The 72,089-nt window shown below is 36.7% G+C and overlaps 1 non-coding gene across 1 annotated transcript; it reads right to left on the minus strand.

Moving 5' to 3' along the window:
- Positions 1-14,736: 14,736 nt before the first annotated feature.
- LOC112793213 (small nucleolar RNA R71) lies at positions 14,737-14,844 on the minus strand. Its single transcript, XR_003197916.1, has one exon. It is a non-coding gene; the product is annotated as a small nucleolar RNA R71 (small nucleolar RNA).
- Between the last annotated feature and the right edge of the window lie 57,245 nt (positions 14,845-72,089).

Genomic DNA, 72,089 nt, shown 5'->3' on the forward strand with positions numbered 1-72,089 from the left:
CCTATTGGAATGAGAGAATGAAGATTTTTGTGCAAGCAGTGGACTACAGAGTTTGGAAAATTATTCTGGAGGGTCCTCAATTTCCAACCACCACAAGTACAGAAGGAGTAATCTCTCTCAAACCTGAAGCAACCTGGACCGAAGAAGACAGAAAGAAGGTGGGACTCAATGCCAAGGCTGTCAACTTGCTCAACTATGCTATCAGCTTCGAGGAATACCGACGGGTATCACGATGCACAACGGCAAAGAAAATCTGGGACAAACTTCAAATCACACATGAAGGAACCACCATAGTGAAGAAGAACCGGATAGACATGTTGAACAGAGAGTATGAAATGTTTGCAATGAAGGAAGGAGAATCTATTGATGAACTGTTCGAAAGATTCAACATCATCATTGTTGGCTTAGATGCTATGGGAATTACGTATCCTGATTCTGTGCTTGTGAGAAGAGTTTTGAGATGTCTCACTAAAGAGTGGGAAACTAAAGCATTAATCATTTCTGAGAGCAGTAGTTTAGATTCCATGACATATGATGACTTGAGAGGAAACCTACTTGCTTTTGAAAACACTTATTTGAAAAAAGATTAAAAAAAAAACAAAGGAATTGCTTTTACATCTGTTACTAACCCCCTGGATGATGAATCCAGTGATAATTCCTCTAAAAATGAATTTGTGTTGTTTGCTAAAAAATTCAGGAAAATGGTAAAGTTCAAGGAAAGAGACGAGGGAAGCAGCTCAAGAAAATAAAAGAAAGATTTCAGCAAGGTAACATGCTACAACTGCAAAGAGACTGGGCATTTTAAATCTGATTACCCTAAATTGAAGAAGGAAGAGAAGCCAAAGAGAGGAAAGGAAAAGGGACTGATGGCTTCATGGGAGGACTTGGAAAATGACTCAGAGGATGATGAAGAATCCAAGACCAAATCACAACCATGCCTCATGGCAGATCATATTGATCAGGTAATCTTCCACAACCCTGACACTGAAGATCTCCATCTTATGATAGACCACCTTTCTGAAAAAATTAGATGTTTCCTACTTGATAACCAAGATCTTGAACAACAAATCACCATTCTTAAGGCAGAAAATGGTTTTCTCAAAGACAAGCTAAGGGAGGCCGAAACTGCTTGTGATCTTGTTGAAGAAAATAAGCAGTTAAAAGCCCAACTTAGAAGCTGTGAAAGTGACCATCTGTTGTTGCATATGTAAACTGTTTTAAAGAAAATGAAGAGTTGTTGAAAAAGATTAAAAATCTTGAAAATGACTTAGCCAAGTTTACTCAAAGTTCTGAAAATTTAAATCAAATCTTGGCTAATCAAAAACCATTGTATGATAAAGCTGGCTTGGGGTTTCACAAGAATTTCAAATCTGTTGAAAAACCTTATTTTGAAAACATAGCCTCATCTTCAAATGATACAAGGTTTCAAAACCCAAAACAAAACAGTAACTCCAAGGTTTTGTAGACTATGCAACCGAAATGGCCACTTTCCCATTCAATACTTTTTTGGTGAAAGAATGATTAGTGACAAAATTTACAAAGTTGTTTTTTACTACAATGGCTTGGGACATAGGAGATGGTTTAATGTGAAAGGATCCAAGAAGATTTGGATACCTAAGGTCACTTGAGCTCATTTTGTAGGTTTTCCTAGCATCTAAGCGGAAAGACAATATATAGTATATGGACAGCGGATGTTCTAGGCATATGACCAGAAAGGCAACCTTCTTCATAAAGCTTGATGAATATGATAGAGAGTTTGTCACTTTTGGTGATGATGGTAAAGGAAAAATAGTGGCCATTGGAAAAGTTGGTAAAAGTTTTTCTTCTTGTATAAATGATGTTCTTCTTGTTGATGGTTTGAAACATAATTTATTTAGTGTTAGCCAATTGTGTGATCTTGTCTTTGAAGTTATTTTTAGAAAGTTTGTGTGTTTGGTTGTATGTGAAAAATCTGGGGATATTTTGTTTAAGGCTAAAAGGTGTAATAACGTGTATGGATTAACTCTTGAGGACTTGAAGGATCAAAAAGTAACATGTTTTACCTCTCTTGAATCAGAAAAATGGCTATGGCATAAGAAATTGGGTCATGCTAGCATGTACCAAATTTCTAAGCTAGTTAAGAAAAACTTGGTAAGAGGAATTCCAAATATTAAATTTGATAAGGATCTTACTTGTGATGCTTGTCAATTAGGAAAACAAGTAAAATCCTCTTTTAAAACAAAAGAAGGAATTTCAACCAAGAGGCCATTAGAGATGTTACACATTGACCTATTTGGACCAACAAGAACTCAAAGTTTAAGAGGGAAACACTATGGTTTAGTGGTGGTGGATGATTACTCTAGATTCGGTTGGGTATTTTTTCTTGCTCATAAAAATGATGCTTTTCATGCCTTTTCAACCCTTTGTAAAAGAATTCAAAATGAAAAAGATTTAAAAGTTTCCCATTTGAGAAGTGATCACGGAAAGGAATTTGAAAACCAAGACTTTGAAAAATTCTGTGACGATTTTGGAATTGCTCATAATTTTTCATTCCCTAGAACACCTCAACAAAATGGAGTTGTTGAAAAAAGGAATAGAAGCCTTCAAGAGATGACTAGGGCTATGTTGTGTGAAAATGAGGTTCCAAAATTTCTTTGGGCTGAAGCTGTGAATACAGCTTGTTATATTTTGAATAGGACTATATTTAGAAAAGGGTTGAAGAAAACTCCTTATGAGCTATGGAAAGGAACCCCTCCTAATCTTAAATATTTTCATGTTTTTTTGATGCAAAGTTTTGTGCTTAACAACAAAGAAAATCTTGGTAAATTTGATCCAAAATCTTATGAAGGAATGTTTGTTAAATACTCCACCACTAGCAAAGCTTATAGAATTTACCTCAAAGAGCGTAGAACCATAGAAGAATTCATACATGCATCATTTTGTGATTCTAATTCAATTCACAGTGCTGTGATAGATAATGATTCAGATCATGAAGATGTTATCAATAAAGAAACCAATGAAGAAAATTCCAAGTCTGCTCAAAATGAAGAATCTATTCGTCCAGTTTTGTCTCGTCAGAATGGAGGAGACATTTCTATTTTGTCTCCTGAGCCAGCAAGAGAATCTAGAACAGAGCAACCCACAGAAGCTCATCAAAGCTCAACACCACTTCGAAAGCCAAGAGAATGGAAGTCCATGAGGGGTTACCCTCATGACTTTATCATTGGTAATCCCTCTCAAGGTGTAACAACAAGATCCTCAACAAAAGGCAATCCGAACCTAGTAATTTTGCCCTCTTGTCACAAATGGAGCCCAACAATGTAAAACAAGCTCTTGAAGATCCATCATGGGTCAAAGCCATGCAAGAAGAGCTTGCTCAATTTGACAAGAATGAGGTTTGGACACTAGTACCTCATCGGTATGGTAAGAAGGTAACGGGTACTAAGTGGGTCTTTAAAAATAAACTTGGTGAGGATGGACAAGTTGTTCGTAACAAGGCTAGATTAGTGGCCCAAGGTTACGATCAAGAAGAGGGTATAGATTTTGATGAGTCTTTTGCTCCGGTAGCTAGAATGGAAGCAATTAGGTTGCTTTTTGCCTATGTTGCCCATAAGGGTTTCAAAATGTTTCAAATGGATGTTAAATGTGCTTTCTTTAATGGTTTTATTGATAGAGAAGTGTTTGTGGCACAACCCCCCCCCCCGGTTTTGAAGATAAAGAATTTTCAAACCATGTTTTCAAACTCTCTAAGGCTCTTTATGGCCTTAGTGCCTTCTTATTGGAAAATCAATTTCAAAGGGGCACCACGGATACTACTTTATTTATTAAAGCATCTAATGAGGATATTCTCTTAGTTCAAGTTTATGTGGATGACATTGTGTTTGGATCGGCCAATGAGTCCTTGTGTGAAGAGTTTGGAAAACTCATGACTAATGAGTTTAATGGGAGAACTAACTTTCTTTCTTGGTCTCCAAATTAAACAAACTCCTAGTGGCACCTTTATTCACCAAAGAGAGTATGCACTAGAACTAATCAAGAAATTTGGCCTAGAAAATTCTAAACCAATGGGAACACCAATGCATCCTAACACTAAACTTGAAAAGGATGATAATGGAAAAGATGTAAATGAAACAAGGTATAGAGGAATGATAGGTTCACTCATGTACCTTACCTCCTCTAGACCGAATATTGTTCAAAGTGTGGGTGTATGTTCAAGATTTCAATCTCACCCAAAAGAATCCCATCTTTCAGCCGTTAAGCACATCATTAGATACATTAAGGGAACTAGTGATTATGGTTTATGGTATCCAAAATCTGATGATTTTTGTGCAGTAGGGTTTTATGATGTAGATTATGCGAGAGATAGGGTGGATAGAAGGAGCACATCTGGCATGTGTTGCTTCCTTGGAAGCTCACTCAACATGTGGTCAAGCAAAAGGCAACCCACAGTGGCTCTATCCACAGCTGAAGCTGAATATATTTCTACATCTGCATGTTGTTCACAACTAATTTTGTTAAAAACACAGTTGGAAGATTACAAATTAAAGATCAATAGTGTACCTTTATTTTGTGATAATATGAGTGCCATAAACATCTCTAAAAATCCTATTCTGCACTCAAGAACCAAGCACATAGAAATTAAATATCATTTTATTAGAGAACATGTGCAAAATGGTACTATTGATATTCAATTTGTAAAATCTGAAGACCAACTTGTTGACATTTTTACAAAACCCCTATGTGAAGACAGATTCTGCACTTTGAGAAAAAGTTTGAGAATGATAGATCTAAGCTCTATTGATAACTTGTGAAATTTTTGATTCTGTTCAATTTTGTCTCATAGAAAAGCAGGAGATAAAAACCAGGATGTAATGAATGGGCCATGAGACAGAGGGAGACAGCGTTTGCATTAAATAGCTTGGGCCCCAAAATCTCTTTGATCTTGGCCTGGCCCGTTTTGCAGTTTGAAAGTGCCTTGATCATGATCTTGAAAGTTGTCTTATCAAAAGAGGAAGTTGTATGTCAAATCAAATCTTCATCCTCCCATCATCCCTTGATTCAAGGAACAAATCTTTTAGTTATTTTAATTTTAAATTTTCTTTTAGTTAATAACCGCGCCCTTTGATGGTCATTAACTCCCTCCATTATCTTTCTCCAATCAACATTTAATGCACCTCTAACCTCCCTCCACTCACCACAACCTTCGGCCTTCTCTTCACCTTCCTTCTCCATTCATCTTCTTCATATCATGAAAAAGCAACTTACCGTAAGGAGTAGCCGAACCAGAAATCCCCCATTCTCAACCCCTCAAACCTACACACATATCCACATACACTCCACATCCTCTTCATCTCACTCACCTCTAGGGATGTGCATGGGTCGGGTAAAACCGGGTTTGATGTGACCCAGATCCGGCCCGAAATATATATCGGGCCTATCTATTAGACCCGAACCCGGTCCTAGACCCGATGAAACCTATACACTTTCGGGCCACGATTATACCGGGGAAAAACCGGGTGAAAACCGGGCCATTAACATTACATTATCTTAATACCTTCTTATAAGCTAGCATGTGAAAATATCCAAATTTCTAAGGCTCAAACTATTATTTGACATGGTAAAATTCACTTAGAAAAACAAGAACCGACTCTTCTCTAAAATTAAAGCATAATCATAATCAATACTAATATTGTATAATAACACCAAATATTTAAATCAATACAAATAACACAACATTATGCATTAGTCTAAAATCTTATGCATTTTAAACATAAAACATTAACTTATAGTCTTATAATAACTAATAACACAAAATATTAAGGTTTACAATACTTAAATTCCATATAAGAATAGGCATCATCCATCACTAACAACACAAAATATTAATTGTGTATGATGACCGAGCCACCGGGCCGACTTCGGGCGACCCGAATCATGGCCTGGATCCGACCCGAAATAATGACCGGATCTATTTTTGAGACCCTTACCCGGCCCTAGACCCGATGAAATCACACCAAATTAGGCCCTAAAGTGCTCGAGGCCGGGCCGGGTCTTTGGGCCGGGCCGGGCCATGCACACCCCTACTCACCTCCATCCAAACAAACCGAGACCATGCGCAGGAAAGTGATAGCCCAGAAAATCTCAGGAAGAAGAAAATCTGAAAAGAACAAGGAACCAGTCGTGGAAGAAGAAGACGAGTCTCACACATCACCTCCTCTCTCACCACCGAAAAAGACTACCCCACATGCATCAGGAAAAAGTTCACAGAAGCCCAAAAGTTTTGTGTTACACAACACGATGGAACCGGCCAATTTGGAATCATTGGATTTCAAAAATAAGTTCAACAAACCCCATTCACACTATGATCCAGCCAGATTCAATTCATATGCCTCCTATGAATTCCACAAGGAAGTGTTGGATAATTGCCACCTCTATGCCACCTACCTAGTGAACTTAGACTCACTCATAGCAAAAGGAATCAATGTCTCTCCTCTATTTGAGAATCTAAAATGGACTTCTCTGCTCCATATTCAGAAACATGTTTACCCTGGATTGGTACGAGAATTCTATGCTAATATGATACTGATCGATGGTACCATTCACTCTTATGTGAAGCGGGTATACATGACTCTGAATTCAGAGACCATCAATGCTGCCCTAGGCTATACAGATGAGGGACCAAGAGCATACATGACTGAGAAATGGGATTCCCAGGTTGGAGTCACACACAAGGTTGCCCTGCAACACATTTGTGCTAACTTATCTGGCTTGGATGGCTCTATTCCTACTCACAAGGCCCTCGGACCAACAAACTCTCTTTTGCACCGAATCATCACTTATATTCTTACTCCTCAAAGTGGTTCACATAACAGAGTAATTGTTTCTGACTCTCTTGTACTCTTTGCTCTTGTTACTTCTTCTCATATCTCTTTCAGTTATCTTATGATAAGACACATGTGGGAATCTGTTAAGAGTACAAAAAAGGCAAATTTGCCTTATGGCATGTTTCTCACTAGTATCTTTGAATATTTTAAAGTTGATTTAACCAATGAAGCTGTAGAGAATAAGGTCTCAATGATTAAAGAAGGAGGAGCTATGAAGGGAACCAAAAGGAAGAAGTCAGTCCTCTCTGACAGTGAGTTTGAAAGTCGGCCTGAGTCTTCCAAGACAACAGAATCAATCAAAGAAATCCTCACTGAGTTCTCCAACATGACAAAGCTAATGGTGAAATCATACAAGGAAGCCCGCAAACTAGCCTATGAAAATGAAAGGGCTTGGGTCAAGTGCAAAGACAGGGTGGATCTAATGCTACAGAGTTTTGAGGAGGAGATGGATGCTGCCAGTGATGATGAGGTAGCTGGCTCTGAGTACAATTTATCTGATGATTGATAACTGTTTCTTTACATTTGATATTGGCTTGTTTTGGCTCAATCTGATACTGTAGTAGTTTGCCTAGATACTTTAGACCTATGACACTGTGATAAACTCTTGGTATTTTGATTATAATTTAGATATTTTGCTTCCAATGCCATTTTTTGCAGGTGCCCCTTTGATGACAAAGGGGGAGAAATGACTGAAAAATTGAAATTAAATAGGGGATAAAATCCTTTGTGGATTTATGATCACCCTTGTTTCAACTACTAGTTGTGATGATCTGGTTGATGCTTGTGATGCAGTTTTATGCATGTTGTACTTTGGATTAGAGATATGCATTTGATTGGTCTTAATTTATCTTATGGATGCAATCTGATTTACCTTGGTAAATATATTTTGGATTAGGAATATATTTGATTTACCTTGGTGAATATGTTTGCTATTTTTGATTAAGAATATTTTATTTTTGGCAGTTCCTTAAAGTTATGATATGAAAATTCTGATAGCTGCCATGTTTTGAGATGATCATGCTTGATTAAAAATATTTTTCATGCTCTGATTATTTTGCTCTGATATGTTGATTGGAAAATATTTTCGAATAGATTGAATAACAACTTCTTGAAGCAGCAAAAATATCTTTGGTTGATATATACTCAACTGCTTTGTATGTTTGAGCAGAAAATCAATTTTATGATAACAAATGAGTTTTGTTTATCACTCCAGTTCTGCTCATAAATCAAGCCATTCAACATCTTGCATTTAATATGTTGAATAACATTGTTGCATTAGACTTGACAAAAATTGTTACAGATATAAAGCTTCCCTTGGTAAAATAGCATACATTTAGGGGGAGCCATGTGACAATTGGAAAGGGGGAGAAATACTAATCTTCAAATGGAGTACTCAATACTCTAATCTTTAATTTCTTTCCATTTCAATTTTTAATAATGTTTGTCATCAAGGGGGAGATTGATGAGTTTGAAAAACTCTAAATTTAATTTGATGATGAACAAACATTATTAAAGCAATTATTGACAAAATTATTAATTTGATCTTAATTCATACATACTTAATTAATAATTTTGTGTGTGCAGATTTGTTATTGGGCCAAAAAGAAAAGAGAAGACCTTAAGCCCAATAAAATTAAATTTCAGCCTTGAGCAATAATGTCATATGAATGTTGGCTAAAGTGTTTTATTGTTTGGGCCAGATTAATTTACTATTGCTACAAGCCCAATTAAAATCTTTGCTAAATAGACCAAAGCTTGGTCCGAAACCATTAAGCAAAGAAAGCAAAGTCACAATGCTTCCAACGGATCCCACCTTTCAAGTTGTGATGGATTTCAAATTCAATTAACTTGAAATAACTTGCATTGGAAATATGAGAGAGGTTTAGCATTTGATTTGATGGACATCATCAATGCTACACGCTACCTAAAGCAAGGGAAGTGGGAACTTTAGTTTCTTTATCACATTCATTAATTATTATTCAAGTTTCTCTTTCTTCACTCTTATCTCTCTTCTCCTACTTCTGTCATATCAACAGAGAAAGCATGGAAGCTAAAGCTAGCCACCAAAGAGATGAAGATTCAAGCAACAAGATCATCACAATGATGGAAAGAAAAAGAAAATAAAAAGTATACTGTGGCTGAGATTTTCATCACTTATGGTAAGATTTGGTGAAGAGATTTTAGCTTCTCCATACCAAAAATGGAAGAAGAAGATTTCGGTCAGAGGAAGAAGATCCTTGGAGGGATGGCATGTCTCTGATTCTACTTAACCACCACAGGAGGTAGCTATAGTAGCTATGTGATGGAAGAGGCAGAGGATGGAGCAGATGAAGCTGTCATCATCATGAAGCATCAAGGGCTAGGAGTTCATCTTGGAGCGCAAGGCAAGATAGAAGGCTTGGATTGATGTTTATTGGTGACCAAGGAAGAACCAGAGGTAATTGCATGTTGGTTATTACATTCGGTTACTTCTCCTCTCTCTGTGGCCGAACCGGTTTGCATGAAGAAGAAGAAGATTAGCTTGGTTCTTTTGGTTTCCACCGTGGAGGCTTCTCCCTCTATAAATAAGGGAGAACAGCCAGGGCTTGAAGCAAGGAGTGAGAGTGCAAGGCACAGTATTCACATAGCTACCTAAGCTAACAGAAGTTCTTCTCCTTCAATGTTCTTCATTTTATATTTTTCTGTTTAATTTTGTCTGTCTTGAGTCTCATGGAAAAAGGCAAATATTGAGGTTTGTAAGAAAAAGCCATAGAGCGAAAAAAGCAGAGTGAGTAAAATTAAAAGAAAAAAGCCATAGATGTTCTAGAGGTCCTTTGTACATTTGTGTTGTGTTTCATGATTTTGTGAAAATCCCCTTGTAAGTTGGGTTAGCACTTTACAGTTGAAAGCTTGGTAGTGACCAAGTCAAGTTCATTTTTGGGTTTAGAATCTGGACTTGTCCCAGATAAGAAGGGTAGTTCCTAGGGAGAATTGGTGTTTGTAATCAAAGAAGATTATAGTGAAATTTTATCATTGTTGTGATGGAGACTGGATGTAGGCTGCACTGCACTTAGCAGCTGAAACAGGATATATTTGAGTGTAATTTTCTCTCTTTTCTACTCCATTTCTGTTTCTGCTGCACAGGAGATAAAACTGAAAAATATCTCGTGCCGGGTCATGAGATAAAAAGAAAAAGTCTCGTGGATGGGTACGAGACAAAAATAAAAAAGTCTCCAGAAGTTGTTTCAAAGACCAGCAAGAATTATTAAGCAAAAAGGGGCTAAGATTCAACCCCCCATTCTCTTAGCCACTGAAACCATCATGTTTAGATTGCTTTTATTAATAAAAACTAGTGTATGTTCCCGTGTCCTACACGGAATAATACATAAAATTATATAAATTTTTTATTAAATTTAAATAAAAAATGTACATAGTAATTATTATTATAAATATTTTACAATTTAAAAATATTAAAAATAATTAATATTTATTTTAATCAATTTAAATTTATTGAATGGTCATCTCATTGGCCCACTTAAACAAGTATTTGGAGTTTGAATCTCGCCTTGTGTGTATCACAATCCATTAGTTAGCGACAGACCCTTAATAAATAGAGCATCAATATATGGTGGATTAATTCTCGACTTGCTAAGTTAGGAAATCCATAGAAAAAAAATTGTATTTGTCTTTAAAATAAATTAATTTTTCATTAATAAAAATACTTATTTATTTTTGTCTTTGTTGAAATTTACTTGGGACAATTTTATTTATTTCTATCGTATTTATTCTTGAAATCAAAATAATATGATCAACATTATTACTTGTTAAAACTTTACATTTTATGAAATAATTTTTAAATTTTCAAATTCATAAACTTATGTCATTACAAAAGTTATTAGATCGATTAATAATTTTTGGTAATATGGTGTATCGAAATACCATCGTTGAGTATTAGTTAGTGTGAAAAGAAATTGATGAGCGGATAATTTATATGCTTTTTGGCATTGTTTTTAGTATGTTTTTAGTATGATCTAGTTAGTTTTTAGTATATTTTTATTAGTTTTTAGTTAAAATTCACTTTTCTGGACTTTACTATGAGTTTGTGTGTTTTTCTGTGATTTCAGGTATTTTCTGGCTGAAATTGAGGGACCTGAGCAAAAATCTGATTCAGAGACTAAAAAGGACTGCAGATGCTGTTGGATTCTGACCTCCCTGCACTCGAAGTAGATTTTCTGGAGCTACAGAAGCCCAATTGGCGCGCTCTCAACAGCGTTGGAAAGTAGACATCCTGGGCTTTCCAGCAATATATGATAGTCCATACTTTGCCCAAGATTTGATGGCCCAAACCGGCGTTCAAAGTCACCCTCAGAATTCCCAGCGTTAAACGCCGGAACTGGCACAAGAATGGGAGTTAAACGCCCAAACTGGCATAAAAGCTGGCGTTTAACTCCAAGAAGAGTCTCTACACGAAAATGCTTCAATGCTCAGCCCAAGCACACACCAAGTGGGCCCGGAAGTGAATTTTTATGTCATTTACTCATCTCTGTAAACCCTAGGCTACTAGTTCTCTATAAGTAGGACCTTTTACTATTGTATTGAGATATCTGGGTAGTTATCTTTGTTCTGATGCTATCTTAGATCATTGGGAGGCTGGCCATTCGGCCATGCCTAGACCTTGTTCTTATGTATTTTCAACGGTGGAGTTTCTACACACTATAGATTAAGGTGTGGAGCTCTGCTGTACCTCGAGTATTAATGCAATTACTATTGTTCTTCTATTCAATTCCGCTTGTTCTTGTTCCAAGATATCACTTGTTCTTCAACTTGATGAATGTGATGATCCGTGACACTCATCATCATTCTCACCTATGAACGTGTGCCTGACAACCACCTCCGTTCTACCTTAGATTGGGTGAATATCTCTTGGATTCCTGATACACGATGCATGGTTGGTCGCCTGACAACCGAGCGCTCGCCTGACAACCGAGCCAGCCATTCCGTGAGATCAGAGTCTTCGTGGTATAGGCTAGAACTGATGGCGGCATTCAAGAGAATCCGGAAGGTCTAACCTTGTCTGTGGTATTCTGAGTAGGATTCAATGATTGAATGACTGTGACGAGCTTCAAACTCCTGAGGGCGGGGCGTTAGTGACAGACGCAAAAGAATCACTGGATTCTATTCCGGCCTGATTGAGAACCGACAGATGGATAGTCGTGCCGTGACAGGGTGCGTTGAACATTTCCACTGAGAGGATGGGAGGTAGCCACTGACAACGGTGAAACCCTTGCATAAGCTTGCCATGGAAAGGAGTAAGAAGGATTGGATGAAGACAGTAGGAAAGCAGAGGGACGGATGGGACCAAGCATCTTCATACGCTTATCTGAAACTCCCACCAATGAATTACATAAGTATCTCTATCTTTATCTTTATGTTTTATTCGTATATCACCCATATCCATTTGAGTTTGCCTGACTAAGATTTACAAGGTGACCATAGCTTGCTTCATACCAACAATCTCTGTGGGATCGACCCTTACTCGCGTAAGGTTTATTACTTGGATGACCCAGTACACTTGCTGGTTAGTTGTGCGAAGTTGTGTTTATGCCATGGTATTGAACACCAAGTTTTTGGGTTCATCACCGGGGATTAATTTATTTGTGAAAAGTAGTGATCACAATTTCGTGCACCAAGTTTTTGGCGCCGTTGCCGGGGATTGTTGAGTTTGGACAACTGACGGTTCATCTTGTTGCTTAGATTAGGTATTTTTTTTTCTTCAGAGTTCTTAAGAATGAATTCTAGAGTTTCATGATGATCTGTTGAAGTCTGGCTGGCTGTGAAGCCATGTCTAATTTTATTGGACCGAGGTTTCAACTTATCATCACAAGAGCATGTTAATTTCTATCAATCTTGCTGTTGGAGCAGTGATCTGCTAAGGCTTGGCTGGCCATTGGCTATGTCTAGTGTTTTGGACCGAAGCTTTCTTTGAAAGCTTGGCTGGCTGTGAAGCCATGTCTAATTCCTGGACCGGAGTCTTAGACTAAACATTGCATGATTCTTGGAATTCTCATTAAGAATTTTGATACCTTTATTTTCTTTTTCCACTTAATTTTCGAAAAACACAAAAAAAAAGTACAAAATCATAAAATCCAAAAATATTTCTTGTTTGAGTCTAGAGTCTCATGTTAAGTTTGGTGTCAATTGCATGTTTCTGTTCTTCTTGCATTCATGCATGTGTCTTCATTAATCTTCAAGTTGTTCTTGATGATTTCATTGCTCTGATTTTTAAATTCTCTTGACTTGAGTGTTTTGTGTGTCTCATATGCATTCTCATTTTGTCAGTGTCAGTAGTATACAAACTGCTAAGTTTGGTGTCTGCATGCATTGTTTAATTGATTTTAGTTGCATTTTGATTATTCCTCATTATTAAAAATCCAAAAAGATTTTTAATTTGTGTCTTTTCAAGTCAATAATACAGAGGATTGAAGATTCAGAACATACAGCAGAGGAACTACACAGAAAAAGCTGGGCGTTCAAAATGCCCAGTGAAGAAGACAGACTGGCGTTTAAACACCAGCCAGGGTGCCTGGCTGGGCATTTAACGCCCAAAAGGGTAGTGGTTTGGGCGTTAAACGCCAGAATGTGCACCATTCTGGGCGTTTAACGCCAGGATGGCACAAGAGGGAAGATTCTATTTTCAATGCAATTTTTTTCAGGTTTTCAAAATTTTTCAAAATCAAATCTTTTTCAAATCATATCTTTTCAATCAAATCTTTTTCAAAATCAATTTCTTTCCATTTTCAAAGATACTTGCTATCAATTAATGGTTTGATTCAACATTTCAAGTATGTTGCCTTTTCTGTTGAGAAAGGTTTAATGTTTGAATCATATCTTTTCTTGTTAGCCAAGTTATTAATTTTTAAAATCAAATCTTTTTTAAAATGTTTTTCAAATCATATCTTCTCAATCACATCTTTTTAAAACTAATCATATCTTCTTAACCACATCTTTTTCAAAATAGTTTTCAATCAAATCTTTTTGATTTCTAATTTCAAAATCTTTTTCAAAAATCACTTCACTTCCTTCTCAATCATGGTTTTCGAAAATCAATTAAAGTTTTTCAAAATGTTTTCAAAATCTTTTACTTAATTTTCGAAAATTACTTCCCCTCTTCTCACATCTTTCTATTTATGGACTAACACTATTCCTTAATGCACAATTCGAACTCCATCTTCTTTGATAAGTTCGAATTCTTCTACTTCTGCCTTCTATTTTTCTTTTCCTCTAACACTTCAAGGAATCTCTATACTGTGACATAGAGGATTCTATATTTCCTTGTTCTCTTCTCTTTCATATGAGCAGGAGCAAAGACAAAAGCATTCTTGTTGAGGCTGATCCTGAACCTGAAAGGACCTTGAAGCGAAAGCTAAGAGAAGCTAAGGCACAATTCTCTGTAGAGGACCTAACAGAAATCTTCAAAGAAGAAGAAAACATGGCAGCCGAAAACAACAACAATGCCAACAATGCAAGGAAGGTGCTGGGTGACTTTACTACACCTACTCCCAACTTCTATGGGAGAAGCATCTCTATCCCTGCCATTGGAGCAAACAACTTTGAGCTTAAGCCTCAATTAGTTTCTCTAATGCAACAGAATTGCAAGTTCCATGGACTTCCATTGGAAGATCCTCATCAATTTTTAGCTGAGTTCTTGCAAATCTGTGACACTGTCAAGACTAATGGGGTTGACCCTGAGGTCTACAGACTTATGCTATTCCCTTTTGCTGTAAGAGACAGAGCTAGGATATGGTTGGACTCACAACCTAAAGAAAGCCTGAACTCTTGGGAAAAGCTAGTCAATGCCTTCTTGGCAAAGTTCTTTCCACCTCAAAAATTGAGTAAGCTTAGAGTGGAAGTCCAAACCTTCAAACAGAAGGAAGGAGAATCCCTCTATGAAGCTTGGGAAAGATACAAACAATTAATTAGAAAGTGTCCCACTGATATGCTTTCTGAATGGAGCATCATAGGTATTTTCTATGATGGTCTCTCTGAACTATCCAAAATGTCTTTGGATAGCTCTGCTGGAGGATCTCTTCATTTGAAGAAGACGCCTACAGAAGCTCAAGAGCTGATTGAAATGGTTGCAAATAACCAATTTATGTACACTTCTGAAAGGAATCCTGTGAACAATGGGACTAATCAGAAGAAAGGAGTTCTTGAGATTGAGACTCTGAATGCCATATTGGCTCAGAACAAAATATTGACTCAACAAGTCAATATGATTTCTCAAAGTCTGTCTGGAATGCAAAATGCACCAGGTAGTTCTAAGGAGGCTTCATCTGAAAAAGAAGCTTATGATCCTGAGAACCCTTCAATGGAAGAGGTGAATTACATGGGAGAACCCTATGAAAACACCTATAATCCTTCATGGAGAAATCATCCAAATCTCTCATGGAAGGATCAACAGAGACCTCAACAAGGTTTCAACAATAATAATGGTGGAAGAAACAGGTTTAGCAATAGCAAGCCTTTTCCATCATCTTCTCAGCAACAGACAGAGAGTTCTAAGCAGAACCACTCTGACTTAGCAACCATGGTCTCTGATCTAATCAAAACCACTCAAAGTTTCATGACAGAAACAAGGTCCTCCATTAGAAACTTGGAGGCACAAGTGGGTCAGCTGAGCAAGAAAATTACTGAACTCCCTCCTAGTACTCTTCCAAGCAATACAGAAGAAAATCCAAAAGGAGAGTGCAAGGCCATCAACATGGCCGAATTCGGAGAGGAAGGAGAGGCAGTGAACGCCACTGAGGAAGATCTCAATGGATGTCCACTGGCCTCCAATGAGTTCCCCAATGAGGAACCATGGGAATCTGAGGCTCAAAATGAGACCATAGAGATTCCATTGGACTTACTTCTGCCATTCATGAGCTCTGATGAGTATTCTTCCTCTGAAGAGGATGAGTATGTCACTGAAGAGCAAGTTGCTAAATACCTTGGAGCAATCATGAAGCTAAATGACAAGTTATTTGGAAATGAGACTTGGGATGATGAACCCCCTTTGCTCATCAAAGAACTGGATGACTTGTCTAGGCAGAAATTACCTCAAAAGAGACAGGATCCTGGGAAGTTTTCAATACCTTGTACCATAGGCACCATGACCTTCAAGAAGGCCTTGTGTGACTTAGGGTCAAGTGTAAACCTCATGCCTCTCTCTGTAATGGAGAAGCTAGGGATCTTTGAGGTGCAAGCTGCAAAAATCTCACTAGAGATGGCAGACAATTCAAGAAAACAAGCCTATTAACTTGTAGAGGATGTTTTGGTAAAAGTTGAAGATCATTACATCCCTGCTGATTTCATAGTCCTAGAGACTGGGAAGTGCATGGATGAATCCATCATCCTTGGCAGACCCTTCCTAGCCACACGAAAGGCTGTGATTGATGTTGATAGAGGAGAATTGATCATTCAAGTGAATGAAGAATCCTTTGTGTTTGAAGCTCAAGGATATCCCTCTGTCACCATGGAGAGGAAGCATGAAGAGCTTCTCTCAAAACAGAGTCAAACAGAGCCCCCACAGTCAAACTCTAAGTTTGGTGTTGGGAGGCCACAACCAACTTCTAAGTTTGGTGTTGAACCCCCATATTCAAACTCTAAGTTTGGTGTTGGGAGGTTCCAACATTGCTCTGAGTATCTGTGAGGCTCTATGAGAGCCCACTGTCAAGCTACTGACATTAAAGAAGCGCTTGTTGGGAGGCAACCCAATGTTATATTTTATCTATCTTCTTTTGTTATTTTATGTTTTCTGTAGGTTGATGATCATGAGAAGTCACAAAATCAATTGAAAGAAAAACAGGAAGAAAAACAGCACACCTTGGAGGAAGAACCTACTGGCGTTTAAACGCCAGTAAGGCTAGCAGATGGGCGTTTAACGCCCAGTCTGGCACCATTCTGGGCGTTTAACGCCAGAAAGGGGCACCAGACTGGCGTTAAATGCCAGAAAAGGGCAAGCACTTGGCGTTAAACGCCAGAAATGGGCACCAGCCCGGCGTTTAACGCCAGAATTGGCTCAAAACGCATTTTTGCATGACATTTGGTGCAGGGATGACTTTTCCTTGACACCTCAGGATCTGTGGACCCCACAGGATCCCCACCTACCCTACCACTCTCTCTCTTCTTCACCCATTCACCAATCACCTCAACACCTCTTCCCCAAAAACCCTTCACCTATCAAATCCCATCTTTCTCTTCACCACTCACATCTATCCTTCACAAAACCCCACCTACCTCACCCTTCAAATTCAAACCACTTTCCCTCCCAAACCCACCCATACATGACCGAACCATGAGCCCCCCACTCCTATATAAACCCATCTTCACTCCTTCATTTTCACACAACCAAAACACCACTTCTCCCCCTTTTTGGCCGAACACAAAGCCATTCCCTTCTTTCTCATTTCTTCTTCTTCTACTCTCTTCTTTCTTCTTTTGCTCAAGGATGAGCAAACCTTTTAAGTTTGGTGTGGTAAAAGCATTGATTTTTGTTTTTCCATAACCATTTATGGCATCCAAGGCCGGAAAAACCTCTAGAAAGAGGAAAGGGAAGGCAAAAGCCTCTACCTCCGAGTCATGGGAGATGGAGAGATTCATCTCAAGGGTGCATCAAGACCACTTCTATGAAGTTGTGGCCTTGAAGAAGGTGATCCCCGAGGTCCCTTTTTCACTCAAAAAGAGTGAATATCCAGAGATCCGACATGAGATCCGAAGAAGAGTTTGGGAAGTTCTCACCAACCCCATTCAACAAGTCGGAATCTTAATGGTTCAAGAGTTCTATGCCAATGCATGGATCACCAAGAACCATGATCAAAGTGTGAACCCGGATCCAAAGAATTGGCTTACTATGGTTCGGGGGAAATACTTGGATTTTAGTCCGGAAAATGTAAGGTTGGCATTCAACTTGCCCATGATGCAAGGGGATGAACATCCTTACACTAGAAGGGTCAACTTTGATCAAAGGTTGGACCAAGTCCTCACAGTCATATGTGAAGAGGGCGCCCAATGGAAGAAAGATTCAAGAGGGAAGCTGGTTCAACTGAGAAGGCATGACCTCAAGCCTGTGGCTAGGGGATGGTTGGAGTTCATCCAACGCTCAATCATTCCCACTAGCAACCGGTCCGAAGTTACTATAGACCGGGCTATCATGATTCATAGCATCATGATTGGAGAAGAAATAGAAGTTCATGAGGTTATAGCTCAAGAACTTTATAAGGTGGCGGACAAGTCCTCTACCTTGGCAAGGTTAGCCTTTCCTCATCTCATTTGTCACCTCTGTTATTCAGTTGGAGTTGACATAGAGGGAGACATCCCCATTGATGAGGACAAGCCCATCACTAAGAAGAGGATGGAGCAAACAAGAGACCCCTCTCATCATCAAATCCCTGAGATACCTCAAGGGATGCACTTTCCTCCACAAAACTATTGGGAGCAACTAAACACCTCCCTAGGAGAATTGAGTTCCAACATGGGACAACTAAGGGTGGAGCATCAAGAACACTCCGTCCTCCTCCATGAAATTAGAGAAGATCAAAGAATCATGAGAGAGGAACAACAAAGACATGGAAGAGACATTGAGGAGCTCAAGCACTCCATAGGAGCTTCAAGAGGAAGAACAAGCCGCCATCACTAAGGTGGACCCGTTCTTTAATTTCCTTGTTCCTTATTTTCTGTTTTTCGAAAAAAAAAATAGTGCTTATGTTTATCTATGTTTGTGTCTTGTGATCATTAGTGTCTTAGTGTCTATGCCTTAAAGTTATGAATGTCCTATGAATCCATCACCTTTCTTAAATGAAAAATGTTCTTAATTGAAAAAGAGAAGAATTGCATGAATTTTGAATTTTATAACAGTTTGATTAGTTTGATGTGGTGGCAATACTTTTGTTTTCTGAATGTATGCTTAAACAGTGCATATGTATCTTGAATTTGTGGTTCATGAATGTTGGCTCTTGAAAGAATGATGAAAAAGGAGACATGTTACTGAGGATCTGAAAAATCATAAAAATGATTCTTGAAGCAAGAAAAAGCAGTGAATACAAAAAGAAAAAAGAAAAAAATTCGAAAAAGAAAGAGAAGAAGAAAGAAAAAGAAAGAAAAAGAAATAAATAAAGTTGTGATCCAAGGCAAAAAGAGTGTGCTTAAGAACCCTAGACACCTCTAATTGGGGACTCTAGCAAAGCTGAGTCACAATCTGAAAAGGTTCACCCAATTATGTGTCTGTGGCATGTATGTATCCGGTGGTAATACTGGAAGATAGAGTGCTTTGGGCCACGGCCAAGACTCAATAAGTAGCTGTATTCAAGAATCATCATACTTAACTAGGAGAATTAATGACACTATCTGGATTCTGAGTTCCTAAAGAAGCCAACCATTCTGAATTTCAAAGGATAGAGTGAGATGCCAAAACTGTTCAGAGGCAAAAAGCTAAAAGCCCCGCTCATCTAATTGATACTGATCTTCAAAGATGTTTTTGGAATTCATTGCATATTCTCTTCTTTTTATCTTATTTGATTTTCAGTTGCTTGAGGACAAGCAACAATTTAAGTTTGGTGTTGTGATGAGCGGATAATTTATACGCTTTTTGGCATTGTTTTTAGTATGTTTTTAGTATGATCTAGTTAGTTTTTAGTATATTTTTATTAGTTTTTAGTTAAAATTCACTTTTCTGGACTTTACTATGAGTTTGTGTGTTTTTCTGTGATTTCAGGTATTTTCTGGCTGAAATTGAGGGACCTGAGCAAAAATCTGATTCAGAGACTAAAAAGGACTGCAGATGCTGTTGGATTCTGACCTCCCTGCACTCGAAGTGGATTTTCTGGAGCTACAGAAGCCCAATTGGCGCGCTCTCAACAGCGTTGGAAAGTAGACATCCTGGGCTTTCCAGCAATATATGATAGTCCATACTTTGCCCAAGATTTGATGGCCCAAACCGGCATTCAAAGTCACCCTCAGAATTCCCAGCGTTAAACGCCGGAACTGGCACAAGGATGGGAGTTAAACGCCCAAACTGGCATAAAAGCTGGCGTTTAACTCCAAGAAGAGTCTCTACACGAAAATGCTTCAATGCTCAGCCCAAGCACACACCAAGTGGGCCCGGAAGTGGATTTTTATGTCATTTACTCATCTCTGTAAACCCTAGGCTACTAGTTCTCTATAAGTAGGACCTTTTACTATTGTATTGAGATATCTGGGTAGTTATCTTTGTTCTGATGCTATCTTAGATCATTGGGAGGCTGGCCATTCAGCCATGCCTAGACCTTGTTCTTATGTATTTTCAACGGTGGAGTTTCTACACACCATAGATTAAGGTGTGGAGCTCTGCTGTACCTCGAGTATTAATGCAATTACTATTGTTCTTCTATTCAATTCCGCTTGTTCTTGTTCCAAGATATCACTTGTTCTTCAACTTGATGAATGTGATGATCTGTGACACTCATCATCATTCTCACCTATGAACGTGTGCCTGACAACCACCTCCGTTCTACCTTAGATTGGGTGAATATCTCTTGGATTCCTGATACACGATGCATGGTTGATCGCCTGACAACCGAGCCAGCCATTCCGTGAGATCAGAGTCTTCGTGGTATAGGCTAGAACTGATGGCGGCATTCAAGAGAATCCGGAAGGTCTAACCTTGTCTGTGGTATTCTGAGTAGGATTCAATGATTGAATGACTGTGACGAGCTTCAAACTCCTGAGGGCGGGGCGTTAGTGACAGACGCAAAAGAATCACTGGATTCTATTCCGGCCTGATTGAGAACCGACAGATGGATAGCCGTGCCGTGACAGGGTGCGTTGAACATTTCCACTGAGAGGATGGGAGGTAGCCACTGACAACGGTGAAACCCTTGCATAAGCTTGCCATGGAAAGGAGTAAGAAGGATTGGATGAAGACAGTAGGAAAGCAGAGGGACGGAAGGGACCAAGCATCTTCATACGCTTATCTGAAACTCCCACCAATGAATTACATAAGTATCTCTATCTTTATCTTTATGTTTTATTCGTATATCACCCATATCCATTTGAGTTTGCCTGACTAAGATTTACATGGTGACCATAGCTTGCTTCATACTAACAATCTCTGTGGGATCGACCCTTACTCGCGTAAGGTTTATTACTTGGACGACCCAGTACACTTGCTGGTTAGTTGTGCGAAGTTGTGTTTATGCCATGGTATTGAACACCAAGTTTTTGGGTTCATCACCGGGGATTAATTGATTTGTGAAAAGTAGTGATCACAATTTCGTGCACCAGAAATCGATAGCAACTTTTGTTATTCAATATATAATTTATTCTATTGAAAAATAAATTAATATGGTAATGAGGACTCAGGGGAGCGTGAGAAACCCACTTTCCATCCCTCATTCCTATTAAAAAAATGTCCTCGTTCTTTCTCCATCATTGCAAGTTCCTGTTTAATTACCCCTTAGAGAACGTAGATCTCTTCGGGTATCTATGAATATTCTTTGAAAATTTTTAAAAAAATTAACACAAAAAGACATAATATAATAAATCATAAAATAATCAATTCAATATAATTCAACACAATTTATAACATATTCGTTATGAAAAATAACATTTCAAAAGGAGAAAACATAAAAAAATAATCCAACATAATAATATAACATAATTTTTTTAGGACGATACTGAGCGACATAGTGACGGACTTGATGAGAGGTAGAGAAAGTGAGTTAGAGAGAGAGAGGATCAAGGCTAAGAATGAGGCTGGAAGAAAAAGAAAAAATTCGAATTGGAGGCAGAAATTAGGATTACTAAATTCAAGAAATGGATTTACGTATATATAAATTAGGATAAATTAATAATTTTATATTTGCGTATATTTAATAAGTTTCATGGGGCGGGTACTTATGTTCGTTCCCCTATTAGGAGTGGCAAACGGAAAAGTCCGTCCTGTCTCGTCAAAAGCCCGCCCCGCCTAGTAAGACGGTCCTGAATTTTCCTCCTGCCCGCCTAATGGTAGGCTGGCGGGATCTCCTTTTTCTTATAAGGCATTAAATATTAAATAATATATATAATTTCACAACAATTTCAATAAATTTATAATTTCTAAAAACATAAAAAAATTATAATTTTTAAATTCATGTACATTAACGTCTTTATAATTATAAATGTGTAATAAATATAATTATAAATATTTTTTTTGAACAAAATAATAAAACCAGCATTGTTCAAAACAAAACAAATATTATCCAAAATATAACTTAAAACTTCTTTAATTATCATCTTCATCATTTTGTAGATCAATAACATCATAGAAATTTGTAAAAAATGGCTCTACCAAAATAAAAGCTTGTCCCAGCGAGAAAGCCTGCCCCGCGCCGCCGAAACCCGCCAAATCCCGTGGATTAGGCGGTGCAGGGTAGGCAAGATTTTTAAGTTTGGTGGCCATAAATTTTCGGTCCAACCCGCATTTTTTAGCGGGTTATACGACCAACTCGACAGATTTCGACTCGTTTGCCACCCCTAGTCCCCATTCATTTTCGCATGGCAGGTCCTGAGGATTTCAGGAGTCCCCATCTAGCTCCAAAACGCGAGTAATTCCTGCAAATACCTGTTTCGGCTGTTTTTTTTATCATCCTTATTGCTAGCATTCATTGGTTCGTGACGTGAAGCTATTCTAGCCACTCAATAAATTCTTAGATAATCAAAGTTTAGGTTATCTCATTTTTATAAAGTTACATGTATCCTTGTTATAACAATATTAATAAAAGATACATGGATAAACACTAAACTATTGTTTTGATATAAGATAAAAAATAAGAGAAAAGAAAATGGAAAGAAAAGTATTTTTTTGTGTGCTGTTTATATGAAAAAAAAATGAATGAAAAGAAAATAGAGGAAAAAATTTCTTTTACTTGCATAGAAGGAAAAGTAAGAAGAGAACAAATTATAATAGAGAAAAATTATATTAATATTTTTATATATTATATATAAATTATATTTCACATGATAACTCTGTATTTTTATCCATGTTTGCACTTTTGAATCAGTTTTTTTCATAACTTTGAAGAAAAAAATTTTACATGAGCTTCATATACACTTTTATATTTTTCATTCAATTTCTTTGTTGAACCAAATAATGAAAAATTGATTTTTCCATCTGTTCCGAGGGTTACCTGAAATTGTAGGTCGATCTCGGACAAGATCTTCTGTGCTGGTCGGAACTGATGTGTCCGGTTGGTGAATAGTGGCCGGAGCTGGTGCGTCCGACTTGTTGGACTGAATGTGCTTCTGATCCTTTGTCACCAAAGGGTGGGGGGTACCTGCAAGGGACTCCGATGCTTAAGTTAGCAAGGGTATTAAGCAGGTATTGAGTAGAATCAGAGTATGAGTTATACCTGGGTGCTCTAGTGTATTTATAATGGTGAGAAGTAACCTTTCTAGATAAGATAAGTTAGTTATCTTATCTTATCTTATCTTTGGGTGAGGTCAGCTTATCTTCAACGGAACCGCCTTTATCTCTGTAGGCTGGGATTGCCTCTGGACTTGGGTCGTGTTCCTCTATTTGGGCCATTTATTGGGCTTTTCTATCGATTTGGCTGAGCTCTTTGAGAAGAGGTCGAATAGTCTGATCTGAAGAGGTCGAATAGTCTGATTTGAAGAGGTCGGTCGCCTTGTTGCTAAACATCCCGGGTCGGTCAGCTCGACCCAGGGTATGAACAGTGCCCCTGCTTGAGCTCGGTTTTCTTGTTTGAGGTCGAGTCTTTTGACGTCGGTCCTTTTAGTGAAACCGAGTTCAAGCATTTTGTCAATTTCTTCTTTTGTAGATTGAATGTAGAATGTTTTCCTCTAAAAGCGCGCGCTTTTATACCAGCGCTTTGTTCTTGGGAATGTGGGGGGTTTAATACCTTCATTAATTGGTATTAATTGCCCCGTTTTTTCTCTTGGCTTTTATTTTGAATTTCTCAATCAAAAAACGGTTTCTCTTCTTCGCTCTTTTTCGTAACTTCGCCCTTTACTCTCTCACTTTTTGTTTCTTGCCCAGAGTTTGTAGTTTCTTCTTTGCGATGTCTGTTCTGCTACTGTGTTTTCGAAAGAGGGCTGATTCCAGATTTTCTCCTTCTGTCTTTGCATTCTTCCACTTCGAAGTTTTTCTTCTATTTCTCCAGGTTCGATTTTTCTTCCTCTACTCCCTTTATATGTCGGTAGAAAGTTTGAATTTTGCTCAGAGAAAGTTGGGATCTTTCTGTTTTTACCATGCCTAATTGTTTGCGTGTTCTGGAATTTCTTCGTTTTTTGGTGCGAGTCTTTGCTTTTTTCATTGCTTGAATCTTTTCTTAGGGCTTTTGCATGTTGTCGCCGCTTCTGGTTGCGCCTTTGATGATGATTTTTGCTTGGCATTTTTGATGTTTGACAATGCTTTTTGCTGATAGACTGTAGGAAGGTGGTGACTTTGTGTTTTTGTTTTTACTTCCTTTGTTTCTTTTGGGACTTTATTTTCTTTCTGATGAGTGCCGGGGCGTGAGCTGTAGAAATTTCTTAAATCCTTGCTTTGTTATTGCCTCCAAAGAATGCCCCAGGATTTTGGTTTGAATCTTGGGATTTTCCTTTTTTGTTCACCCGTCAAGTTGTTTTTGCCCCTTGTCCGAGATGCTTTTTTAGTAATCCACTATTCTTTTCTTATTGTAGGATTTAGTTGGCCTCATGTCTTCTCGCAATAACGTTGTAGAGATGCCTTCCCAGGTTTCTGAGGGCATGGCTGATTGGGTGGACTCAATGGTCCTTATGTATGTCTCCTTGGTTGATTCCGAGTTTTACGCGTAGCTTAGGTAGTTTCATAGAGTCTGTAGTAATCCAGGTGATGAGATGAACTATGAACTTGTCCCTCCCTCCTCCGAAGAGAGAGTCTGCTTCTCTACTCGGGTTGTTGATGATCGCCCTTTCTTCTATGTTTATGACTTTTTCTTTGGTCCGCTGGGTATTACCCTTCCTTTTACTCAATTTGAAACCGACCTGCTATGGTCTTGTAATGTTGCCCCCTCTCAACTTCACCCTAATTCCTGGGGTTTCATAAAGATTTTTCAATTGTTGTGCAATGGTTTTGGTATCCCTGCTTCCCAATCTCTCTTTTTCTATCTGTTTGTCTTGACTAAGCCCGGAGTGGTAAAAAAGAAGGCAGCTTGGGTCTCCTTTCGCTCTACCCAGGGAAAGAAGGTCTTTTCCATGTTTGACAAGTCATTCCGTGATTTTAAAAACTACTTTTTCAAGGTCCGAGCTGTTGAAGGAGCTCGGCCCTTCTTTCTGGATGAAAATGACGAGCCTGCTTTTCCCTTGGAATGGCAAAAGGATGTGAGGGTGTCCCGGTATACGTGGGAAATGTTGGATGAGGCTGAGCGAGCCTTTGTGACAGTCTTGGAAGAACACTAGGGTCAACCTCCCATCTCGACACAAAGAAATTTCTAACCAATCCCTCTCTTCTTCAAACTGAGCTGGGTATTTTGTGTTTCCTTTTTTATCTATTTATATTGCTTGTAGCTGTCCTTCCGACTTGTCCGACTTATAGCTTAACTTTCTGTTTTATTTGCAGAGGCAATGAAGAATAACGAATCTATGAGAGCTTTTAAGAGGGCGCAGAAGGCGACTGCTGCCAGAAATATTGCTGCCAAGGCGGCTGGAGAGGGGTCCTCCCAAGTGCGCGAGAAGCCATCAGTGCCGAGTTCCCCCGGGGTGAAGAAGGTGATCCCAACACCTCGGGTCCGCTTGGTGGATCCTCACCCTACTTCTGTCGCTCCATCTACTGCCCCTCCAAGTAAGAAGCAAAAGACGGATGAGCCCTTCGACCTCAATGCCCCTGATTTCAATGCCATTGAGTTTGTAGATCAAAAAATCGGGCCCTATGGTACCATCTCCATGGACGATGTGTCCATTCTCCATCATCTGGAGTTTATGGCCCGAAATCATGTAAAGATGGCATATATGTCGGCTGCTATACATCGGACTGCTCAGAATCTTCCTCTCCATGCTACCAAAGCATTTATGGAGGAGGCAAAGCAGGAGTTTGATCGGATGAAGGGGCTGAAGGAGGAGCTTGAGTTAAAGGTGACCAAGTTGGAGAAGGATCTAGAGAATGAGAAGGCAAGTTCCCTTTCACTGGCGGCTTCTTTGAGATTGGCCGAGGACACGACCTTAATGCATAAGGAGAGTTACGTTACGACTTATTGGGAGGTGATGCGCCTGAGGGAGGAGTTGAACAATGCCCGGGAAGATTATTCTGAGCTCCAAGGTCATTTCGTTGGCAGCGTGATTGCTGCTTACGAGAACTTGAACGAGAAAGTTCGGGTCATTGCTCCCGAGGCCGATCTCACCCCTTTCAGCCTGGATAATGTTGTTAGGGATGGCAAGATTGTCCCTGATGACGATGGTGATGATGATGCTGATCCTCCTCCTGTGTCCTCTGCCAAAGTGTCGACCTCTTCTGTTCCTCCGGTTGCACCTGATTCAGATTGCCAGGTTCTGAACCAGGAGAATGGGACTATAGATGCCGTGCCTATTCAGACTCGTCCTCCTTCTCCTTGTCCTGATGATGCCAAGAAGGCTCCTAATGCTTGCTGATCTAGATATTTATGTAGTTGGCCCGGCTTGTGGGATTTTTAAAACTTTGTTTGTTTTGCTGGCGGTTTCTAGTTGCTTGTTTTAGCAACTTTATTTTGAAAAACAAAAAGTAGCTCGCTATCTTTAGCAGGTGTTGATGGCCGTTGTTCCGAGGCCTTATAACTTTTATGGAGTAATAGAGGTAGTTTTTTGACTTGGCATCTTTTCAGTTTTCTACTGATGTTTGAAATCTTGTATCGACCTCCTCAGATTGCCTTGTTTTATTGTTTGTAGCTTGGATCCTTTGAGGTTGTGACTTATGGGTCCAACTTGTTTCTTGGTGGTTCTTTTGCGCTGGTCCCCCTTTCAGTTATTTCTGTAATCCTCTTTCTTGGACCTTTGTCAGGTCTCTTTCGGGGATTACTTTTATAACTTATTTGTAGGAGATCAACTTTGTTAGGTTGACCTCTTTTCAAATTATTTTTGTAATCCTCTTTCTTGGACCTTTGTCAGGTCTCTTTCAGGGATTACTTTGATAACTTTTTAGTGGTAGGAGTCCGACTTGGTTATGTCAGTCTCCTTTAAGTTATTATTTGTAGTCCTCTTTCTTGGATCTTTGTTAGATATCTTTCAGGGACTACTTGTATAACTTTTTAGTGATAGGAGTCCGACTTGGTTATGTCGGTCTCCTTTAAGTTATTTTTTGTAGTCCTCTTTTTTGGATCTTTGTCAGATCTCTTTCAAGGACTACATGTATAACCTTTTGTTTTGGACTGACTTTGTTATGTCAGGCCCTTCTAAGTTAAAGTAATCCTCTTTAATAGGGTTGGCCAGACCTCTTTCTAGGGTTTACTTATAACTTGGGTTGACTTGGTTCGTTCGACCAGTCCTTAAGTTATTATTTTAGCGATCCGTAAGACCTCGTCAGGTTCTTTTTTAGATCACTTTTGATAACTTCTTACATTATTCTATGTTCATTTTTGCCGATTTGTAGAAAGTGGTTGGCATCTTTAGATCGTCCTTTGGGTGAATCGCGTTTTCACCTTTATCGGATGATTTATCTTTATCGTGGTCGTGCAGTGAAATTGTTTTTCACTTTCTACCGACCTGTTGTTTTATAATCGGACGATGAATACTTCAGATTAATGCGTCTTGGATTCTTTGTAGAATATCTAAATAGACTTTATTCAAAGAAAAAATGCAAATATATACATGTAGGAATTTTCTTATCCCTTTAAGTCGGGCATGACCTAGATCTCAACATGGTGCCTTATTAAAAAACCTTTTCAGGAAAAAGAGCACATCCACTAGTGAGATCTGTTGCCTTTTCTAGCTGTAGTACCTTCTTTAGGTTGCAGGCGTGCCATGATCTGGGAAGCTCTCGTCCATCGAGTTCGGACAGTCGGTAGTAGCCCTTCCCAAGTACTTCTATGACTCGGTAGGGTCCTTGCCAGTTTGCTGCCAGCTTCCCTTCTCCGGGCCGAGTTGTTCCAATGTCGTTTCGGATTAAGATGAGATCGTTCTCAGCGAAACTTCTTGGTACTACCCTTTGATTATATCTGGAAGCCATTCGACATTTTAGAGCTTCTTCTCTAATCCGAGCTCTTTCCTGGATTTCAGGTAGTAGATCGAGTTCTTCCCTCTGAAGTTGGGAATTCGCTCCCTCATTATAATGGACTACTCTATGCGATCCTTCTTCAATTTCTACCGGAATCATTGCCTCCATTCCGTATGCTAATCGGAAAGGGGATTCCTTTGTGGTCGAATGTGGCATCGTTCGATATGCCCATAGAACCTGTGGAAGCTCCTCTGCCCAGGCTCCCTTTGCATCTTGCAGTCTTCGTTTTAACCCCGCCAATATGACTTTGTTGGCGGCTTCGGCCTGTCCATTGGCTTGTGGATGTTCGACAGAGGTGTACTGGTGCTTTATATTCAAGTCAGCTACTAGTTTTCTGAAGCCTGCATCTGTGAATTGAGTTCCATTGTCTGTGGTTATTGAATATGGAACCCCGAACCTTGTGACAATGTTTCTATATAAGAATTTCTGGCTTCTCTGAGCGGTGGCATTGGCTAGGGGCTCTGCCTCGATCCACTTTGTAAAGTAATCTACCTCTACTATGAGGAATTTAACTTGTCCTGATCCCTGTGGGAAGGGGCCGAGAAGATCGAGTCCCCATTTTGCAAACGGCCAAGGCGAGGTCACGCTAATGAGCTCTTCTGGCGGGGCAATGTGAAAGTTGGCATGTTTCTGACAAAGTGGACATGTCTTTACAAATTCTATAGCTTCTTTCTGTAGAGTTGGCCAATAAAATCCCGCTCGGAGTACTTTTTTGGTGAGAGCTCGTGCTCCGAGATGATTGCCACAAATGCCGCCGTATATTTCTTCTAGCACTTCCCTTGTGTTGGAGGTCGGCACGCATTTTAGCAAAGGTGTTGAGATTCCTCTTTTGTACAGGATGTTGTTTATGATGGTGTAGTACTGTGCCTCCCTTTTTAACCTCTTTGCCTCCTTTTCTTCTGTGGGGAGCGTTCCTGTTTTGAGGTAGTTGATTATGGGGGTCATCCATCCTTGGTCCTGGCTTGTTATAGTCAGGACTTTTTCTTCTTCCGAGATTGACGGGTTTTGCAACATTTCCTGGATGAGGCTCCTATTGTTGCCCCCTGGTTTGGTGCTAGTTAGTTTTGAGAGTGCATCAGCTCAGACATTTTGTTCGCAGGGTATGTGGCAGATTTTATACTCCCCGATTTGTCCGAGCTGTTCCTTGGTTTTATCCAAATATTTTTTCATGGTTGGATCTTTGGCTTGGTAGCTCCCTGTTATTTGTGATGTGACCACTTGTGAATCACTGTAAATGTTGAGTTTTTTAGCTCCGACCTCTTTAGCCAGCTTCAAACCAGCTAATAATGCTTTATATTCTGCCTGGTTGTTTGAGGCCGGGAACCCAAATTTGAGGGAGAGCTCAACTTGGGTTCCTTGGTCGCTTTCTATTATTACGCCTGCGCCGCTTCCAGTTTTATTTGAAGAACCGTCCACGTAAAGATTCCATTCATGGGGGTTTCTAGGGCATCTGTGAATTCTGCGATAAAGTCGGCCAGATACTGTGATTTGATGGCCGTCCGAGCTTCATATTGGAGATCAAACTCTGACAACTCGACTGCCCATTGTAGAATTGTGCCTGCCAGATCTATTTTCTGCAATATTCCTTTTATGGGCTGGTTAGTTCGAACCTTAATGGTGTGAGCCGGGAAGTACGGGCGGAGTCGTCGAGATGTTAAAATGAGGGTATAGGAAAATTTTTCTATTTTCTGGTAGTTCATCTCGGATCCCTATAGCGCTTTGCTAATGAAGTAGACGGGTTGTTGCCCATGTTCGTCTTCTCTGACTAGTGCTGAGGCTATTGCCCGGCTCCCTACTGCGAGATATAATATGAGTGGTTCTCTTTCTCGTGGTCGAGATAGGATAGGTGGCCGTCCTAAGAACTCCTTGAAGTCTTGGAAGGCTTGCTCACATTCTGTCATCCATTCGAACTGTTTTCCCTTTCTTAAAGTAGTATAGAAGGGGAGAGATCTTATCGCAGCTCCTGCTAAGAATCGGGATAGGGCGGCCAACCTCCCGTTGAGTTGTTGTACTTCTTTGACACAGGTTGGGCTCTTCATGTTGAGTATGGCTTGACATTTGTCTGGATTTGCTTCAATTCCCCTTTGTGTGAGCGTGAAGCCTAAGAATTTGCCTGCTTCTACTGCGAAGGTGCATTTTGCGGGATTGAGCCGCATGTTGTGCTTCCTTATAGTGTAAAACACCTGAGTCAGGTCAGATAATAATGTATCTTCGCTTTGTGTCCTTATCAACATGTCGTCCACATAAACTTCCATGATTTTTCCGATGTGATCTGAGAAGACTTTATTCATTAGCCTTTGATAAGTAGCTCCTGCGTTCTTGAGACCGAAAGGCATCACGATGTAGTAGTAGTTTGCTTTCGGTGTTAGGAACGATGTCTTTTCTTGATCTGGTGGATACATGGGGATTTGATTGTACCCCGAGTATGCGTCCATAAACGAGAGATATTTGTATCCGGAGGAAGCATCTACTAGAGCGTCAATACTTGGGAGTGGGTATGGATCTTTTGGACAAGCCTTGTTGAGATCGGTGTAATCGGTGCACATTCGCCACTTCCCATTTGATTTTTTCACCAAGACAACGTTGGCTAGCCATAGCGGGTATTTGACTTCTCTTATGAATCTGGCTTCTAGTAGTGCCTGTACTTGCTCGTCCACAGCTTGGGATCGCTCCGGCCCAAGATTTCTTCGTCTCTGCTGCACCGGTCGAGATCCTGGATAGACTGCCAACTTATGACACATTAGCTTAGGGTCTATGCCTGGCATGTCTGTGACTTTCCACGCGAAGATATCGATGTTATCTCGCAAGAATTGTATTAGTAATTCTTTTAAATCTCCTTTTAGGATTGTGCCGATATTGGTTGTTTTTTCCGAGGTGTCCCCGATCTGAATCTTTTCTATCTCGCCTTTTGGCTGGGGACGAAGTTCTTCTCGTCGATGAACTCCGCCCAGCTCGATTGTGTGGAACTCTTCTCCTTTGCCTCTGAGGTTTAGGCTTTCGTTATAACAGCGACGTGCCGTCTTCTGGTCTGCTTTTATCGTGGCTATCCCTTTTGGGGTTGGGAACTTCATACATAGGTGTGGGGTCGAGACTATTGCGCCGAGTTGGTTGAGTGTTGTCCGTCCTATGAGAGCGTTGTAAGCTGAACTTACATCGACTACAATGTAGTCTATTTTGAGGGTCCTGGATTGGTCTCCTTTTCCGAAGGTTGTATATAGTGGTATGTATCCGAGTGGTCGAACTGGGGTATCTCCTAGCCCAAACAGGCTGTTTGGATATGCTTTAAGTTCTTTTTCTTCCAAGCCGAGTTTATCAAAGGCTGTTTTGAATAAGATGTCGGCAGAACTCCCTTGGTCTATTAATGTGTGGTGTAGGTTGGCGTTTGCCAATATAACGGTGATAACCATGGGATCATCGTGTCCTGTGATGATGCCGGATGCGTCCTCTTTAGTGAATGTAATTGCTGGAATGTTGAGTGCTTTCTTCTCTCCTTCGACATGATATACTTCTTTGAGATTTCTTTTGCGAGAGGATTTGGAGATCCCACCTGCTGTGAATCCGCCGTGTATCATGTGGACATGTCTTTCTGGTGTCCGAGGTGATCGTTCTGTTCGTTCAGTATCTTCATCCCTTCGTCTCTTTCTTTGATCATCATCTCGGGTGGCCAGGAATCGATCTAATTTTCCTTCTCTCACCAATTTTTCTATGATATTTTTTAAGTCGAAGCATTCGTTTGTGGAGTGTCTTCGGACTCGATGGTATTCATAATATTCCTTCCGGTTTCCTCCTCCCCTTTTGCCTTTGAGTGGCCGTGCTGGGGAGATTTTTTCTGTATAGCAGACTTCTTTGTATATCTCGACCAGGGATGCCCTGAGAGGAGTGTAGTTATGGTATTTTTTGATTTTCTCCCCTTGTCGATCTTCTTTTCTTTTGGGTTCCTTGTCTCTGTCTTGGTAGGAGGCCCCTGATTTTGAGGTTTCTCCTAACTGAGCGTTTTCTTCCATGTTGATGTATTTTTCTGCTCGTTCCTGTACTTCGTCTAAGGAAGTCGGGTACTTTTTTGAGATAGATTGGCTGAAAGGTCCCTCTCGTAGGCCATTGATGAGTCCCATAATGGCGGCCTCCGTTGGTAAACTTTGTATGTCCATGCATGTTTTGTTGAATCTCTCTATGTAGTTGCGGAGGCTCTCCCGATCTCCTTGTTTGATCCCTAGTAAACTGAGGGCGTGCTTGGCTTTATCTTTCTGAATAGAGAATCTGGCCAGGAATTTTGTAGCTAACTCATCAAAGCTTGAGATAGACTTTAGGGGTAGGTTGTCGAACCATCGGATCGCTATCTTTGTGAGAGTTGTTGGAAAAGCCTTGCAGCGAACAGCATCTGGGGCTTCAGTGAGGTACATTCTACTTCTGAAGTTGCTGAGATGGTGGTTGGGATCCGTGGTGCCATCATACAGGGTCATATCCGGGAGTTTGAAGTCTTTTGGAATTTTGGTTTTCATGATTTCCCTGGTGAACGGGTCTTGCTCTTTGCGTGAATTTTCCTCGAGATTAGCCCGCGGGGCTTTTGATTTGAGATCGGCTTCCAATTGCTGTAATTTTTCTTCCAACTCCCGACGTCGCCGCACTTCTCTTTGGAGATCTTTTCTAATTTCCCGTTGTTGTTGGGTTTCTTTTTCCAGTTGTTTTAGGCGATCCAGGAGCGCTTCTATTGCCCCTGAATTTGGTGAGTCTTTGTCTTTGTTGGTTTCCGGAGTGTTTTGTAGCGTGACATCTGCGTTTTTGTGCGGTGTCTGATTCTTCAAACCTGAATCGTGGTCGTTGTCATGGTCGTCCGCCATGGTGATGGGATGACTTCCAGGTCCCCGGAAACGGCGCCAATGTTCCGAGGGTTACCTGAAATTGTAGGTCGATCTCAGACGAAATCTTCTGTGCTGGTCGGAACTGATGTGTCCGGCTGGTGAATAGTGGCCGGAGCTGGTGCGTCCGACTTGTTGGACTGAATGTGCTGCTGATCCTTTGTCACCAAAGGGTGGGGGGTACCTGCAAGGGACTCCGATGCTTAAGTTAGTAAGGGTATTAAGCAGGTATTGAGTAGAATCAGAGTATGAGTTATACCTCGGTGCTCCAGTGTATTTATAATGGTGAGAAGTGACCTTTCTAGATAAGATAAGTTAGTTATCTTATCTTATCTTATCTTTGGGTGAGGTCAGCTTATCTTCAACGGAACTGCCTTTATCTCTGTAGGCTGGGATTGCCTCTGGACTTGGGTCGTGTTCCTCTATTTGGGCCCTTTATTGGGCTTTCCTGTCGATTTGGCTAAGCTCTTTGAGAAGAGGTCGAATAGTCTGACCTGAAGAGGTCGGTCGCCTTGTCGCTAAACATCCCGGGTCGGTCAGCTCGACCCAGGGTATGAACACCATCCATTTTCTTCCCCAGTATGTTATTTCTCTACAAATTCTTCTAATCTAAACAATACATAAATATATCACATTTTTTATATATATAACAATAATTAATATCACCCTAAAATTACCTGAATCTCCTAAATCCAATAACGTTGCCTAGTTGTCTCTATTTAAATCGAATTTAATGAATTCGAATTAGGATAATAAGTAATAAATCTAATTTATATTTAATAATTCACCTCTAACTTATGGTAAAAATGTAAGATATGATGCCAAAAAAAACTAAAGCGTCATAAATTTTTTACTAACAATTTTTTTTTAATTTTTAGACACGTATCTATCTTTTTAAGTTATACATTTTGATTTATATAAATTAATAATAATTAAATGTAAAAAAATACTAATTAATAAAGGAATAAAATTTAAGATAAACATGTCCTGAACAAATTGAAAAAAATAAAGACTTTTAATCATGATCATTAATTATAGTTACATATATTTACTTCAAGATTTATACTTCGAAAACACAGTATATTAATATTTTGTATTTTTATTTTTTAATTTTATACTATCACAAATATTAGTTACTCTCTAATAATGACAATACTTTTAAAAAAATAAACATAACTAAATTATCTTAGAATTATATAATAATTTTCAACATAACAAAAAAATATATAATTACCTAAAATATAATATTTGTGTAGTAACTGAAATTTAATTGTCAATATAAAGTAATATATAATATCATTTCATAATCAAATAAGTGTTTAATCGAAGAATTTAATATTTATATAATAATATGACAAAATAAATTAAAGTTTGAGTTTAATCATAGCAAGCGTTCAAGTTTAAATTTTTTTAAATTAATTTATTTGTGTTAAAGTGAATTGCGCAATAAAAAATTCATAAAAAATTCATATATTGAAGTAGACAATAATTTATTTTTAAATAGAAAAGGTGTATTGAATAAGTAAGAAATTATTTTATTTTAATTTGGTCCATAATTCACATGATTTGAATTTAGCTCATATATGATTTGATTTGATTTGATTTAGTTATTAGTTGAAAATATCTCAGTTGCCTATTTTATTCATAGATTTATTATTTTAATGACTAATAAATTAATTAAATTAATTAATTAGTACACACAATAATTTGGGTTAATAAATTTAAAAAAATAAATTAAAAATACTAACAGAATATTAAAATAAATAAATTAGAAAATACTACCAAATCAAATTGATATAAATTACAATAAATTATATAATATTTAAATATTTAATCAAATTAATTAGTTGATATAGTTAATTTATCGTAATAACTTATAGTTAATGAGTTAAAAGAAATAAATCGAAAAACATTCTCAGAAGCATACTACGTCAGGTTCATCATTAAGTACAAAAATTTGATTTTTATATAATAGAATAGATAAATTTAAATGCGTAATATTATTCTTATTAAAATTATCTAATTATATTTATGCAACTTAAACTTTTAGAGAAGATTATTAATGACATCTTATTGGTCAAAAAACTTATTAATTACTCTAGAGTCTAGATAACTTGATGTAAATTTTTTTTATATTTTACATTAACTTTAGATAAAAAAAATAGTTCTGACATATAATTAAAAACTTAAAATACAATTAATAAAAATTTTTATTTATAATTATTAATAAGATATAATCTATATATAATGAGAAATAAATCATATAAATAGAGATTTTGTATAATAGGTAGAGTTAAATTCAAGAATAATGATGTTTTTTAATTAATTTTTTTAATTTATTCAATAATAATAATAATAATAATAATAATAATTATAATAATAATAATAATATATTGTCTAACTTAATTTAATTTTCTCGTAGACAATTCCTAATATATTTTATATTCATCTACATTAAAAAAAAGAAAGAAATGAAGGATATATAATTTTTAACACGGTGCTCTTTTAGGTATTTAGAAATCTGAAGAAAAAAAATCCTTGAAAAACCAAATAGCTACCTAACTTTTCTTACTCTCAATTCTATGATCTCACTCCCAAAACCCCAGTAGAGTAGAATATTTCTTGACTTGCTTTCGAATGCAATAGAGAAGAATATGCAACTTCCATCTCGTTGCTATTATTCCACCTGTCCAGTCACTACTGTTGTTGTGTCTGCTCTGTCGCCGTGTGCGTTGCTATGCGTCATCCAATTTAATAAATTTAATTAGAATAAATAATAAATTATTTATTTTATTTTAGATTTCATAAATGAAAAAAACCAATTCACTGATATAATGAATTACAATTAACGTAGTCTAATTAATTAAGTAATATAAATTTTAATAAATTATATTAATATTTAAATATCCAATCAAATCAATTAGTTAATATAATTAAGTTATTATAATAAATTGTATTTAATGAGTTAAAATAATTAAATCGAGAAACACTCTCTGGAGCATGCTATGTTAGTTCCATCATTAAGTGCAGAAACTCAATATTTATATAATAGAATAAATAAATAGAATAAATAAGTAAGTAAGTATTTGCACTATTATATTTCTTGTTCTACATGATGACTTAAGATATTTGTTTTATATGTTAAATAATATAAATAATATTTTGTATCTTATATTCATTAAATATTGATATTAAGATGAGAAAATTATGTAATAAATTTTATAAATAGTAATTATAAAAAATAAATAATTATTTATTATATATAATAATTCTTGGTATACAGAGGATCGGATCATGTATATATTAGGATATCTATTTTAATTATGTGAGTAATTATTGTTATTTTTAATTTTTTATTATATTAGTAAATAATATTTAAAACTAAAAAAAATAACTAAAAATAAAATTTTCTTAATTTGAATAAAAACTCTCTTATAAATATAGTAAAAATATAAGATGTGATATAGAAAAAAAGTTAAAGCCATATAAATTTTTACTAAAAATAAAATTTTTTTTTGTTCATTCTTTTAGACACATAACTATTTTATTCAAGGTATAAATTTTAATTGATATTTTATCAAAAAAAAAGCAATCAATACAAAAATAAAACTTAAATAAGACAAATATGTTCTGAAAAAAATTAGAATAAAATAAAAACTCCAATTATAACCATTAATCATAATTATATGTATTTATTTTAAGATTTATACTTTGAAAATTTAGAATATTAATATTTTTTATTTTTTATTTTTTTAATTTTAAACTATTATAAATATTTGTTGTTCTCTAATAATAATAATCCTTTTAAGAGAATAAACATAATTAAATAATTTTAAAAATATATAATGATTTTTAAAATAACAAAAAATGTACAATTACATAAAATATATTATTTTTATGTAGCAATTGAAATTTAATTGTCAATATAAAAATTCTATATAATATCCTATCATAAACAAATAAGTGTTTAATCAAAGAATTTAATATTTATATAATATAAAAAATAAATTAAAATTTGAGTTTAATCATAGTAAACGCTCAAATTTAAATTTTTATAAATCAAATTTTATCATTTTTTTTCAAAATAACTTATACAATAAAAAATTCCTAACGCATTATTGATACTCAAATAATAGAAATAATATATTAATAAATAAAAAATATTATTAAAAGTTAAATATACAGATAAAAAAATTATAACTTGCAAAAATATCTCTAAAATTTATTACATAACTATTAAAAGTCATGTATTTATATAAATTAAATTATATTAAATGGTAAGATATTTAGATATTTAATTAAATTTAAAAATAATTGGTATGCCAATTTAAATAATTTAGATTGAAGATAAAAAAATATATATAATCAAATTATATCATATAACATAAGATTTCTATAAGTTTATTTTATAAGAGATTTAATACAAAAATATTTATCATCATCTGTTTAACATAACAATTTAAATTTAGGAGAATTGTTCCAAAAAAATATCTTTTTTGAATTATTTATTGTTAATATCAGGTCAATTTCATAACATTCAATAATAACATAAATGATTATATTTGAACCACAAAGTTAACCTAAAATAAAATATAGAAATTGATGAGAACAAAATATTAAGACAAAAAATGATTAGAAGCGTAAAAATAGAAAACAAATATCAAATTTAAATAATGTCAAAAAGAATCTAATATATAAAGATGTGAATTGTAAAAATAGAGGGATACATATATAAAGAAGAATAGCATGCATGCATAAACGTTTTTTCACTATATCATAATTTGCTCAAGCTATATGATGAATTTAGCGACAGTCAGCAGCTCCAAAAGTTTGCATTGGTGCACCTCGAACACATGACTTGATTTCTTAAGCTGCAAGTATGCCGAGCACATTGTCGTCCAATTCTATTAGCAATGGTAATGCCTAAATTAAGACATTTTCGAGTTATAAACAAACAATCAACGAAATACTATTTATCCATACCTTCTCATTTATCCATAAAAGAAATTTTACATAAAAAAAAGAAAAAAAAGAAGAGTTAAAATAGCAAGAGCGATAAAAATGATGATTCTTATCATTTTGTTTGGCCGTCTATATATAGAAGACCATAAAATCATCATTTTCTAACAAAATTAATTTGTATTTATTGCATTTAATTTAAATAAGTAAGAAATTATCATATTTTAGTTTAGTATTTAATTTACAAGATTTGAATTTGACTTAATACATATAATTTAATTTGATTTAATTATTAGTTAAAAATATCTCAATTGCTTATTTTATTTATAGATTTATTATTTTAATTATTAATAATTTAATCAAATCAATTAATTAATATACATAATTTATACCTAATTTGATTTAATAAATTAAAAAATACTACCAGAATATTAAAAGAAATAAATTAGAAAATACTATTAAAACAAATTGATATAAATTATAATTATTATGTAATATTTAAATATCTAATCAAATCAATTAGTTGATATAATTAATCTCATAATAAATTGTATTTAATGAGTTAAAAGAAATAAATCGAGAAACACTCTCAGAAGCATGCCACGTCAGCTCCATCATTAAGTGTAGAAATCTGATTTTTATATAATAGAATCGAATAGACGTTAATTCATATATAGTATATAAATAAATTTAATTAGAATAAATAAGAATTTATTTTTTTATTTTAGACTTTATAAATGAAAAGACTAATTCACTAATATAACGAATTATAATTAATGTAGTATAATTAATTAAGTAATATAAATTATAATAAATTATATTAAGAAAATAAATATTTAAATATCTAATCAAATTAATTAGTTAATATAATTAATTCAGTGCAATAAATTGTATTGAATGAGTTAAAACAATTAAATCGGAAAATACTCTCCGAAACATGCCACGTCAACTTCATCATTAAATGCAGACATTCGATTTTTATATAATAGAATCTACTTAATATACTAAAATTTGGTTTTTCCTCAACTACTAAAGGTGACGTGTCGATCTCTCATGCCTCCGTTTTCCCTCCAAAACGAATAAAATATTTAATATTTAAAAATGATTATAATTAAAAATGATAAGAATGATTAGGAACATATATTAAAAATGATGAAGGAACATATAATTTAATATTATTACAATAAAATATTTTTGTATCAAATATTCTTACAATAAAATATTTAATACTTAATCATAATTAGGAACATATATTCATTATAATTGTATCAAATCAATATTTAATGCATTATTAAAAAATTATCTTAATAATAGGTAATTTACATATTTATTTTTGTTTTACTAAAGTCTATATATAGTGTTTTCCTGTGGTACATGAATCTAAATTTGAGAGTCAATTCATAATTTTATATTTAGTGTTTTTTCTTTTTTACTACTTCATAGAATAAGAATGTATTTTTTTTATTGAAGTTGATCCTTTTAAGGTACAATTTATAATTTTTTATAATATTTTTCATATACTCATTCTATTATATTATTCTTTTAATAATTTTTTATTTGTTGTTACTCTAAGTTATTCTTATCGTCTAATGTTCAAGTTCGATTGTCTTTTACCACAATCATTTACAATGCATCACATCCATGAAATACCTCATCGAGTTGTCTTCACTGAAACTGGATTTTTTCCCGACTAATGAAAGTGAGGTGTCACTTTCTCGTGAACCCATTTTCCCTCCAAAATGAATGCATTTAATGAATAATACATAATTATACTAATTTAGGAAAATATCTTTATTTTAATTATATAAAATCAATATATAATTTATTATTAAACTACTTATCAATTATTAATTAGAAATATTTTTTATTATTTTAATGAATAATACATAATTATACTAATTTAAAAAAATATCTTTATTATAATTATATAAAATCAATATTTAATGCATCATTAAACTAATTATCAATCAAGAATATTTTTAAATATTTTAATTATATTCATTTTAATTATATACATATCCTTCTAATTCTTATTCATTATCCAATGATTTTATTAGTGGCAAGTTGTTAACCCATTTATATTGATAATAATAATAATTTTATTAGGATAAATATCAAATTCTATTCCTAATATAAAAATATAAAATTTGATTCCTTCCATTTTTATTTTACCACTATAAAAGACCATGTATGCTAGAAGAAAATATCATTCGTTTACCAATTACTCTTTCATTTGATAGCTTTTACAACAATTCTTTTTCTTCCTATGAGGCATCGTTGCAAGAAGACAACTATCGTGGATACAAACTACCACACTCTCCAACTTTCGTGCTTATCATTCGGAGCTCTATAAGATATGTTATCTATGAAGTATTTATAGACCATGGTGTTATCATGTATGTATAAATAAAAACTGTTTTGTATTTAAATTTAAGTCATTTACCTGTTTGTGATATATTGTAGTGTGAAATTACTTTCAATATGTGTTATGTAATGATATTATGTTCTAATTTAAGCTTTTACTTTAGAACTGTATTATGATTTTATCTCATCATTTTTTTCTTAGATATCAAGTTGACGTATTTTTATTTATTATTATTATTATTGAAACGAATGTGATATGAAATGTACCAAAAAAACTCTCACATATACTATTTAATAGCAATCCCAACAACTTTAACTCTAAATAGAATCATGCTTCAGTCTTCAGTTAGGTCTATATGTAGACTTTGTTGGACTGTTGCCTTCCTTACTCCTAATTTAAACCTCCTACTTCTCCTCACACCAAACACCTTTGTCTTTGACAAAATTTGAGAAGATGTTCTAAGTGGTTACTGAAAATATGCAGCTACAACATGTAGAAGAGGTTGAAAAGATGTAGAAACAAAAGATAAGACCACTTGAAAAGATCCAAAAAGTGCTATAATAGGAGCCTCAGAATCTGCAGCACTAATAGTTGTGGTTGGAGACTGAAAATAATATAAAGTAGCAACTATGGAAAGTGGGTGAGAAGATGCAACAGCAGGTGTAGTGGAGAATGGTTGTGAAAATACAGCAATAGATGTGGTGGGAAGTGATTATGAAGATACAACAATAAAAGTTGTTATTGGTTGAGAAGATATAGCAGCAACTCTTCCTCTATCCCTTCCTCTGCCCCTGCTTATTTCAACTTGCCTTCTTCTCTCAGATCTACAGACATTTATATCACCAATAGCATCTCTATTTGCAGCAGCAACAACAACTCCATTGTCAGCAACAGCAGCTCCACTAAATAGAGCAGCATCATCTCTATTTGCAACAACAACAACAACATCAGGCTTTGAAAATAGATATGCAACAGGTATAACACAACTACTTTTCAACTACAACAGTTATCACATGTAAAATAAAATATTTTCATCTATTACAACATAAATCAGTCAAAACAGTTAACACAAAATATTTTCATTCTTAACATACCTAATATCCCTTCCATTCAACAAAGCATGCTCTCTAATTGCATTCTTAAATTGAGCGAATGACTTAAACTCTAGCTCCACCTGAAACTTATAGTCCATGTTCATCTCAACCTCATTATATTTAAGGTACCTTCTCTTTTTAATCATATAATTCAAATCTCTCTCGTAACTATTTTCGTAACCCTTAAAAATTTCTCCAACTTCAACATCCTCATGAACAGCAACATCCTCACCAGCAGCTTATCCATTATCATCTTGATTTAATGGTCCATTGAACCCCTCCCCCCAAAAGCATTTAAAGAATTACCATCATTTCTATCTTCAACCTCAAAATTCGTGATCTCTGTAATACCCTACCATACACAGTCTTATGCTTAAGTCATAATTCAGAGATGGCAAGGTATTACGACCTCTAAAATAAAAATTTAGTACGTATAGTAGTATGAATAATTGATTATAACTAGGAGCCTTTGTAGAAAAGGGGGTAAACAAAAACCGCAACCTTAAAGCGCAACACTCCGATCAATAACATAACGAACAAGGATAATCCGACGCGTGATTATATATATACAAAGGAGTGTCAAAAATAGGAATATCAAGACTCAAGATCCGGCTGCGAAGATAACCGGTCCGAGCATAACAATATATACATATGATAAAATAAGGAAAACCCCAAAGGAAACCCAAAGGGACACAAATACATAAAACCTATTCTCCAAAATTCTCCCATAAAAGGAGTCATCACAGTTTGTATTATTTAATGGAGATAAAAGTATCTAAGCAAAACATATAAACCAAAATATAGCCCCGAGAACAAAGGATCTTCGCAAGTCTAGAAGTATCCAGCATGCCTCAACGGGAAATCTCACGTCCTGCATCTGAAAACCACAAAATCCGCATGGGTGAGAACCAGAGGTCCCCAGCATGGTAACAGCTTCCACATATATAATACATAATAATAGAGGAAAGCCGAAGGCAATCCTAGAACTTCCTCCAGATAGTATCAAAGCTTATAAACAAGCTAAACCATAAATGGGCATCTGACTAAAGATACTTCAGTCTAACTAACACTTCCCTTTCCAATTCCTTCAGACCTCCCAACCACCAGCAGGAGTATAAAGTAGCAAACACAGTTATATCAAACGAAGAATATGCAAATAGGAACAGTTAAGGCATTTAGACAATTAGCAAGTATTATGCAGTCAAATAGGCAATCTCAAACAATTCATATAGTATGCATATGATGAATGCCTGTCCCTAGTGGCTGATGATATCATCTTGTCGGTTATAGAGCCAACCCGACAAGTCCTGGCCGCTAACCATTGGACTGTCCCTCTGTCATGCATCCCCAACTCGAGTTATACTCGTCATAAACTTGATCATAATATATACGGGGGTGAGCTCATCCGGGTCTTTCACAATGCCCGGCCACACTTACGACATAGGGTCAACAGAGTATCAAGTCTCAACCTGGAGCACGTGGTGGCTAGCCACTGCTACTACCCAGGGAAACTCGTATCTCAGATAGTGAAAGTGCAAATCACAATTATCAATAATTCAGCATAAACATGCATGAATTCTCATCCATGGATCAACATCCATATCAGCCATCCGGCTCACGGTTAAATCCATAACCAGCCAATATTCATAGCATACACAGCTATTTCGGCTCACGGTTCAATCCAGAACCAGCCAATATTCATAAACAATTACGGCCCTTCGGCCAATGGCATAACAAGCACCTCCACCACCATCCTCCACATCTCACATAATCATCAATGATCCTCATTGATTATTCATTTTCCCCTTGCTTCACTCGCAAGTTACCTCATTCACTAGCCCTTTTCTAATAGCTAGGCATATCATAATGATTTAAGATATAAGTGGTGAGATCGGAGGCTTAGAAGTATGAGATTTGGCTTTTAAAACTCAAAAATCAACTTTGGGATGAAAACAGGTCCACGCGTACGCGCACTCCACGCGCACGCGTGGATGGCCTCAAAAACTTCATCGACGCGCAAGCATCATGCACGCTAACGCGTGGATTAAAAATTTGCCAATCGACGCGTACGCGTCAACCACGCGTACGCGTGGATGTTCTCGTGCCCCAGGCACAACACTGGCACAGTTCTGGCATGACTCTCTGGAAAATGGCTGGGCATTGGGTGCAGCACCATCGGCGCGCCCGCGCACATCACGCGCTCGCGTGGATGACGCTTTCTGGAAGATCGGCGCGTACGCGCCAGGTGCGCCCACGCGCAAGGGGTCATTCTGCTAAATATTTTCTAAGTTAAAATCTGCAGAATTCACAGATTTAGACCCCAATCCTCCGACGAACATAACTTCCTCATTTTAAATCATTTTTCACCCGTTCTTTGAACGACATGGACATTCCGGATCCAATTTCATTTCTAAATAGATTTGGCACAAACAGAGATCCGTAGCCCAAGTTATGTCCCACCAAAGTATGCCCAAAAACCATATTTTTCATAAAAACCACAAAGTGCCATTTTTAAAACAAGCCATTTCCAACTCTTTTCAAAATCAATCAAAACATGCCATATTCATCCCTTTTCTTTGAAATCAATCTAAATATATCAAATTCCACATCAAGCCTCCTCAACTCACACATTGACACATTACCACAATATACAAAATCACTATCCCATCATTTTAACCCACTTCACCCAAGTGGCTCAAACTCAAACATATTGACATATCATATACTCTTCCTCATGCCAATTCTCAACAACATCAATTCCACTAAATCACATGGTATACAATTAATATCATACTCACCATCAACATGGTTCAACCCACAATTCAACCATAACCAATCATCAAGCATATATCACAACATGCATATTTCTCATACATCATACCACCAAGGCATCAATAATCATCATCACATATATGACCACATCATATATCTCAATCATTCAACAACATCAACCATTCAATGCCTATCTTAGGGCCTCTAGCCTAAGTATTTCCTACCACATTACATATTAGATACGGGAAACCGAAACCATACCTTAGCCGACTTTCCCAAGCTCCACCGGAGCACTTCCAAACCACTTATCCACAAGCTCTCAAGGCCTCAAAACCTCCAAGAACAGATTTTTCACCACCAAACCCTTTCCAACCTTTTCAAAATCACCAATCAAGCTCCAATATCCACACATACACAACCTAAGCCACAACCATCATACCCATACACAACATCTCAAAACCCAAACATCATAAAACAACAAAATTACACTAGGGTTAAGAACCTTACCACACCCAAGGTCCAAGGAGACAAGATTAACCTTCTCCTTCAAGAGAGTTGGGTCCTATAACATCAAAGAACCCAAAATCTCAACATTTCACCCATGAAACTCGAAAATAAGGGCTGAGATTTCGAACAGCAACACGTGGCTTACCTTAAGATTGGTTGTATGGGTTTTGTAGAGCTCTTCGCGGTGAACGCGTGGCCGCAAACGGAGCGGCAATCGGAGTTCTAGATCAAAAGTTATGGTGGTTTGAAGATCAACCAAGGGAGAGAACTTGAGAGAGTGTTCTTCCTCCCTTTCTCTCTAATTTCAGCTTGTGTGTGTAACAAATGAGGACAGAGAGTGCTGAAAACTAGGGTTTTGGTTAAGTTATGTTGGGCCAAGGGCCCACTTTTGGTCCAATTGGCCCGGTTTGGCCCGTTCGGTCCAATCTTGGTCCGAATTCTATAAAATTGGTACCAAAATTCTCGTCTCAATCTCCTCTATCACATTTAATCATAAAAATCACATTTTGGGCTTTCTAGAATAAATTCTCATTTATGGGTTAATTAGCCGTTAATTAACCGGATTTTACATTCTACCCACCTAATTGGGAATTTTGCCCACAAAATTCAAATGCAATTACCTGAGAATAAATGCGGATAGTCCGTTCGTATCTCCGACTCAAGTTCCCAAGTGTGTTCCTCAACACCGCCTTGACTCCAAGCCACTTTCACTAATGAAACTTCTTTTCCACGCAACCGTTTGATACTAGAATCATCGATTCTGACCGGAGCCACTGGAAGCGTCAAATCTTCCCTTAACTGAACCGATTCAGGTTCCAACACATGGCTAGCATCAGAAGTGTACTTCCGAAGCTGCGACACGTGAAACACGTCGTGCAGATTCGAAAGATGAGGTGGTAGAGCCATCCGATACGCCACCGGCCCAATCCTTTCCAGGATCTGAAATGGACCAATGTATCGATGATTCAACTTCTTTGCCTTAATCGCCCTACCTACTCCTGTAGTCGGAGTAACCTTAAGGAAAACATGATCTCCTTCCTCAAATTCTAAGGGCTTTCGCCTCTGATCGGCGTAACTCTTTTGACGACTCTGCGCCGTAAGCATCCTATCACGGATTCTCTTGACTTGTTCAGTAGTCTGAGCTATCATTTCCGGCCCTAACAAGCTTTTCTCTCCAGCTTCATACCAACATAGCGGAGATTGACATTTTCTCCCATACAAGGCCTCATATGGAGCCATTCCGATGCTCGCATGATAACTATTATTGTATGCAAACTCCACTAATGGCATATACCGATCCCAACTCACCGGTTGGTCCAAAACACAAGCTCTCAACATATCCTCTAGTGTTTGGATTGTCCTCTCAGATTGACCATCTGTTTGAGGATGGTAAGCCGTGCTCAAGCTTAATCGGGTCCCAAAAGCTTTCTGAAATGCACCCCAAAACCTTAAAGTGAAACGAGGATCTCTATCAGAGATTATAGTAGCAGGTACACCATGAAGTCTCACAATCTCCTTTATGTATAACCGTGCTAGCTCCTCAAGGGTGTAAGTCATCCGAATGGGTAAAAAGTGAGCTGACTTCGTCAGTCGGTCCACAATCACCCAAATAGCATCAAAACCAGCCCTAGTCCTTGGCAATCCTGACACAAAGTCCATTGCAATACTTTCCCACTTCCATTGTGGAATCTCTAAAGGTTGCAACATCCCGGAAGGTCTTTAATGTTCAATCTTTACCTTTTGACAAGTTAAGCACTTTGAAACATATTCCGCCACATCATTCTTCATTCCCGGCCACCAGAACATTGCCTTTAAATCATGGTACATCTTAGTACTTCCCGGGTGAATGGAGAATCCGCTTTTGTGTGCCTCCTTTAAAATATCTTGCCTCAAAGTGCCAACATCCGGCACAATGATCCTACCCTTGAATCTCCATAACCCATCTTTTTCTTCCGACACTCTCCACCGTTTTCCTTGCTCAATAGCCGGTAACACCTTCCATAACGTTTCATCATTTTGATGAGTCTTTAGGAGTTCGGACTTAAAGTCACTTGAGATTTCTAATCGGCTCAAACACAAAGTTCTGGATACTTCTCGAGCACCGATTTTTAGACTCTCAAATCCCTTGAGCAACTTCTCCTCTTGAAGCATCATCCAAGCCGCATATAACGACTTCCGACTTAACGCATCCGCCACTACGTTCGCCTTTCCCGGATGGTAATTCAACTCAAAGTCGTAGTCCTTCAACAATTCCATCCACCTCCTCTGCCTCATATTGAGTTCTTTCTGATCAAAGAGATACTTCAAGCTCTTATGATCAGAGAAAACTTGGAACTTAACCCCATAGAGATAATGCCTCCACACCTTCAAGGCAAACACAACCGCAGCGAGTTCCAAATCGTGCGTAGGGTAACTAACTTCATGAGGTCTCAACTGTCGTGAGGCATACGCCACCACATTACGATGCTGCATCAGCACGCACCCTAGACCCTTCAATGAGGCATCACAATACACCTCAAATGGCTCATTCGGCTCGGGTAACACTAACACAGGTGCAGTGGTCAACTTTTTCTTCAATGTCTGAAAGCTCTCCTCGCACTCAGGAGTCCAAACAAATGGAGTGTCTTTGCGGGTTAACTTTGTCATTGGCAAAGCTATCTGTGAAAAGCCTTTGATAAACCTTCGGTAATAGCCAGCTAAACCCAGAAAACTCCTTACCTCTGTTACGGTGGTTGGTTGCTTCCAATCCATCACAGCCTCCACCTTAGTTGGATCTACGGCTATTCCCTTCTTACTCGCCACATGGCCCAAAAACTTCACCTCACTCTTCCAAAACTCACACTTCGACAGTTTTGCATAGAGTTTCTTCTCCTTTAGAATCTGCAACACGGTCCTCAAGTGTTCCGCATGCTCTTCCTCAGTCTTGGAATAAATCAGTATGTCATCAATGAAGACAACAACGAATTTATCCAAAAACGGACGGAAAACTCTATTCATGTAATCCATAAACACTGCAGGAGCATTCATCAACCCAAAAGACATTACAGTGTACTCGTAATGACCATAACGAGTCCTAAAAGCGGTCTTAGGGATATCCTCACCCCTCACCCTTATCTGGTGATAACCGGATCGCAAGTCGATCTTGGAGAAAACTCCAGCTCCTTGTAACTGATCCATGAGATCATCAATTCTCGGCAATGGGTACTTATTCTTTATTGTAACCTTGTTCAGCTGCCTGTAATCCACACAGAGCCGCATACTCCCATCCTTCTTCTTCACCAGTAACACTGGAGCACCCCACGGAGAGACACTTGGTCGTATAAAATTCTTTCCCAACAAATCCTCTAACTGAGACTTTAGCTCGTTCATCTCTAATGGTGACATCCTATAAGGAGCACTTGAGATTGGTCCCGCCCCGGGTACCAACTCAATAGCAAACTCAACCTCTCGGTTAGGTGGAAACTCATCAATATCATTGGGAAACACTTCCGGAAACTCACACACAACCGGAATCTGTTCCAACCTTTGATCATCACCCGAAACGCCCGCGGTTAACAACATGATACCCTGACATTCGGTTCCGGAACAATTCACCATCATCGAATTCAAGTAATAATTATTTACCACGACCGGCCCTTCTGTATCTTCCGGCATAAAGTACACCGACTTTGTGGAACAATCAAGTAGGACATGGTTCTTAGATAACCAGTCCAATCCCAAGATAAGATCAAGACCAATCATCGGTAAGCAGACTAAGTTATGAACAAAATCACGCTGCTTGAACCTAAAGGAAACTTCCGGGCATCCTAGCCTAGTTACCATGGCTTCATGGGTAGCATTGTACACTCTTAGATCATAACCTAAGGTTACAATCTTCAGTCCTAACTCATGGGCTTTCTCAAATGCAATGAATGAATGTGATGCTCCCGAATCAAATAAAGCATTTAAAGTTTGACCAGCCAGTTCACAGTTACCTCTAATGAGTGTCTCAGATCCCTCAGCTCCTACAGCTGAAGTGGTGAACACCCGACCAGTCTGTTGTGCTTTCCCAGCACCTTGTTTCTGCCTCTCAGGACAATTTGCGGCTTTATGCCCTGCCTTTCCACAAGTGTAGCACAAACCCCATCCGGCCTTGCATGGTGCTCCCGGATGGTGACTCTCACATCTAGTACAAGCTTGATCATTCTGAGGCTGCTTCCCAAACTTCCTCCCTTGGGAGTTGTTGTTGTTGTTGGGCCTCCTAAAAGAGCTTCCTCTCTTGAAAGACGAACCTCTAGGTGCAAAGCTCTTCCCTCGGTTCTGTGGGAATGATCCCTTTTGACTCCCTTTCTCAGCGGTTGCCCTCTTCACACACTCTTCAGCAACCCTACACTTGTTTACCAACTCGGAGAAAGTCCTAATCTCCATTGGTCCCACTGAACTGAAAATATCACTCCGGATTCCTCCTTCATACTTAACACACTTCCATTCCTCATATTCCACCGGAGTCCCTTGGCACATACGAGAGAACCTGAACAGCTCCTCAAACTTGTCAGTATACTCTGATATGGACATAGTACCCTACTTCAGCTGTAACAATTCAAGTTCCTTAGCCGTCCTAGCAGAAGTTAGAAAGTACTTCTTATAGAACTCCTCTTGGAAGACATTCCAAGTGATACAGTCATCACCATGCTGCAGAAGACGTCGGATACCTTGCCACCAATGCGATGCTTCACCTGTGAGCATATAGGTAGCAAACTCGACACGCTGTCCTTCAGGTACCACTTGTGCTTGCAAGGCTCTCTCTATAGCCTGAAACCATGTATCAGCCTCAGTCGGACTAGCAGTTCCCTTGAACTTAGGCGGATTAACCTTCAAAAAGTTTGCCAGTGATATCGGGCCCTGAACTTCACCTCCATCATTACCATGGTTGTTCATCTGTTGACCAAGAGCCTCAGCAGTGGCTTGCATAGCAGCAGCCATGTTCTCCAATGCGGTCATAAAGTTCACCGGGTCATTAGGGTTATCCTCCGGCGCACGAGCATTCGAACGACCTCTCACACTACCTCTACCGCGTCCACGAGGCGCCATCTGGTTCCTATATATACCAAACAATCGATATTAAGTTGATCAGTCTCAATATCGGAAGTCTAGTACTTCAAAGTCCCAAATGCATGCTCATGAACGTTCATGCCAATTATATCAAGCAGATATACTAATAGCAAATAACACACACACAGAGAATGCACAGAAGCATAGTCAGTCCATCCCTCAGGCTCTATAGGAACGAACTGCTCTGATACCATAATGTAACACCCTACCATACACAGTCTTATGCTTAAGTCATAATTCAGAGATGGCAAGGTATTACGACCTCTAAAATAAAAATTTAGTACGTATAGTAGTATGAATAATTGATTATAACTAGGAGCCTTTGTAGAAAAGGGGGTAAACAAAAACCGCAACCTTAAAGCGCAACACTCCGATCAATAACATAACGAACAAGGATAATCCGACGCGTGATTATATATATACAAAGGAGTGTCAAAAATAGGAATATCAAGACTCAAGATCCGGCTGCGAAGATAACCGGTCCGAGCATAACAATATATACATATGATAAAATAACGAAAACCCCAAAGGAAACCCAAAGGGACACAAATACATAAAACCTATTCTCCAAAATTCTCCCATAAAAGGAGTCATCACAGTTTGTATTATTTAATGGAGATAAAAGTATCTAAGCAAAACATATAAACCAAAACATAGCCCCGAGAACAAAGGATCTTCGCAAGTCTAGAAGTATCCAGCATGCCTCAACGGGAAATCTCACGTCCTGCATCTGAAAACCACAAAATCCGCATGGGTGAGAACCAGAGGTCCCCAGCATGGTAACAGCTTCCACATATATAATACATAATAATAGAGGAAAGCCGAAGGCAATCCTAGAACTTCCTCCAGATAGTATCAAAGCTTATAAACAAGCTAAACCATAAATGGGCATCTGACTAAAGATACTTCAGTCTAACTAACACTTCCCTTTCCAATTCCTTCAGACCTCCCAACCACCAGCAGGAGTATAAAGTAGCAAACACAGTTATATCAAACGAAGAATATGCAAATAGGAACAGTTAAGGCATTTAGACAATTAGCAAGTATTATGCAGTCAAATAGGCAATCTCAAACAATTCATATAGTATGCATATGATGAATGCCTGTCCCTAGTGGCTGATGATATCATCTTGTCGGTTATAGAGCCAACCCGACAAGTCCTGGCCGCTAACCATTGGACTGTCCCTCTGTCATGCATCCCCAACTCGAGTTATACTCGTCATAAACTTGATCATAATCATGATCTATATCCATCACCCTCACTGGTGAATATATACGGGGGCGAGCTCATCCGGGTCTTTCACAGTGCCCGGCCACACTTACGACATAGGGTCAACAGAGTATCAAGTCTCAACCTGGAGCACGTGGTGGCTAGCCACTGCTACTACCCAGGGAAACTCGTATCTCAGATAGTGGAAGTGCAAATCACAATTATCAATAATTCAGCATAAACATGCATGAATTCTCATCCATGGATCAACATCCATATCAGCCATCCGGCTCACGGTTAAATCCATAACCAGCCAATATTCATAGCATACACAGCTATTTCGGCTCACGGTTCAATCCAGAACCAGCCAATATTCATAAACAATTACGGCCCTTCGGCCAATGGCATAACAAGCACTTCTACCACCATCCTCCACATCTCACATAATCATCAATGATCCTCATTGATTATTCATTTTCCCCTTGCTTCACTCGCAAGTTACCTCATTCACTAGCCCTTTTCTAATAGCTAGGCATATCATAATGATTTAAGATATAAGTGGTGAGATCGGAGGCTTAGAAGTATGAGATTTGGCTTTTAAAACTCAAAAATCAACTTTGGGATGAAAACAGGTCCACGCGTACGCGCACTCCACGCGCACGCGTGGATGGCCTCAAAAACTTCATCGATGCGCAAGCGTCATGCACGCTAACGCGTGGATTAAAAATTTTCCAATCGACGCGTACGCGTGGGTGTTCTCGTGCCCCAGGCACAACACTGGCACAGTTCTGGCATGACTCTCTGGAAAATGGCTGGGCATTGGGTGCAGCACCATCGGCGTGCCCGCGCACATCACGCGCTCGCGTGGATGACGCTTTCTGGAAGATCGGCGCGTACGCGCCAGGTGCGCCCACGCGCAAGGGGTCATTCTGCTAAAAATTTTCTAAGTTAAAATCTGTAGAATTCACAGATTTAGACCCCAATCTTTCGACGAACATAACTTCCTCATTTTAAATAATTTTTCACCCGTTCTTCGAACGTCATGGACATTCCAGATCCAATTTCATTTCTAAATAGATTTGGCACAAACAGAGATCCGTAGCCCAAGTTATGTCCCACCAAAGTATGCCCAAAAACCATATTTTTCATAAAAACCACAAAGTGCCATTTTTAAAACAAGCCATTTCCAACTCTTTTCAAAATCAATCAAAACATGCCATTTTCATCCCTTTTCTTTGAAATCAATCTAAATATATCAAATTCCACATCAAGCCTCCTCAACTCACACATTGACACATTACCACAATATACAAAATCACTATCCCATCATTTTAACCCACTTCACCCAAGTGGCTCAAACTCAAACATATTGACATATCATATACTCTTCCTCATGCCAATTCTCAACAACATCAATTCCACTAAATCATCATGGTATACAATTAATATCTTACTCACCATCAACATGGTTCAACCCACAATTCAACCATAACCAATCATCAAGCATATATCACAACATGCATATTTCTCATACATCATACCACCAAGGCATCAATAATCATCATCACATATATGACCACATCATATATCTCAATCATTCAACAACATCAACCATTCAATGCCTATCTTAGGGCCTCTAGCCTAAGTATTTCCTACCACATTACATATTAGATACGGGAAACTGAAACCATACCTTAGCCGACTTTCCCAAGCTCCACCGGAGCACTTCCAAACCACTTATCCACAAGCTCTCAAGGCCTCAAAACCTCCAAGAACAGATCTTTCACCACCAAACCCTTTCCAACCTTTTCAAAATCACCAATCAAGCTCCAATATCCACACATACACAACCTAAGCCACAACCATCATACCCATACACAACATCTCAAAACCCAAACATCATAAAACAACAAAATTACACTAGGGTTAAGAACCTTACCACACCCAAGGTCCAAGGAGACAAGATTAACCTTCTCCTTCAAGAGAGTTGGGTCCTATAACATCAAAGAACCCAAAATCTCAACATTTCACCCATGAAACTCGAAAATAAGGGCTGAAATTTCGAACAGCAACACGTGGCTTACCTTAAGATTGGTTGTATGGGTTTTGTAGAGCTCTTCGCGGTGAACGCGTGGCCGCAAACGGAGCGGCAATCGGAGTTCTAGATCAAACGTTATGGTGGTTTGAAGATCAACCAAGGGAGAGAACTTGAGAGAGTGTTCTTCCTCCCTTTCTCTCTAATTTCAGCTTGTGTGTGTAACAAATGAGGAGAGAGAGTGCTGAAAACTAGGGTTTTGGTTAAGTTATGTTGGGCCAAGGGCCCACTTTGGGTCCAATTGGCCCGGTTTGGCCCGTTCGGTCCAATCTTGGTCCGAATTCTATAAAATTGGTACCAAAATTCTCGTCTCAATCTCCTCTATCACATTTAACCATAAAAATCACATTTTGGGCTTTCTAGAATAAATTCTCATTTATGGATTAATTAGCCGTTAATTAACCGGGTTTTACAATCTCTATCATCAACACTATCTTTAAATTTATCCTTCTCACTAGATGGCTCTAATTCACCTTTAACTTCTACTTTTATTAGACCACTGCCACTGTATTTTACTTCGGTTGGCACATAATCCTCATAATTTGAAGTTATCTCAACACCATAACATTCTCTACATCCATCAACAACATACACCAAGCAGTGTTTAATAGTTTGTGACACTAATGACTTATCCATTCTCATAGCATTTTCATCACTCATCAATACTCTAAGACCCGAGTTCAATTGACAGCCTGGTTTATAGTACCATATCTTGGCATAATTTTTGTACCCTAATTTTTTTAGCTCACTAACTATTTCTTGCAAACTCCATTCATTGAGCTCAAAATACAAGTCTTCCAACCCTTCTCCCAAATTCTCTAGATCGTGTCCTGAATCATGAAACCTTTACTGTGAAGTAGGTCTATGGTGAAATTTAAATCTCCTATCACTACACCAAAAAGAAGAAAAAAAAAACAAATAAATCAGCATCATTACAACAACAGTAATCAACAATCAATAAAATTCATAGTCAACGAAACCAATTCATAAACCACTTCAACAATCAATAAAACTCCTGCATATCCATATTCATATTCATAAACCAATTCAAAAATCAATCAACATTTCAATTCAACCACTGCCATATTATTTCTAATAAGTTTATAAATCAATCAACAATAAAATTTACATCAACAACATCAAGGAATCAACCATGAAAAAAACAGAAAAAAATAAATTATCACTTGTTGTTGCAGGCAGAATGTGGATGACGAACAGTAGTTTAGGCAAAAAAACTACGAAAGAGAGGCAAGGGTTGGAGGCGAGCTTTCACTAGAAAGCACAACTACAGGAAGAGAGGCAAGACACAAGCAGTGGAGCACACTAAACGTTGGGTGCAGTGATGGCGGATGAGCAGAATATGAGGAAGAGGGAGGCAAGACCGTTGGCGACAAGCACGTGAGGGACACCGAACGGAAGAGACGCAGGGAGACGAGACCGTGCAGTGGATTCGGCGGGAGTTTAGCGAAGAACTGAGGGCTAGGATTGTGTGAGTGTGAGACAAAATGACAATAGTTCTTTTGAAATTTTTGAAATATGGAGGTATCTTCAATCAGGTTTTTTACCCTAATGGTGAGAATATTTATTTTTTTAACAGGATATTTTGTTATTTCAAATGTTTTTGTCACAGTAAGGGCTAAATTAAAAACAATTATATGGTATAAAAGTCCAATTAAAAAAATATATATTGACCTAATTAAAAATTTAGTGAAACTATAAAGACATGCAGAATAATTAAATCTTATACAAAATACCAAAAACGGAGGAACGAATTTGAATTTTTTTTAGTTCAAAGTTAAAGAAATCGGTGGGTGTAGTTATTTTTAAGAGATTTTTTTTAATATTTTAAAGATAAATAAAAGGATCGGATTTCAGTTTTTAAAAATTTTTAAATATCTTTTAATTTTGAGGAAGTATATGGAACAATAGAGTATCTGTGTAATGTGTACAATGGGGATTTAGGGATGTTCGATTCAGTAGAATATCAGATGTTTATTATCCATGGTATCCGGATGGTTATTCTGGATAGTATGAGTGTTTTGTGTTTGAAAAATTAGTAATATTTTATCTTAAATTATTTTTTAACTCATATTAAACTAAATAAATAGCCCATTATACATATGGTACAAATATTTCATTCACCCTCTAGCGAAATTCTTTAATTTTCCACGCTAGAGGTCATTCCATTTGATTTTCATTTATTAAAATTTTGAAACAAATGGCAATAAGTATGCATGCAATGGGTGAACGAATAAAAGAAAATAAAAGAAAAAATAGAGTCAAGTGCCAATTGATCCAACGGACGCATACAGTGGAAAAAATGGGATGGTCTAATTTTGTGGAGGATAGAAATTAAAAGGTGCAAATTTTTTTCTCTTTCCACAAGTACAAGTCGTCCATAAAGCTGTTAATCACCTTCGTGTGTTATACGTGAGAGATTCACTTAAAATCTTAAACTATATAGTCATATGTGAGAAATTTACTTAAACTACTCTTATATAAAACTAAATTGATCAAATTATTTATTTATACGAATTTAATAATTCATAAATACTAACATTACATTACAAATATGATAATTTGTGATATTATTAATTTGTATAATTTATGAATTATATAAGTTAAGAATTTTTTTTCTATTATAAATTAAAAAAAATTATTTTTTAAAAAGGTTAATCAAACTTTAATTTTTAGAATATGATTTTTTTTTACATTTAGGAGGTACGGCAAACTTTGTTATTTTTATAAAGTTTGCTGTACCTACCAGCGAACTTTTAGTTTTATGTAGAGTTCGTCATATTTTAGATAAATTTTATTTTGAGATAAGATTAAAATTCCTTCACAGAAAAAGAAAACAAAGATATCACAGAAAACCTTCTTCTTCATTCAAGAGTACATCAATACCCTCAAGTCTCCACAAAAAATATAAGATCTTTCTGATGTTGGTGGGAGGCAGGGAGCCATAAATTTTAATTCAGATTCACCCTTTTTTTATCTACACCAAAACAATATTTTTTATGGCTATTAAAATAAAATTAAATTGTATAAGGCTATATATATATATATATATATATATATATATATATATATATATATATATATATATATATATATATATATATATATATACCACCTATTAGTATTAAAATAATATATAAAATAGTTAGACTACATATCTAAACATTATTGCATCCAAGTCCAATAAAGCAGACCAAACATCAAAACAACCCCCTCTCATTAAAGAAAGTGGTTACACGCGTTGGAAATCCCAAACGTTACCATTTTGCTCCGCGCTCTAATATGAAAAACCATTCGTTCCTCAAACTCAAAACTGCAACAAAGAAATTTTAAATTTCTCTAAAAAATCTTTCAAATTCTTTACGGAAATGACTGCCAAATCTGGTGGTGTATTTGAATTCATCAACAAAAAAACACACAAAAACAAGAATAAAGATTCTGCAAGGTACTAAGAAAATTATTGTTATTATGTTCAATTAATTTCTTGCAAATCTTGCATTTCTACTAGTTCGATTTAAGGTTTAGTGGATCGAGTTCGTTCATTTAGTAGATTGAGTTTCTCTAATTCCATTTTTTCTTATTTTTCTCTGTAACTAGGGCATCGAATGAAACTGTGTTATTATGTTATTAGTTCTAATAAATAATTCGGTTAATCTCTTAGTTTAATTAAGTTCATTGTATGCATAAACGAATTGAATGTGTTTTTCTTGTTGATTAAATATTTTTGACTTTTTGTTCAAATCTGAATCGAATTTGGTTTATTTGTGAATTAACTGAGATTCACTTGATACTACAGTTAAGTATTGACCAAATTTGTTATTTCTTAAGAAATTTAGGTTCATTTCTTGGTTTAATTTACGTTCATTTGGTTTGGTTTCAATTGAATTTGCTAAACTTGTTCATGTAGGGTTGTTTAGTTACTTTTTGTTCAAATCTGAAGTAATTTCGGTTCATTTATGAATTAAATGAGGTTTACTTGATACTACTGTTAAGTATTGACCAAATTTGTTATTTCTTAAAAAAAATTAAGTTCATTTTGTAGTTTAATTTACCTTCATTTGGTTTGGTTTCACTTGAATTTGTTGAACTTGTTCATGTGGGGTTGTTTAGTTGGTTTTTGTTCAAATCTAAACCACATTTAGTTCATTTGTGAATTAACTAAGGTTCATTTGATGCTGTTGTTAAGTATTGACAAAATTTTTTATTCTTTACAGCAAAAATAAAAAAGATGACCATCTCAAAAAAGGAGAAGCCGCATTACAATGTAAGCATATACACTTTAAATCAACTCTATTTTTGTATTATAAATATATCATAACATAATATTTCAATTCCTTGCAGAAAACGCACAATTTGAGATGCTCAACAAGATCGATAGCTAGGGTGTTTGCCGAATTGAGTGAACAAAAGAAAGCTATTGTTGAAGAAATGGGATTCGGTGCACTAAGACATATCTCAGAATTACATGTCTTGCACAAGCTCTTGAGGGAATTGATTCTTTTCGTTGATCTCTATCATGGATTCTTGGACACGCGTTATGGAAAAATCTACATAACCCTTGCCAAGATAGGAGATGCGCTGGGCCTAAATTCAGGCGGTATTATACTTTTTATCTTTTACATTTATATTTTTATTTTTTGAGCTTTTTGTTGATTTTATATTAATTTGTTTATATTAAAATGTTTCAGTTCATTCATTCAGTATTGACAAAAAATTTTATTTCTTAAGTAATTTCGGTTCATTCCTTAGTTTATTTGAGGTTCATTGGGATACAGAAAATGAATCTAATGTATTCTTGTTAATGATTAAGCCCTTTTGACAGCTTGTTCAAATCTGAATTGATTTCTTTATATTAAAATATTGTAGGAAATAATTTTCCTAAAAAGGTTGCGTACAGCAAACTAAATGAGCAGTAGAAGGAGATTATCGACAGCTTCAAAGATGATACTTTGGCGTCTTTGACAAAATCTGTGACGGATATGAGTGTTGAAGGGAAGGAAAACTTGCTGAAATTCAAGACGACCTTCATTCTCTTCGTCCAGAAATGCTTCTTGTTGCCGACAACAATAAGCATAGTCTCCTCGGTTTGTAAGCCACCACTCCTTTATGTAGAGACAGTCCGACAATGGAATTGGGTGTCTCATGTGCTGAGCTACCTGATCAAGGGGGTCAAAGCCCAGAAAGCAGGACATAAACTTTCAGTTGATGGTTGCGTCTTTCTCTTAATGATAATATATTTCCATGAAATGAAGTTCCTTGATCCATAAGCAGATGACGCTCCTGGGCCACCATGGGTGGAGTACTGGACACGGAGGAGACTGGTCGATCGGATTGCCTTTGAGACAAATAGTGAAATGGTAAATAAAAAAAATGATTTCCCTTGAAATTTTGGCTCAAATGCTTCTAAATTATTATGCTAACTAAATAAATTTCTATTTTAGGGATTGTAAAAAGAGCAAAATTGAGGGAGAGGGGAGAGATAGAAGAAAAGAAGGAGAAAATGAAAGAAAAGAAGAAGAAAGAAAAAAAGAAACTTGTCATCCTGCATTGGTTTTCGGAAGAAGAAACGTCTTTTGAATCTGAATATACTTCTCACCATTACTTATCAGAAACTATCTATTGATTTAAAGTTTTATATTATTATTTTAACAAAATTTTTGTATGTATTGCAAAGAAGAAGAAAAAATGGAGAAAATACCGCCAAAGAAAAGAAAACAACCACAAAGAGTGGCGAAAAAACAAAGCAAAAAAGGAAGATTGTTCAGATAAATTCTGAAAGAGAAACTGAATTCGAAAATGAGTAAGATTCAAACATGATTATTTTGTTGTTATAAATATATATTCTGTTTTTATTTGATTGAGTCTTTTTTTACTGCTTGTTCACATCTGAAATAATTTTAGTTTATTTGTGAATTAATTGAGATTCATTTGATGATGCTGATAAGTATTGATAATTTTGGTTCATTTCTAAATTTAATTGAGGTTCATTTGGTTTAGTTTCACTTAGATTTGCTGAACTTGTTCATGTGTGCTTATTAAGTTAGTTATAGCTCTGATATTTGTCAGTTGTATACATGCGATGTGTTTTTCTTGATGATTGAGTCTATTTGACTGCTTGTTCAAATCTAAAATAATTTTGATTCATTTGGAATTAACTGAGCTTCACCTGTCTGCTTGTTTCTCTGCTTGTTTTTGAACATGAATTGTATATTCAAATCATTTAAAAATTTCGGTTCATTTATTTTTGAATTAAGGTTCATCCTGATTTTAAATCAAAACTTTTTGTATGAATTGTCAAAAGTGAAGAAGTAGAAGAGACGAGTAGTAAAAAAAACGAAAACAAAAAGAAAAAAATGAAGAGAAAAAATGACAGTGCTACAAAAACAAATATTGCTCCAGATGACCGTGACTCGACGGACGCGTAATATGATTTATCGCAGACGTAAGATTAAGTTTCTTATATAAAGTTCTTAACCTCATGTAATTTCTTTGGTTTTACTGAATAATATTTATTTTTTTTGCTTAGATTGTCGACTGTAAATTTGGGCAGCGAAAGTGAACCTGTGTTTCAAACACAGACGAGCTTGGCACGGTCTGTAAATGCACCAAGAAATACCAAGTAATTCCTCTTAACATTTATTTACTTTCTCTGTTTTTAACTAGAATATCTCGGTTGATAATTTTAGTTTTGTATCTTTATTATTAGAAAAAATACTTCTGAATCTCCAGTTATATTTTTTAGAAAAAAAAACATGGAATGAGAAAAAAGAAAAAACAGAATTTACAACCTCCAACTATGTAAGTTGACATACTTACGTTGGTCTTTTAAATTTAGGTAATGATTTTTATTTAATTATTGACACAAAATTTTATTTACTATTAGTAGCCCAACACCTAATCCTCAAGAACAAATCCTTGTGGTTCGAGAAGAAAGTCAGTCTCAACCTCTAGATATATGAGTTTTCTAATTTACTTTCCTATTCTAATCAATGTGCAGATTCACTTAGTGCAGATTTCCAATTTACTTTCCAATTCTAATCATTCAACATTATCCCCTTTGTTGTTTACCTTCATTAGAGTTCCTATTGCAATTGTTTTTTCGAATTCTCTTGTGCAAGAGCTAAAACAACAACAAATCTTTACCTCTGTCTCTTTGAAAACTCAAACAGAAGAAACTTCTGTTAATGAGTAAGTTCTAATTAAAATATTTTTTTATTAGTTTTCATGCTATATAATAATAATTTCAGTTCATTTTGAAACACATTACTATGTAATCCAGCTACCAGCCCCAAACTCAATAGCAAGCTCCGGTAGAAACTTTGGAAAGGGAATTAGAGCCAGAAGCTCTTCTTAATGTGTAAATTTTAGTTAAAATCCAATTTGTAAGTTTTGATGCTATATAATAATAATTTTGGTTCATAATTAAACACATTCCTATGTAATCCACCTGCCTTCTGGAACCCTAACAGCAAGCCCTCAAAGAAACTTCGGCAAGGTAATCAGAGCAAGAAACTCCTCTTAATGTGTAAGTTTTACTTAAAATCCTTTTTATTAGTTTTGATGCTATATAATAATAAGGTTTAACTATTCTGTTGGTCCCTATAGTTTTGCAAAATTTTCAATTAGGTCCCTATACTTTTTTTCCTTTTAATTGGGTCCCTGCACAAATTTTTTTTACAATTAGGTCCCTCTTAACAGTAATTGATTTAATTATACAGGGACCCAATTAAGAAAAAAATTGGTGCAGGGACCCAAATAAAAGAAAAAAAAGTATAGGGAGCCAATTAAAAATAAAATTTGGTGCAAGGACTCAATTAAAAGGAAAAAAAAAGTATAAGGACCTAATTAAAAATTTCACCAAACTATAGGGACCAATAGAGTAATTAAACCTAATAATAATTTCGGTTCATTATTAAACATATTCCTGTGTAATCCAGCTACCCTCCGAAACTCCAACAGTAAGCCCCTGAAAAAATTTCAGCATGGCAATCAGAGCAAGAAGCTCCTCTTAATGTATAAGTTTTACTTAAAATTATTTTTATTAGTTTTAATAATATATAATAATAATTTCGTTTCATTATTAAATACTTTTCTGTGTAATCCAGCTACCCTCTGGAACCCTAACAGCAAGCCCCCAAAGAAACTTCGGCAAGGCAATCAGAGCAAGAAGATCCTCTTAATGTGTAGGTTTTACTTAAAATCTTTTTTATTAGTTCTGATGCTATATCATGATGCTTTTTAATTATTTCAAAAACTTTGCTCTCTCGTCTTGCAGTTCTCTCCATCCTCGGTATTGAAAAGATGACGTACCTTCGTTCAGGCTTGGCATAAGTCTACCGACCTCTCAACCAATAGTAACACAACTTGAAAAGTTGGTAGAGGCAGTAATAGATGCTAAGGTGACAACAACATTGCAATATGCTGAGAAAATCAGTGTCAAGATGAGTTTGAGCACCCCTGAAGGGTACAAAACTCCGGTGAAAGAAAAAGAAATTACATAGGAGCTGAGGAAGAAACGTTATTAGTGGATGACGCAAATAAAGGTTAACAAAGAAGAGGCAACCAATGAGTTTGAAACTGTATTTGTGGACCACAAAGCTCATTTCGAAGGGGTAGATGCCACTTTTTGTCTCTAAAATCCAAACAATTAAGACGTAGAAAATACAGTAAAACCTTCAGTTATTACATTAACATTAACGATTTTTCTAAACAATTTATTCCCATATATCTAATAAATTTTCGTCCTATAGGTGGTCTCCGCAATATATATGCTTCTTAACAATAGAAAAATGTCATAGATTTGATGAAGAAATATACTGCATGCTGATAGATATTGTGGTAAGCCAAACTTTTTATTCCTTAAGTAATTTTAGTTCATTTCTTAGTTTAATTGAGGTTCATTTGAATCCAGAAATGAATTCGATGTGTTTTGTTGATGATTGAGACTTTATGACTGCTTGTTCAAATCTGAACTAATTTCAGTTTATTTCTTAGTTTAATTAAGGTTCATTTGAATCCAAAAATGAATTCGATGTATTTTTGTTGATGATTGAGTCTTTATGTCTGCTAGTTCAAATTTGAAGGAATTTTGGTTCATTTCTTACTTTAATTGAGGTTCATTTAAATCTAGAAATGAATTCGATGTATTTTTGTTGATGATTGAGTCTTTATGACTGTTTGTTCAAATCTTAAGTAATTTCGGTTAATTTCTTAGTTTAATTGAGATTCATTTGAATCCAGAAATAAATTCGATGTATTTTTGTTGATGATTGAGTCTTTATGACTGCTTGTTAAAATCTGAACTAATTTCGGTTCATTTGTGATTTAACTGAGGTTCACTTGATGTTGCTGATAAGTATTGACCAAATTTGTTATTCCTTAAGTAATTTGGTTCATTTATTAGTTTATTTTGGTTTATTTTACAGAATTTAATGTTGGGAAAGCACAACCATGAATACAGTGATCCAAACACTAAGGCGGCCTACCGGATCAGTGAATTTAAGGACTACTTGCCTTTTCTTGACAAAAGAAAACTGGCATCACATCCATATGTAAGTTGTGATTTCTAAAACTTCTTTAATAATTCTGTCATTTACTATCATTTAGACTGAAATATTCTATTTTTTTCCAAACTTCAGCTGTTTGTACCAGTTTTTCATGGAGGCCATTGGTGGTTGTAGATTGCTGATGTTAGAAGAAAGTCTTCCATATGCTAACCCCATCAAGAAAACAGATATACCTGAGAAAAGAATAGCTTTGAACTAATTTGTTGTAAGTTATTTACATAATACATATTTTTGTTGTAAGTTATCTCTTATTTCTAGCCATTATCAATTACTCCTTGTGCCTAATTGAGTATTGTTTGTGGGCTTGGTTTTGTTCAATTATTACTGAATTGAAGTGCACTTTTTATATCCTTTTCAGGGCTTGATAGTATCCCATATGAGGGTCTATGCTGGAAAAAAACCTTTGGTGGACAACGAAGAGGGCGTTGAAGCACCGTATATTACGATCAGTTGTCAACAAATATCGTATAAATCTTTCTTTGCTATAGTACTATTATTAATATGTTTTACTATGCTTTTATGTGTCTCTCCTATTTATCATATTTTACTTTCTTATTTCTTTCTTAGTTATGATTGCGGAATATAAGTCATGAAATGGCTGGAAATAATTGATCCCGAAAAGATAAAAAATGGAAAATACAAATATAAAAAATAGAAACAGGTAAGTAATTTATAAATTAATAAATTTCGGTTCATTTTTTATTTCATTCGGGTTCAAATTAAGTAATTTCTTTCAATTTAATTGTAGGAAGAAGTAGATGCTTCTAGGCAGCAATATGGTCCAACCATTCTCTTGGACAAGGTAAATAAATTGAGAGACAATTATTGAGGCATCTGAGGCCATAACAATCCCAAAGCCATTTGCTGCCTTCTCAAGTCCTTTTTGTAAATTCTCATCTGGGGATATAGAAAGTAAATAGGTTCAATCTGTAATTAACACTAATTTGTAAGGAACTGTAAAGAGGCAAACACTTCTTTCACTCATTGTAAATATTAATGTATTATTTGAAAATGATTTCTTAACTTTCTTTTGATTTATTTGTTGGAAATGTCTAGGTTGTATTGAGATCACATTAATTTGAATGAATCTAGGTTCACACTGAATAGGTTGAATGTATTTATCAAACTTCAATAGTGGCAAAAACACGAATGAACCAAAATTTATACACGAAATGAACCGAAAAATGAACCTCATTATATGACTATTTAATTGCAGAAACACCTAAACTGTTTGCCGCAATATAATTGCATAAGCTAATTTGAAAAACCAAAAAATGGCTATTCAATAAAACATAACATAAATTGGAAAGTAACCCTCATTATATGACTAGAACTCAAATAAACTGAAATTTAGTCATACATGAATCGAAATGTATTCTAATAAACACCTAAAACTCTTTACCACAACACAACTACAATAACTAGTTTGAAAAAACAAAATGTGACTAATCAATAGAAAATAACACAAATAAGAAATTAACCTTCATTTTCATCAAAGGGAAAACATTATATTAGCAAAATTTATTTTAATAAACACCAAAACTTCTATCATCCTCTCCGGAATAATTTATATCCTGTGCATGATAAAGGCTGGAGCTTAACTGAATTGTTGATCCACTATCTAAAAGGTTCAACTTCAAAAAAAACAAATAAATCATATATTAGCAAAATGCACAAACGCATTTTTTCCCTAATCAATAGCAAACTAATGTTACCTCGCTTAGAGCTGGCTTTTTCTTTTTTTTTTGTTGCATTTGCAATATTTTTTCCATAGTTGATCCTAGTTTATTCTTGGGACGTCCTCTCATTCTAACACATGGGGCGCTTTGAAGGTCGTTAACATCATTCAACGTAGCGTCTTTGTGAGATAACAAATATTTGCTTTTACTTTTTGTTTGGTATTCTTACATCTCATTGTAGTCAACTTCTCAGATTCTGACGTAAATTCATAAATATTTTGTAAACGAAACACCAAATCATCAAATCTCTTGCTTCTTGGCTCCAATAAAGGTTCGTCTTGGTTACTCTTGATATGTGTGCCTCTTCTTTATATTCTTACTCCATCGTTCCAATATATATTTTGGTGCTACTTTATTTACTTGGTCAAGCTTAAGGCACTTAGAGAATAATAACACAATATATCCCTTGACTCAAATAATAAGCATTGACATTTTACTTCCCATGATATCATATCGTATGTAATAACAAACTTGTTGAACACTGAGTTAGAAACCTGTTTTACAACTTCATATGCCATATAACCTAGAACTAACTGACCATGGTAATTTACACCCACAAAAGAACCAAAAACGATATTGTACCTGCAAATGGACACCAACAGTTATGAACCGAAACTGGTAATGTGTATGAACCGAATATTATATCACAATGAACCGAATACCTGTTTGTGTTGTAAGTCATATCAAATGAAACAACATCTCTAAAATACTCATACGCAGCCTTACTTCTTACATCAGCCCAAAATAAATTTTTGATAGAGTGATCAACTTCAAGGTTAAGCTCAAAAAAGAAACTTGATTCTTCTCTTTCATTCTTAATAAGTATTTCCCAAATTCTTTGACATCATCTTGTTCGAAAATATTTTGTACTTCCCTTGTAATGTAATTCCTCAAATCTTTTTTCATAAAACTTAGTTCACGATAACGATCCACTGTTGCTACAAATGTCTCATATGTTTTACTCGATCTAATTCTGGCTTCCTCATTATTTTCAATGGTACGACGCACAAACATGTTTAGCTCCTTGTGTTGTTTAAGCATATATGCTCGATCTAGACAGCAAGGATGTGAATGATTCAGAATAACTTTAGAAATAATCCAAAGACCAACGTCCTTCAATATATGTACATAAATACTGGCTGGACAGTTTATTCCAGTTGAGGAGTTTGTTTCAGAATTGGAGATATCTTGGATTTTCATTTTTCCTCTCTACTACATGTAATTAGTTGATTCTTAATTTCATCTCCCTTCCGAGTAGTGTTCCTTATTTTCGTAGAAAAACCAGCAAGTTTGGAATAATATTTGTAAAACTTTCCAACTTCTTCGAGTGTCTTGAAAGTCATTCCAACCTTTGGGACAAATTGTTCATCGACAATACACCTGGACTGTAAAATGAACTGAAATATTGTCATAACAAGACCATTGTGTAATAATCAATGAATCAAAACATATGTGTAACACCCTAATATTCAAATCCTTATGCTCGAGTCATAAGTCAATGATATTACGGTGGTACGACTCTCAGGTGGATTTTTAAATATATAAACATAGGTAACTTCGAAAGGAGTATTAATCGAGAAGCCTGAAAAGAGTAGAAATAAAATCGCGAAGACGTATCACTCACGTTTCGACAACGAAAAGAAAAAACGTGAAGCCGAAAGCGATATATGGACAAGGCATAAAGGAGATTAAGAGATAGATAACAGATAGATATATATAATATAAGTAAATAGCCACTAGTCGCGACCCGCGAAGTTTAGGCCGGCTAGGGTACAGTATGAAAGTAACTGACAACAGTACATCCTAATCTCTCCCAAAGGAAACATAAGAGCCTCTATAGGCAAGTTCCAAAAGAGTTCAACACATAATATAATCTTTTCAAAACAAAGGTGGAGAGATTCTACGGAAAACACAAGGTAGAGAAAATAAATATCTTCGCCGTTTCTCAGACGAACCGCAGCTCACTTCTGAGCACCTGAACCTGTATCTGAAAAATAAGAGATATATACGGAATGAGAACCCCGGGCCCATGGGTTCCCAGTACGGTAAAAGTGCCAAATAAATACAATGCACTGCAATAAAAACTCACTAAGCATCCTAAACTCCTTTTCTCCAAGTATCCAGCCTAGATTCTCACTAATCCATGAATAGGCATCTATCGTAAGGGGATACTAAATCTAGTTCATGTTACACATTTTTCCCAACTCGCTGATTCTTACACGAATCAGACTCAGAATCATAAGCAAAACCATCACCAGTTGTTTTGTCTCAGCAACTCTATATCAATACATCATACCCTCGCCTGGAGCTAGTGAAATCACATCACTGCGTCTACCCAGGGGGCTCAAATTATCTCATTCCAAAAATCATCATCATCATGCTATCGCATCATCAATTCATCTCATCAAGAACAGCCCTCAACATCCAGCGACACCAACATGAGGGATCTCTCAGTTGTACAAACACAAGCAATACAGACAAGTAATACACAAATAAGGTACAAGTAGAACAAGTAGCACATAATCAGGTAGCATAGCATATATGATGTAGAAATCCAAAACAAATAGGCAAACCCAAATAATTCAAACATATGCAAATGATGTATGCCTGCTCTATGGCTGATGATATCATCTGTCGGTTATATAGCCAACCCGACATGTCCTGGTAGCTAACCATTGGACAGAAACACCCCTTGCGGAGCAAGTAGGTTTGAGCTACAACCCCCTTGCTACTACCCGCTCAACCCAGAGCCAGTGGAACAACCACTACTGCGGCTACTACCCAGGCGGGTGTTTAAAAGCTCAACCTGGAGCGAGTGGATTCACCACTACTGCCGCTACTACCCAGGCGTCACAATCTCTGACCTGGAGCAAGTGGGACGAACCACAACCCTTGCTACTGCCCAGGTATCTTAAGCATTAACCCGGAGCAAGCGGGACGGACCACAACCCTTGCTACTGCCCAGGTATCTCAAACATATATTCATTCAATCTCAATTCATATTGTCAATCCTCATTGTTATCAAATCTCAAACATTAACCTGGAGCAAGTGGGACGAACCACAACCCTTACTACTACCCAGGTATCACAAATACATTCATTCAAAACTCCATAATTAAACTCATTTATCATAAACATCCTTTTCCGTCTCACACCCGGAGCAAGTGGACAACGCCACTGCCTACTACCCGGGGTTACACATCACATTTCAACATCTTCCATTATTATCCATTTAACACATTCATTCATTAATCATATATGCAATTATTCTCAGCCATAATCAATAATGGCTTTGCCGTGACCCGGCAATAACTCAGCCATCCGGCTCATGGTCCAATCAAGAACCAGCCATTTATCAATAAATATAGCCCTTCGGCTCATGGCATACACGGTACTCCCACCGTCATCCTCCATATCTCATATAATCATCGTTGATCATCATTGATCATAACTTTTCCCCTTGCTTCACTCGCAAGTTACCACATCCCCTAGCTCCTTTCTCATTGCTAGGCATATCATAATGATTTAATACATAAGGGGTGAGATCGGAGGCTTAGAAGTATGAGGTTTGGCTTTTAATACTCAAAAATCAACTTTGGGATGAAAACAGGGCCACGCGTACGCGTACTCCACGCGCACGCGTGGATGGCCACAAAACTCATCGGCGCATACGCGCCATTCACGCGGACGCGCGGATTGAAAAATAGATAACGACGCGTACGCGTCAGCCACGCGTACGCGTGGGTACACTTGCGCCCCAGGCACAAGACTGGCACAACTCTGGCACAACTCTCGGGAAAATGGCTGGGCAATGGGTGCAGCGCATCGACGCGCACGCGCACACCACGCGCACGCGTGGATGGTGCCTTCTCGAAGAATGACGCGTATTGGCCAAGTGCGCCTACGCGTGGAGGGTCATTCTGCTAAAAATTTTCTAAGTTAAAAGCTGCAGAATTCACAAATTAAACCCCCAATCTTCCGACGGACATAACTCTCTCATTTTAAATCGTTTTTCACCCGTTCTTCAAACGGCATGGACATCCCGGATCCAATTTCATTTCTAAACAAGTTTGGCACAAAACAGAGATCCGTAGTCCAAGTTATGTCCCGTCAAAGTATGCCCAAAAACCATGTTTTTCATACAAAACCACAAAGTGCCATTTTCAAAACAAGTCATTTTCAACTCTTTTCAAGATCAATCAAAACATGCCAATTTCATCCCTTTTCTTTGAAATCAATCAGAATATATCAAATTCAATATCAAGCCTCCTCAACTCATACATTAACACTTTACTACGATTCACAAAACCGCCATATAACCATTTTTACCCATTTCAAACAAATGGCTAAATTACAAACACATCAACATGTCATACATCCTTCCTCATCTCAATTTCCAACAATACTATTTCCAATCAACCATCATTATACATAATCAATATCATAATCACTATCACGTGGTTTCTCCCACAAATCAACCTTAATCATTCCTCAAGCATATATCACAATATATATACCTCTCATGCATCATCATACCATCAAGACATCAATAATCATAATCACATATATGACCACATAATATTTCTCAACCCAAAACCAAACATACCTCATCTACATAATTTCACCCAAAATTACCAAATTCCACACTTCAACTCCTCAAACCTTATTATTCAACAATCAACCCAATCATTCGCATATTCATTATCTGGAATTCATCCAATCACTTGTGTCATCATACAATGCACACATCAACTTACCTTCCTTACCTCTTTTCGGCCTCCGGCCCAATTTCACAATTTAAATGCATAAACCACAAATTAATACTCATTACCCAATACATCAAATTTTCAATACACCAAGCATACAAGGCCACACAATTCTCAACCCAATCATTAATTCACATTACATACCAACTATGCATATTAGCACCAACCATTTACACAATCCAAACTTAATCCTAGGGGCATCTAGCCTAGGAATTCTCATCACACCACACGGTACTTAAATGAAACTTAAACCGTACCTCTTGTAGCCAAATCAATTGAGCCTCTTCTTTGGAAGTCTCCACCAACCTTAGCCCTAAGCCTCACCAAAGCTCCTCAAGCAACACCAATCTCCCAATTGTGCACCAAAACCATCAAATGCACTAACATAACCAATATCACATTCATACATCAACCTAGGGCTCATAAAGATGATAAATCACAAGGGTTTGAGCACTTCTTACCTCAGCCCATATGAAGTAGGGATAGAACCCACTTAGAATCCATGTTGGAGTATCCCTAAACACCCAAAATCACAGGATTTCAACACTAACTTCCCAAAAACGTGTAACAGTGGGGAATTTCGAAAACTGGGCAGAGATGAATGGAATACTCACCACAAAACTTAGATAGAATTGTAGAGGATGAGAAGAGCGACGCGTGGCCGCAAACGGCTCGTCAATTGGAGCTCCGTAGCTCAAGTTATGGTGGTTTGAAGATCAAAGAGGGTTAGGTTTTCTCTCTTCTCTTCTCTCTCCCAATTTCAGCGCCCAACACCCCTTCTTTAGGGCAAAATGAGCTGAAATGCTCATAACTAATGTTTATATATGTTGGGTCTTGGGCCCACTTAGGCCCAGTTCACTTATTTTTGTCCGTTGGCCCAATTTTGGACCAAAACCTTTAAGATTAGCGCTCTAAATCGCACTTCAAATATTTCTACCTCCCCTAATTATAATTCCTCATTTCTTAATCTTATTTACTCATAATCAATTTTCTCAGCTGCAGTACTAGACAGGTCTCAGCCGGTACTGCCGGTCAAAATTCCACTGCGCGCTTTTACGCAGAAAACTATGTCTTCCGACTCGGAAAAATTCACTGAATCCAAATATTATATTTAAATCATCAAATTCCAATTGCCAAATATTCTAATCATATTCGCTCCTACTTAACTCATTATTTAATTAATTTTTAATAATTTTAAAAGTAATTATTTTAGTAATTACTGTTAAGTAATTACCTAAATCAATTTTTAATAATTTTAAAAGTAATTATTTTAGTCTTTAAAATAATTAATATATAAAAATATTTTTAATATTTTATTCCAACAGATAAATTAATTTTTAGTGTATTTATTAACAGAATAATTATTTAAATTAGTCCCTAAAAATTTTAGAAATTGATATTTTAGTTTTTAGAAAAATTGATATACAAATTAATTTTTAACATTTTTTTTGTCAAACATAATAGTCTTCCATTTATAAAAAAAAGTAAAATAAAATTATTATTATTATTATTATTATTATTATTATTATTATTAATTACACAATAATACTATACTGTAATTTTTTGTATATTTTGATAAAAAATAATAATAAATTTATTCATTAGATTTTGTTGATACCCTGACGCAAAATATAAAGCCAGATTCAAAAAGGTTAAAAGCTTATCCAATAAAGGTGGCTTCATTTACCCAACCTCATAGAGGTTAGGCACGACAACGGAGATCGGCTCTGCGTATTTGAATAAGCAACCGACTCCTGAAATGTCTCGTATTATCTCTCCACTTCATCTAGAAAGGAGATCTGAACAAATTCGAAAGATAAAGAGAACAATCATCCACCATCAAAAGTGGAACTACTCTAAAGGTGGTTATCTTTCTACTACAAATACACTAACAAAACCTCAAGTATATTCAAGATCTAGTCTACAAAAAACTGTTTAAACCCTTGCTAACTTAAGTATCGGATTTCCTTGCAAGTACCACCCCTCACCTCATCATGAAGAAACTAGGACGGTGGCACCTCGGCTCCAATACAAGTCCGACGCTGCATCAAAAGGTGTCTGGACCTCATGTCCAGACCTAAAAGCAACCTAGTTTCAGGTAACCCTCAGAACATTGGTACCGTTGCTGGGGACTTGGAAGTTTACATCTAAGCATGGCGAACAACCTGTATGAAGACGGTCATATAACATCTGTGTCAGAACTAGAGCCCCACAATGACGACCTGATGCTTGCACTACCTCCACCCCGAGAAAGAACAAATTCTCCCTACGGCGAGGGAATCTCAGAAAACCATCATTATGATGGATTCACTCGGAAGTCCACCCACCTGAAGACGAAGAACCTCCATATCCGACAGAGATCTTAGGGTTGGTTCACGGCCATCGTGGCTGATTGGAACAACTCGAGCAAGAGGCTAAATGACAACGAAAAGCAGAGAGAATTACGAAAAGAAGTACGATGACAGAAAGAGCTAGAGGAGAAGCTCTCGAAGTTAGAAGCTGATTTTCGAAGATGGAGTAATCGGGCAGATCGGGAGGAAAGTCCTCTTGGAGGGGAAGATCTGTTCATTGAAGAGATCATGCAAGCCAGGGTTCCTAGAAATTTTAAGACCCCTGACATGGATCTCTATGATGGAACGACCTATCTGAGGCATTGTCTCAGTAATTTCAAAAGCCAGATATACCTAGATTATGCTTCCAATGCAACTCGTTGCAAGGCCTTCTCGACAACATTGACTAAAGCAGCACTGAAATGGTTTGACAACTTACCACTCAGGTCAGTAACTTGCTTTGATGACCTAGCAAGGAGGTTCCTCACCCAATTTTCAATTCAGAAAGATAAATCCAAGCATGCTCCAAGCTTGCTCGGAGTCAAACAAGAAGTCGGAGAGACACTCCAAGATTATATAAAGAGATTCAACAAAGCCTGCTTGAAAATACAAAATTTACCTCCTGAAGCAATAATAATGGGTTTGGTTAATAGCCTTAAAGAAGA

This window comes from Arachis hypogaea, chromosome 3, assembly GCF_003086295.3.
Source record: "Arachis hypogaea cultivar Tifrunner chromosome 3, arahy.Tifrunner.gnm2.J5K5, whole genome shotgun sequence".
Taxonomy (NCBI): domain Eukaryota; kingdom Viridiplantae; phylum Streptophyta; class Magnoliopsida; order Fabales; family Fabaceae; genus Arachis; species Arachis hypogaea.